This window comes from Musca autumnalis, unplaced genomic scaffold (genome assembly GCF_047663935.1).
Source record: "Musca autumnalis isolate F117 unplaced genomic scaffold, ASM4766393v1 scaffold_5, whole genome shotgun sequence".
In the NCBI taxonomy this organism is placed as follows: Eukaryota; Metazoa; Arthropoda; class Insecta; order Diptera; family Muscidae; genus Musca; species Musca autumnalis.
In genome coordinates this window covers 82,808,938-82,877,378 of record NW_027412088.1, presented here as the reverse complement: position 1 = coordinate 82,877,378, position 68,441 = coordinate 82,808,938, and the positions used below count along the sequence as shown (strand labels likewise).

Here is a 68,441-nt window from a genome sequence, read left to right as displayed (position 1 = left end):
TATGAGTTTCTTGCAATGAAATAAATTGAGGACCATGATCCTGAATTAATAATTGCAGATCGACGTAATTGTTTATTAAGCCTTTTATGTTCCATTGGATTATTTTGAAATCCATCATAGATAAGGATAAAAGAAAAATTTTGCTCTGCTCCGGAGCCTGCAAGAATCCACTATTTTTGAACTCACGACAAATTTATAAATAAATTGTCAAAATTTCAAAAATAGTAGATCCTTGCAGGCTATGGATCAAAGCAAATGTTTATGATAAAAAATTATTCTGACATTTCCGTATCTTCAAGATCGTTTACAGCATTTCTTCTTGCTGTAACTTTCGCTGGTACATTTGTCTTATTTTCGGTTGTGGGGGGTTTTTTAGATGTATTTGCTGAAACTGGAGTTTCAGTGTTGTTGGTTTTTTTAAGTTTTCTATTTTTGTGTTAAATTTGTTGAGTAATTTTTCTTTGTTCAGTGTTTCTCTTTTTGTATTTTGTTTTTCTACGGTAGTAGCGTTTGTTGTTGTGATGGGTGTGTGTTGAGTTTTATTTGAGTTCGTTTCTGTAAATCAGGTATCGGCACCAATACAAATGCATTGTTTGCGGCCTCACGCATACGACTCTCTCTCGCTCTCTCCACAAACAGCGTGTGCGTTAATGCATTGCTAAAATTAAAAATCATTGAAACAACCGACAACAGAACCTTCTTCTTTGACTTCTTAACGAAGACTGAGAGGTGGTTGTTCTGTTGTTATTCTCATCAAGGGCACGTGTGCCCCTTTTTGCCGAACATTGCTGTAAATGCTTTTTGAGTTGTTGTGTTTGCTGTTTCTGTAATAGCTTGTTGAGTTGTTGTGTTTTTCTGGTGCTGAGTAGATGTGGTAGGTGTTGTGAGAACATCATCATTGTTGGTGTTTTTAGCAGTTTGGTTATAGTTAGTTATGTTTATTCTCTTCTTACGCTCTTCCATAGCATCCGAGAGATTTTCAATGGGTATGTCAGACGGAGTGAGTTTTGGGGCATTAATTGCAGCTTCTTTAAAAGAACATTTATTTAATATTTTGTGCCTGAGTACCGTTTTTCTTTGTTGAAACTGGGGACAAGCTTTGTTGGTGGCTCTATGTTGGTGTTCACAGTTGATACATTTAACATGAGTACAGGGTGTGGGATCATGTATTGCGGATGCACATACTTCGCACATAGTGGCATTTTGGCAGAATTTTTTCGTATGGCCTAATTTGAAACAGTTTTTGCATTGTATTGGATTTGGCATATACTCTTTTACAATACAACTTATCATACCAATATCAACAAGTTTTGGCACTTCATAGCGATTAAAACTTAGTATGTGTGACGGAGTATTCGATACTTTACCATCTTTAAATTTTGTTATTTTTTGGCAATCAACTACTCCTTGTGTTTTCATACCGTCTATTATTTCCTCTGCAGAAAGATCAGTGAGTAAATCACAGCGAATAAAGCCTTTTACGATGTTTAAAGTTGGGTGATAGTTACGCTGACCAATATTTTTGGATGAAAATAGAGTACATATACGAGGGCTACTACATAATTTTCTGGCCTAGGCAACATTATGCATTGCCAGGCGCCATTTGACATTTCTATTGAGAGTTTTATATTTTTTTAGCCTCAACGTACTGTGTATGGTTTGACATACGACCACGTGTTGTGGTGTTTACAGTTTTACTTGAAAAAAATCAATTTGTGAAAAAAATGAAATTTACTTGATAAAGATATTTTCATAATTTTCGAAAGATAACACAATCACCTTTCCGGTTAATCAAAAACTATCAAATTTGGTCTAGTATTTGCATAGGAATTCAAGGCCAAAGTTAAAATTTTGAGTTTTTTCATATTTTGTATCAAAATACCAGGGTTTTTGTGTTTTTTATATGTTCCAATCTATTAAAAAAAGTTTAAACTCAATGAATAAACTATACAAAAAAATTTAAAAAAATAAAATCAGTTTTTTTTTATTTAATCCCATAGTCGTTGTTTTAACATTCCATTAAAACAATATTAATTTATTAGTGGAAAAAATTGGCGATGTTTACCAAGGGGTGAGACAGGAAAGACTATAGTTCCGGTTAATTGCTGTAAAAAACAATACCCAACAAATTTTTTTCAAAAAATGTAAAATTTGTTTGAAAATATCAGTGGTTTTGTAAACTATAAAAAATTAAAAAAGAAGTGAAACTAAAACAAACAAAAAATTGAAAATTAAAACAAATGCTACTTGGTTTTTCATAAAACTCATATGTTCATTTGTTTAAAAAAAATATAATACTTACGGGAAAACGGCAAGAAAAAACAATCATTTTGACCCATGTAATTTTGATAAATTAAAAAAAGGGTTAAACGGACGGAATGGGACTTGTACAAAAGTATTATTTTGCGAAAATGAAACGCTGTTTCATGTTGTTCTACACTAAATTTGGAATTTCAGTACAATTAAGTATCTGAGGAAAAATAAAATAGTTCTCTTTATGTAAACGGTACGGTGATTTTACGATAAAAATTAATAGGAGCACGCCGCACTCCGCACCAACACATTCCAATATTTTTCTGTTTTTTGGTTTCCTTAGTTTCAATATGTTTACTATCGAATTCCATATAGAAATTAACAATCGATGACGACAAAAAAATGGGGGTTTGGATACCCTGTCGGTCGATTCAAGAAATTAAAAAAAAAAAAAATACTGTTACGAATGTAACTGATAGGTTTAAGTTAGTTTAGTTTAATTTCCGTTAATTTAAAAATTTGAATTGTAACGTAAAGTTTTTATTACGCAGTTGCTTTATTTAAGCAACAACAACTACCATGTAGAACTCTCTTCATTATTCTAGATGCTACTTTACCTTTCATTAATGTGCTTTTATTTTGTTTGCCATAATCATGTAATTATCGTTTAGTTTGTGACTTCTTTTCTTGCATTTATTTGTTGTTGTAATTACTTCATTGATCATTCCCCATGTATGTGAGTCTGGTTGTTTGCTTAGTGCGAATGTGCGTCTGTGTGTTCGTTGTACAGATTCGATGTGTTGCCATATGTTCTAGATATTTCTCGAACAGGGAGACTTTGGGATATAAATACAGGGGAACTGGCAATGAAGGGTAGTTATGTTTTAAGCGTTGAACTGAACAGACCGGTTAAATAAGAGCTGCGTGCTAACTAGAGACTTGCTGTGTGCTTTGTAATTAAAGTCGGTTCTGAATAAGTGTAATAAAGTAAATAAAGCATTGTAGAAACGTAATCTAAAACGAACCCTGTTTTATTTGGTACAAATCGTATCGGGGAATAAAACAACGTCTACACGGAGATTAGTTAAATCTAATTCCGTAACAATTGGTGTCAGAAAGTGAGATTACGATCATCCTACAATGAAGTTTAAGGATCTACGAGTGGAAGACTTGAAGAAGGAGCTAAGTAAGTTGGAGTTGTGTTCTACTGGCAACAAGGCCGAACTACAAAAACGCTTGTTGGAAGAGTTCGAGCGCCGTGGAATGAACATCGATGAATATGAGTTCGACGGTAAGGAGGAAGTCGAGTTACCGGCAAAGGGCGAATCCACTGTTGAGGAAGTTTCATCGGTAGCTGCCAGGGGTGACGATTTGAAATCAATGCTGGCTATGATTATGCAGGAAATGAATAAGAAAAGTGAAGAAAATTCCAAAATGATGGAGAAATTAGATGCTAAAATGGACGAAATGAAAGCAGAAAATTGTAGAATGGTTGAAGAAAATTCCAGTAAAATGTTAGAAGAGATGTCTAGAAAGAATGAAGAAACTTCTAGACTTATGAAGGAAATGAAAGCAGAAAATTGCAGAATCGTTGAAGAAAATTCCAGTAAAATGATGGAGAAATTAGAGGTACATTCTAGAACAATTAACGAGAAACTCGAGAACATCACGATGGTGATTGAAAAGAGAGTAGAAAACGTGGAGGTACAAATTAAAGTGTTGGATAAAAAGATTTTGTCTGTTGACGAGAAATTTCTGGCACAAGATGAGAAGATTCTGGGCATAGAAAAGAAAATGTCGGAACTGGAAATTAAAGGCGGTCCAGTGAGAGCTATCCATAACGCGTTAAAAATTAAGCCTCCAGTGTTCGACGGCTCTACCTCTTTCAATGTGTTCAAATTACAGTTCGAGACAGTGGCTGCTAGAGATTCTTGGAACGACAACGAAAAGGCGGTATAACTCCTTATGGCATTGAAGGGTGATGCTGCTGACGTATTACAGAGTATTCCCGCCGCTTCTAGAAACAGCTATGGAGATATAATGGCTGCTCTTGAACGTAAGTACGGTAGTGAACACAAGCAAGAGATCTACCGAATGGAACTGAGGGGAAGAGTCCAGAAGCCAAATGAGACCTTACAAGACTTTGCGGCTGATATAGAGCGGTTGGCGCAGTTGGCATATCCAGGAGAGACACATCCATTGGTGGACCGCATAAAGATTGAGACATTTGCAAGTGGTATTCGTGATCCAGAGATAAAATTTGCGACGTATGCGGCACCAATGGGAACATTTGCAGAAACCGTGTCATTTGCCCTGGCCCAAGAAACCGCGAAGATGCTGGTGAAACCTAAAGCTTACAACGTGCGGAGGCTGGAAGTTGAGGACAACAATTCCCAGACCGTTGTCGACCTGCTGAAAGATGCACTAATGCATGTGAAACGAGGGGCTCCTAGAACGAAAAAGACTTGTTATAACTGTCGGAAAACTGGACACATGGCCCGAGAATGCAGATTGCGGCAAGCAAGACCCAGATCCCCCTCACCGCCTTCAAAAAGCGACGAACAACCGGTGGCCAAGAATCTGGAAAGAGAGACATTAGGTGAATCAAATAAAGTGAATTCCGTCAATCACGAGGCGCCGCTGGCAGAGGACGAAAACGATGGCCCCACAATCTCTATAGTCATAGTCCAGCAGGAGAATCACAACCTAACGGTTAAAGGCTTCATCAATGGTGTTTTGCGTAACTTGACATTGGACACCGGTGCAGCAAAGTCCATTATTAGACCGGATTTGGTAAAAGGGAAGGTATTGCCGTTAAATGGAGTCAAATTGCGGACGGCCACAGGCGAGACTACAACGGTGCATGGAAAGGCCTACCAAAGGCTGAGCATGGGTAGAAAATCGGTAAATTTCGATTTTATAGTGGCCGATATTGTGGACGAAGTTATACTTGGTGTAGACTTCATGATTGCCTTCGATATCAACCTGGACATAAAGCACCGTGTGATGACTTGGTCCAATGTGGAAATACCGATAAGTGTGGGCTACAACGAGGAAAGCAAACATCGCCCAAAGGCAGAATCCGGCGAGATCGCTGTCGATGTCCGTACGCTGAAGGTGGAAGCCGCCGACAATTGGTCCGTAGGAAAGCGGAAAAATCCAGCAACGAGGAGGAGAAAGCGAAGATGTGCGTCGAGGAAAGGTCCATCGAAAAGCGGCCGTACAACAAGGAAGGACAAGTCCGATGACGACCAGGTGGCACTTAGGAGGGTGACCGAGAAAGAAGATATAACGTCACGATACCTGGAGAGAAAAGAGCGAAAGTCCAAAGCTAATGCCGTAGAGGGTACAACTAAATTGGTTGCTACAACTACGGAACGAGAACTGTGCCAGGTCATGAGGAACAGGCTTAAGCGGGAGGCAGTGTTACCAATGCCCATACCACAGAGAGGGAACTGTGCCTATTCGGGACGAACAGACTTAAGCGGGAGGCAATGTTACGAATGTAACTGATAGGTTTAAGTTAGTTTAGTTTAATTTCCGTTAATTTAAAAATTTGAATTGTAACGTAAAGTTTTTATTACGCAGTTGCTTTATTTATGCAACAACAACTACCATGTAGAACTCTCTTCATTATTCTAGATGCTACTTTACCTTTCATTAATGTGCTTTTATTTTGTTTGCCATAATCATGTAATTATCGTTTAGTTTGTGACTTCTTTTCTTGCATTTATTTGTTGTTGTAATTACGTCATTGATCATTCCCCATGTATGTGAGTCTGGTTGTTTGCTTAGTGCGAATGTGCGTCTGTGTGTTCGTTGTACAGATTCGATGTGTTGCCATATGTTCTAGATATTTCTCGAACAGGGAGACTTTGGGATATAAATACAGGGGAACTGGCTATGACGAGTAGTTGTGTTTTAAGCGTTGAACTGAACAGATCGGTTAAATAAGAGCTGCGTGCTAACTAGAGACTTGCTGTGTGCTTTGTAATTAAAGTCGGTTCTGAATAAGTGTAATAAAGTAAATAAAGCATTGTAGAAACGTAATCTAAAACGAACTCTGTTTTATTTGGTACAAATCGTATCGGGGAATAAAACAACGTCTACACGGAGATTAGTTAAATCTAATTCCGTAACAATACGATCAATGGGAGCGGAAAAAGGGCTTCAACAATTGGTTTGAATATAAAACAATTTTTGATGATATATCGACGCCTCCAAACAATAGTATGCTAAGTCGACTTAGCATGTTTTCAAGTTCTTTACATTTTTATATTTAACGTCCTTTAACTTAAATTCTGTCAAATTTTGGTAATGATCGGACAATCCGAACAGAAGTTATAAACAAATATTTACTTAGCATAGTACTGAAGGTCAAAGAAATTTCCAAACTTTTAGAGCTTGTCCTGCAAAACTCGTTTTTCAGAATTAGCAAACTATTATTTGGAGTTGTCGAACGTCCTTTAACTTAAATTCTGTCTAATTTTGGTAATGATCGGTCAATCCGAACAGAAGTTATAAACAAATATTGACTTAGCATAGTACTGAAGTTCAAAAAAATGTCCAAACTTTGAGAGCTTCTCCAGCAAAACTCACTTTTTAGACTTAGCATACTATTATTTGGAGGTGTCGATATGTATATTCGTGTTTTCACAATTAAGCCAGAAACTTACATAGTAGCTCTATTACACATTGCTACATGCCAAAATAAAGGACGAGACTTTTGTAATACGTTAACAAAAATTCAACTAATTTGAAGTTAAACACAATATTTTCCCTAGGGTTGGTTCTCTGATTTCGTTGTATATTCACATGCATTTGTAAAACAAATCAAAAATAGAGGACATAGAGTACTTCCATTGAAAATAGAGGACAAATAGAGTACGTTAAAAAAATAGAGTACAGACACCTCAAATAGAGTACTGTCCTCTATAATAGAGTACGGTTGGTCACCGTAGTGATAGTAGCATTCGACGGGGCAAATTCCAGCAAGATTTTTAGTTTTTATGAAACGATTTGCTTGAAATTCGTTTTTTGTCAGGAATAAGAGATTTCCATCTCTAGTGAATATTGTTTTTAGAGGTTGCTCAGAAGAGATACCTTGTATTGCTTTTGATATTAAAAATATGTTGAACGATTTAATTGTTTTTTCTGGATGTTTACTTTTCATGATGACATATTTGGGGCAGGATTGATTTTTCGGTTTGTTTGTTATTAAGGCTGGGAAATCCAATGAATTTCCCATTGATATAGGACCAGTTTTTTGTTTTTTCCGTTTGGGGGATAAACTGGAACCCCCGTCGGGATCCAGATCCTTATAATAATTTCCTCCCGAGGAGGACGCCATGACGAAGAAATATGAGCTTTACACTAATATCTTTTTATACACAATCGATATTTACAACGAATTAGTTGCTGTTCTAATAAGAGAGAAATAATAAACTGTGCGCGCGGATTGTGTTTTTAATCAATCTAAAGATGCAGTAAAAATACAAGCTATTGCGAAATATCCCAGAATAAATAAAATGCATTTATTATTTGTGTAAAACAGGAATACAAAGAACTTTATTATATAAACTCAAATTAAAAAAGCTTGCATAAAGTTCAATCACATTTGAGTTTACTTCCTCCGCCCTCCATTTAATCCAAGCGCATCTGATTTTGCTTCATCCTAAAGGTTTTTTCCATCAGTAGTTCAGCTTTCGAAACGGACTCCAACACCACTCCATTAAAAATTTCCGTCTCGTGAATTACCGAAAAAATTTTCGCTACTTAAGTTTTTATTTCTTTATTTTATAACCAAAATTCTTAAAAATGTATACACTCTATTTATTTGTGGTAGAAATTATTTCGCCAGCGGCGGGTAGGGATCAACCAAGTGTTTTTGTTTAGGGATTTCTAAAGCAACTGCTTATAAATTGTATCCAACGGATTGCTTTTATTATAACTCCGTGTGGACTGCATCAAAGGATGTTGTGAAATAATGACTCCACATGCACAACTTCCAAAAAATTTTTCCTGGCTTGTTTGTTAGTAATATTTTCCCCGTTCGATAACCGTATGTATCGATAACTTTTTTAAATACTTTTTTAAAAACGATCGAAATCGTAATAGGAAAACCCAAAATTTCGAACGTTCTTAATTTTTCTTCGAACAAAAACTCGCTCGATACGGATACGAAAATTAATTTCTTTACCTTTTTATAAATTTTGATATTTTTTTGTCGCAGCAATTAAGCTCTAAACACATCCAACGTTTGAGTAAAGTGGGGTACACAGATCAGTTTTGACTGTCAGTTTTGCTCAAATAATCGGTTGCTTGCCAGTGTGACCGTTCACTTTTGTCAGTCACCAGGCAACCACAAAATATTTTGCGGTTGCTAGACTGTTTGACAAATATCGATAATTCCGAAAAATCGGCAATCAAAACTGATCGTGTGTACCCCGCTTAAATTTTGTGTCATTTCTGGTAGATGAATAAAAGGCAAAGTGCTGTCCTGTCAAGTCAAGTTTCAATTTTTCTTTACTCTTCTACCAGAAAATACACAAAACTTTAATCAAACATTGGATGTGTTTAGGGCTCTAATGTTTGGTTTACATTCGGCATTGTTTCGTGCTTTCGCGCGAAATCATGCAAAATTTTCCATGATTTTGCATACAAAAATGAAATCATCTCATTTCGTAATTTATTTAAATCAACATCGAAATCACAGTACTCATGATATACAACACTGTTTTTGCCTTAAAAAAGTACCAAAAGCTGCAACACTTTTCACGTATCACAATAAACAAGGTAGATGGCGAATTGCTGCAACAAAAAAATTTAATATCAACATTTGTAAACAAAGTAAAAAAAATTAAATTATACCAAGTTTACATTTACGCTCCAAAATCCACTGGATTTCTACGGAACGAGAACTGTGCCAGGTCATGAGGAACAGGCTTAAGCGGGAGGCAGTGTTACCAATGCCCATACCACAGAGAGGGAACTGTGCCTATTCGGGACGAACAGACTTAAGCGGGAGGCAATGTTACGAATGTAACTGATAGGTTTAAGTTAGTTTAGTTTAATTTCCGTTAATTTAAAAATTTGAATTGTAACGTAAAGTTTTTATTACGCAGTTGCTTTATTTAAGCAACAACAACTACCATGTAGAACTCTCTTCATTATTCTAGATGCTACTTTACCTTTCATTAATGTGCTTTTATTTTGTTTGCCATAATCATGTAATTATCGTTTAGTTTGTGACTTCTTTTCTTGCATTTATTTGTTGTTGTAATTACGTCATTGATCATTCCCCATGTATGTGAGTCTGGTTGTTTGCTTAGTGCGAATGTGCGTCTGTGTGTTCGTTGTACAGATTCGATGTGTTGCCATATGTTCTAGATATTTCTCGAACAGGGAGACTTTGGGATATAAATACAGGGGAACTGGCAATGACGAGTAGTTGTGTTTTAAGCGTTGAACTGAACAGATCGGTTAAATAAGAGCTGCGTGCTAACTAGAGACTTGCTGTGTGCTTTGTAATTAAAGTCGGTTCTGAATAAGTGTAATAAAGTAAATAAAGCATTGTAGAAACGTAATCTAAAACGAACTCTGTTTTATTTGGTACAAATCGTATCGGGGAATAAAACAACGTCTACACGGAGATTAGTTAAATCTAATTCCGTAACAATACGATCAATGGGAGCGGAAAAAGGGCTTCAACAATTGGTTTGAATATAAAACAATTTTTGATGATATATCGACGCCTCCAAACAATAGTATGCTAAGTCGACTTAGCATGTTTTCAAGTTCTTTACATTTTTATATTTAACGTCCTTTAACTTAAATTCTGTAAAATTTTGGTAATGATCGGACAATCCGAACAGAAGTTATAAACAAATATTTACTTAGCATAGTACTGAAGGTCAAAGAAATTTCCAAACTTTTAGAGCTTGTCCTGCAAAACTCGTTTTTCAGAATTAGCAAACTATTATTTGGAGTTGTCGAACGTCCTTTAACTTAAATTCTGTCTAATTTTGGTAATGATCGGTCAATCCGAACAGAAGTTATAAACAAATATTGACTTAGCATAGTACTGAAGTTCAAAAAAATGTCCAAACTTTGAGAGCTTCTCCAGCAAAACTCACTTTTTAGACTTAGCATACTATTATTTGGAGGTGTCGATATGTATATTCGTGTTTTCACAATTAAGCCAGAAACTTACATAGTAGCTCTATTACACATTGCTACATGCCAAAATAAAGGACGAGACTTTTGTAATACGTTAACAAAAATTCAACTAATTTGAAGTTAAACACAATATTTTCCCTAGGGTTGGTTCTCTGATTTCGTTGTATATTCACATGCATTTGTAAAACAAATCAAAAATAGAGGACATAGAGTACTTCCATTGAAAATAGAGGACAAATAGAGTACGTTAAAAAAATAGAGTACAGACACCTCAAATAGAGTACTGTCCTCTATAATAGAGTACGGTTGGTCACCGTAGTGATAGTAGCATTCGACGGGGCAAATTCCAGCAAGATTTTTAGTTTTTATGAAACGATTTGCTTGAAATTCGTTTTTTGTCAGGAATAAGAGATTTCCATCTCTAGTGAATATTGTTTTTAGAGGTTGCTCAGAAGAGATACCTTGTATTGCTTTTGATATTAAAAATATGTTGAACGATTTAATTGTTTTTTCTGGATGTTTACTTTTCATGATGACATATTTGGGGCAGGATTGATTTTTCGGTTTGTTTGTTATTAAGGCTGGGAAATCCAATGAATTTCCCATTGATATAGGACCAGTTTTTTGTTTTTTCCGTTTGGGGGATAAACTGGAACCCCCGTCGGGATCCAGATCCTTATAATAATTTCCTCCCGAGGAGGACGCCATGACGAAGAAATATGAGCTTTACACTAATATCTTTTTATACACAATCGATATTTACAACGAATTAGTTGCTGTTCTAATAAGAGAGAAATAATAAACTGTGCGCGCGGATTGTGTTTTTAATCAATCTAAAGATGCAGTAAAAATACAAGCTATTGCGAAATATCCCAGAATAAATAAAATGCATTTATTATTTGTGTAAAACAGGAATACAAAGAACTTTATTATATAAACTCAAATTAAAAAAGCTTGCATAAAGTTCAATCACATTTGAGTTTACTTCCTCCGCCCTCCATTTAATCCAAGCGCATCTGATTTTGCTTCATCCTAAAGGTTTTTTCCATCAGTAGTTCAGCTTTCGAAACGGACTCCAACACCACTCCATTAAAAATTTCCGTCTCGTGAATTACCGAAAAAATTTTCGCTACTTAAGTTTTTATTTCTTTATTTTATAACAAAAATTCTTAAAAATGTATACACTCTATTTATTTGTGGTAGAAATTATTTCGCCAGCGGCGGGTAGGGATCAACCAAGTGTTTTTGTTTAGGGATTTCTAAAGCAACTGCTTATAAATTGTATCCAACGGATTGCTTTTATTATAACTCCGTGTGGACTGCATCGAAGGATGTTGTGAAATAATGACTCCACATGCACAACTTCCAAAAAATTTTTCCTGGCTTGTTTGTTAGTAATATTTTCCCCGTTCGATAACCGTATGTATCGATAACTTTTTTAAATACTTTTTTAAAAACGATCGAAATCGTAATAGGAAAACCCAAAATTTCGAACGTTCTTAATTTTTCTTCGAACAAAAACTCGCTCGATACGGATACGAAAATTAATTTCTTTACCTTTTTATAAATTTTGATATTTTTTTGTCGCAGCAATTAAGCTCTAAACACATCCAACGTTTGAGTAAAGTGGGGTACACAGATCAGTTTTGACTGTCAGTTTTGCTCAAATAATCGGTTGCTTGCCAGTGTGACCGTTCACTTTTGTCAGTCACCAGGCAACCACAAAATATTTTGCGGTTGCTAGACTGTTTGACAAATATCGATAATTCCGAAAAATCGGCAATCAAAACTGATCGTGTGTACCCCGCTTAAATTTTGTGTCATTTCTGGTAGATGAATAAAAGGCAAAGTGCTGTCCTGTCAAGTCAAGTTTCAATTTTTCTTTACTCTTCTACCAGAAAATACACAAAACTTTAATCAAACATTGGATGTGTTTAGGGCTTTAATGTTTGGTTTACATTCGGCATTGTTTCGTGCTTTCGCGCGAAATCATGCAAAATTTTCCATGATTTTGCATACAAAAATGAAATCATCTCATTTCGTAATTTATTTAAATCAACATCGAAATCACAGTACTCATGATATACAACACTGTTTTTGCCTTAAAAAAGTACCAAAAGCTGCAACACTTTTCACGTATCACAATAAACAAGGTAGATGGCGAATTGCTGCAACAAAAAAATTTAATATCAACATTTGTAAACAAAGTAAAAAAAATTAAATTATACCAAGTTTACATTTACGCTCCAAAATCCACTGGATTTCGCGAAATCCTGAAATACACCCCGGTGTTTACACTTATTTTTTGTTGATTTCAAACATATCACAATAATCAAGGTAGATGCATATGCGCAGCTGATCGAACATGAATTTTCAAAACAAGTTGTTGTATATTGAATTAGTCATCAAAAATATATTTTACAACTTTATTTCGAAAATTATCGTAAAATTATCTATATATCGTAATAATTGTGTATGGTTCTAACAAATGAAAAAATAAAAAAACGGTTTTATCGTTGAGACATCATAATAATAAATTTTGATCGATAAAAGTTGTGTTCCCGTACTCCGAAATCTAGCAAGACTTGCACTTCTCTTTACACAAAAATAGCGCCGAATAACACCCTATTCTCTTGTTTTCTGCCATACAATTTTGGACTAGTAGAAACTAGAATCATGTTCATTGGCATCTAAATACAATAGCTGATACGTTAATTTTGACATATCTGCTGGAGTTTTTGCAATTTCCGTCATTTTTTCATTCCCGTATTTTTTAGGAAATTTGTATGGAAAGAAATTTTTAACAATTCGCTCGTTTTTCTAACATTACCATTAAAAAAGTGAGGGAACACAATGGCAAATATCCTTTTAACAAATTAATTTAATATTTGGTCTGTTCCAGAACTGCAAGAATCTACTAATTTTTACTATTTTTTTCGATAACATAAGGGAAAAATTGTTATCGTAGTAAAAAATAGTAGCTTCTTGCAGGTTCTGGAACAGAGCAATTTTTTTCACTATTGTTCTGTTCCAGAACTGCACGAATCTACTAATATTTACTATTTTTACCGATAACATAAAGGAAAAAATGTTATCGTAGTAAAAATTAGTAGCTTCTTGCAGGTTCTGGAACAGAGCAATTGTTTACACATTTTGATACTAAATTTTTTTGTTGCAGCAATTGTCCATCCACCTTGTTTATTGTGATACGTGAAAAGTGTTGCAACTTTTGGTACTTTTTTAGGCAAAAACAGGGTTGTATATCATGTGTACTGTGATTTCGATGTTGATTTCGCTGAAATCACGAAATGATATGATTTCGTTTTTGTATGCAAAATCGTGATAAATTTTGCTTGATTCCGCGCGAAATCACGATTTCGATGTTGATTTCGCTGAAATCACGAAATGGTATGATTTCGTTTTTGTATGCAAAATCGTGATAAATTTTGCTTGATTCCGCGAAATCACGAAAAGACACCGAATGTAAACCAAACATTACTTTGCTACAATGCAAGATCTATTTAACAGGTCACGTAAGTAGCACAAATACAACTCTGTTTCGGCCAAAAATTCTTCAATATGTCAAAATGTTTGTTTACGTTTTCATACAATTTATTCACAATAACAAAAAATTTGACAGATTGAAACCAATCATCTGGTCATTTTACGCCACCTTATTATTTCATCATGCTACAATGTTAAATTTTCAGTGTGTTCCCTACTTTTTTGCGAAATGTAGAAAAATACTTTCCTATACAAATTCGTTCAAACAGTGGGAGAACGGAAAAATGGCAGAAATTGCAAAAACTCTAGCAGAAATGTCAAAATCAACGTATCAGGCAATCAGTAGTGGGATTCTGTAACTCATTTTTGCTGTTACCGACAAAAATCTGTAAAATTAAATCGGAAAATTATGACTAAAAACATAAAGAAAAGTTGGCATCACTGTTGGTGTCGGTAGAGGCTAGCGACTACTTTTTATTCATCGTTAACTTACCGAAAATTTTCGTTAATTATCGAAATTATAAGCATTTTAATTTTACCGACAATTATCGATAACAGCAAAAATGAGTTACAGAATCCCACTACAGATGACTGCAAACAAGCTGCTAGTTTCTACTCAGCCAAATTTGTGTAACAGAAAATTTTATTCTGCTCCATTTTTTGTTTAAAGAGAAGTGCGAATTTTGTACGGGAACGCGTTTCTGGCACAAAACGAGACAAAAATAGTGAATGTAGTATTAGGGCGAAACCTATAACTCTGCGTGCAGGTTCTGGAACACAACTTTATGCCTGTTTCAGAATCTGCGATTTTTTCTTTATGTTATCGAAAAAATAGTAAAAATATGTAGATTCTTGGAGTTCTGGAATAGACCATTTATCATTCAAAACTTCTAATTTTGATGCTTCAACGATAAAAGCTGTGTTCCAGAACTAAAAAGTTTTTACAATTTTTACGACTTTTACACATTTTACTCGAAAAAGCGTTCCCGTACACAAAAAAGTTGTAAAATGTTCACTTCTCTTTAAACAAAAATGGCGCTCTCTTTAAAAACTTTTTACACGACAAATTTGGGCGAGTAAAAAATAGTAACATGGTTGCCGGCGTCTGATTGGCTGATACGCCGCCTTTGACATTTGTTCCAGTTTTTTTGACGTATTTTCCATTTTTCCGTTCCCGAACTATTTCAGAAAACTTGTGTGTAAGAACAAATTTTTTGCATTTCTCTCTTTTACGAGTTTTACCATTAAAAAGTACGGCAACGAAGCTAAAATATTTTTTGTACATTTGTTAGTGTATAAAACGCCTGTTAGACTATGAACTTATACTATGATTTAAACTGTCAATCCCATACAATATCCGTCAAATAAAATCCTGTGGATTTAGAACTACAATTTATTTGACGTATATACCATGGAATTGACATTTGAAATAGAGTGCATCTTCATACGAGTTGTCAAAATGCGTTATTGTGAATAAAATCACATACAAAATGTAAACAAGCAATTCACAGTAATGCATTATTGCAAGCAAATTTGACGTTTGACATGATTTGATGTAACACCTTCTTATTCCACCATGCGTAAAATTATCTATATATCGTATTAATTGTGTATAATACTATGTTTACATTTACGAAATCCACTCGATTTTATCTGTAAATTCCATTGTGTATCACTCATCTGAAATCGATTGGATTTCATTTGACGTTTGAGCAATGGAATTGACAGTTGAAATCAAGTGGATTTCGTAAATGTAAACATAGTATAAGACTTTTTCATGACTAATTAAATTTACAACAGCTTGTTTTGAAAATTCCTGTTCGAACAGCTGCGCATATGCACCTACCTTGATTATTGTGATATGCTTGAAATCAACAAAAAAAAAAAAGTGTAAACACCGGGGTGTATTTCAGGATTTCAGTGGATTTTAGGGCGTAAGTGTAAACTTTGCATAATATTTGCTGTTGCAGCAATTGCCCATCTACCTTGTTTATTGTAATAATTAAGCCCAGCTGGTTATTATAGCCCTGTTCCTTTACGTGCAAGAATCTTCAAGTTTTACTACTTTTTACTTGAAAAGCGTTCCTTTACTTCAGAGACCATACAATTCATATGGGTGCAGTTTACAACTTTTACTACTTTTGCCGGTTTTACCATTTTCAAAAGTAAAGGAACATACCATATGTTTGATATCAAAAACATTATTGTGATTTAAAATACAAAGAAACTAAAATCACAATAATGTAAAATCTATTACGTTTGTTGTCAAATGTTGTTAACAATCATAATAGATTGTTCATTATTGTGATTTGATTTCCCTTGTATTTTATGTCACAATCACAGTTTATACAGTTGGCCATTCAGAGTTCTGTTAACAACATTTGACAACAAACATAATAGATTGTTCATTATTGTGATTTGATTTCCTTTGTATTTTATGTATTTGACAGCAAACTAAATAGTCAGGGCTAACTAGTTTGGGCTGAATGGCCAACTGTATAAACTGTGGTCACAATAATGTATTTGACAGGAAACTGAATAGTCAGGGCTAACTAGTTTGGGCTGAGTGTCCGACTGTATAGACTGTGGTTAGAACTTTTGGTACTTTGTTAGGCAAAAGCAGGGTTGTATATCATGAGAACTGTGATTTCGATGTTGATTTCGCTGAAATCACGAAATGAGATGATTCCATTTTCGAAATCATGATACATTTTGCTTGATTCCGCGCGAAATCACGAAACGCCTTCGAAATCAGAAACGGCGCCGAATGTAAACCCCGTATTAACATCATCACTCTCTTCAGGGCAATCAGGAATATTTCCCTCGGAATATTTCTCACGGAAAATAATCTTAAAAAGCGAAATTCTTTAAAAATCAATATTTAAAAAGGTTGAAAACTACCAGAATTACTTAATAATTGAATATCGAATAAAAAAATATTTTCTTTTTGGACATAAATATGGAAATAAGAAATTGGGGAAAGGAAGCAAATTCCGCACGGAAGTTTTATTCACGATTGCCAAGCTTATGTTGCCATTCTATTATTAAAAATTTGAAATATGTTTATTTTAATTTTATTTTTTTAGTTATAATAATAATGTTATTACAAAAGACATATGTTTATATGTATGTATATATGACTTATTCAACTAAAGCACTCAATAAATAATTTATAAAGATAATATTTTTATAGAGAAATTTGAAAAGAACTGAAAAATGATAAATAGAGAGGGGTAAATAGAGTAAAAAATGACACATTTTATAAAATACAATAATTAAATTATATTATCAAAATATATGTATGTATGTAGTAAATATGCTCCATGAGTTGTATATGTGTATAAGAAATGTACTTAAAATTAAGGAAAACAAATTAAAATATAATGCGAAAGAATAAAACAAATTTCAATTTACATACATTCTTCGCTACACATTTACACTTATAAAGAACGAAAATAGATCGCTTAACTGGAATGTACAACATTCACACTCTTCTCTTATTAACAATCAGACACACTGAGAAAAAAATGCACTTAAATTATTTATAGTTTATTTTATAAATTATAAAGCTAAAGCTAATGAAATCGGGTGGCATTTCCACACTGACAGATTCCTGCACATTTTTCAAAAGAAAAATCCTCTATCTTTCTCAATATACGACGTGACGTGGACTACGTGAATTTTCATAGGGTGGTAGTAGTTGTTGTTGCTGCAATGCCAAATTTGTCAAATATTGCTGCTTTAAAGCATTGATGGTGGCGATTTTTCGATGCTTGCCACCGCCATTGGATGATGTAGTAGCTGTGGGAATGTTGCTGGTGGTGGCGGTATTTGATGGTTTCATTACATTGTCACGTCCAAATAAACCGGTATTTACAAAATGTTCCAAATCATCATCTTTTGCCACTGGTTTGTTTTGATCTTCTTCGACTGGGCTGCCGTCAGGCTTTACTCGCACCACTGAGGGTCCAGTTAAATAGGTTTTCTGAACACTACCAATATCAAAAACATCAACTTGTGGGTTGTGAGCCATACTGGGATAACCATAGGCAATATCCATATCCATGGCATATTGATGTTTCTGTTCACTGCTATCGAACATGGGATTGTGTGGATATTGCGTCTCGCTGGTTGTTGTTGCTGTGGGATCAACGGCATTGGTCTTAGGGGTACTTGGTTGTTGGTGTGTCAAAATAATGATACTTGTTGCTGGTGGTGTGGGCAATGCTGGTTTGCGTGTGGTTATCAGCTGAGAACTGGGATGATCGCGCATAATGGAAGTCCAAACTGAAAAATAGAGAAGAAAAGGATAATAAAGCATTGTATATGTATATTTTTTCTAGGAAATTTGGGAATGTTTCTAGAAGACTCAACCCGCTAACGAACGAGTTGTGCCATTGAACGCGGAAATCGTGAACCTTGTTCTCGAACAAAGGCGTTTCAAGTGGCTACAACATATCGACCGCTTAACAATTCATTCTAAGCAACTTTGGTCCACAATAAAATGTCTATTTGATTCCAATAAGAATACAAATCTCCCTGTAATAGGCTTCAATGACATTCTCCATTCGGATGTCAAAAATTGTGCAACACAGTTCTGTCGGTGATGCGAGTCACCTAAGCGTGATTCGCTACTTTACATTCAGTAAAGTTGAGAGTATTATCTCCAAGTCCAAATCACCCAAAGCCCTTGTCCAGACGGATCGGAGCAGTAGGTTTGATGCTGCTTGACAAAGGTTTTGGAACAATCAGTTTCCCAATTAGTAATTCAGACAAATCCGCTATTAATGGATCACCCAATCTCCTTTCCTTCGCCTGTATCAAAGGTTGTAGAACTGATACAGCATTTCCGCTTTGCTTCACATCAACATGATTTCAAGAAAGCCAATTGCACAACCTACAAAGATTACGAATGACCTAAATCAGCGACGACCACCCAAACGGACCATTGATCTGTCAAGGCATCCAATATAAAGATTTCGAATGGCTCAAATCAGCGATGACCATCCAAACGGTCCATTTCATGCTAGTTTCCGACATCATGAATTCCACTCTTCTCGTGAAACGTTGAACTGCTAGCTACCTAAACGACAGATAAGCCTTCGTTGAATTCCGAGGCCGAAATCCAAGTTCCGAATGATTATAATGGGAGTACCGCAACGGAGAGTACTATCCCCCATTTTATTTAACATCTATCTTGCCAATCTCCCACATCCATCAGTTGATATTTCGGCGGTGTCGTGCAGATGATGCACATTTATTCAGGGAACACAGTCTAAAGTTATCTCCCGCAAAGTTCTCAGTGTCCTTGTTCACTTTCTGGACGAGATTAGCAACACACAGCTTGATATTTTTGTCAATGACAGGCGTACCCTACAATTATTGGAGATTGGAACTCATACAAGGATAGTTTCAATAAGTATAAGAGAGTGAGGTCTGGAAAGCTTAGAGGAATTTTTGGATAACTTTAGTGAGGCAATAAAGGATGTTAATTCTGCGGCACGATTTCGCAAGGCGATCTCAAAGTATGCAAAACCAATTGGAAGCATCAAATGAAGTAATGCCACGTGGACGAACTCCGCTCTAGAGACTCTAGACTTACTGGCAAAGAACCACATTCCCGGGGTGCAATGATGCTAAATTTTATCCTAGTGTAGATATGAATAGAACCTACACTCCTAACGAGAGTTTATTTGTTGATAGGTTAATAAGTCACGTATTTCTGGGGCGATCAACACTTTTCAACCCTTTAAATCTACTGGACCGGATTATATCATTCCGGGGATACTTGAGAACGCCCCGCCTGTCTTGATCACCGTACTAAAACGGATTTTTTGTAAGCGTTCTATAGAGAATAGGTAGCCAGATTGGGCTAAGGAATTTGACACAGCTGAGGTAATAATCTCCGAGGGCGGACCTTCCCGATAGCTTGCCCATCTTCAGTGATGGGTCGAAGATGGAAGAAGGCACGGGGGATGGTGTGTATTGTGAAGAACTGAACATCAGAAGCACGTACGAACTTAACGACAAGTGTTTTTCAGGCTGAAGTGGAAATGACAGACCATATACGTGCCAGACTAAATCTAAGACTGTTTAGGCTTTGTAAAAATCTAAGGTAAGCTCATCGCAGAAAAATCCTGCCTACTAGGTTGTGAGTTATGGCGTTAGAACAGCATCCCTTCTCTCACTACGTAAATCAGAGATCACAACCGTTGTACTGGTCATTACATATCATTATAGCATTTGATCTATGACAAGTGGGAGGACAACAACATTGAGTATTTCTATGTGAGGACGTGGAAGAGACTGAAACAATCGAACACTTTTTCTGCCGGTGTACTAGACCGGCAGTCAAAAGACACAGTTCGTTTGGTGCGTATGAGATGGTATCTCTCTCTTTATTTTCCTCCATAGATATCGCAGCCCTATTATCTTATAATAGGAGCCTTAAGTGGCTATGGGGTGGGTCATCCTAGACTCAGCAAGTTTCTCTTCTCTATAATAATTGTTCCACCAACATCCCAGAAGGAACAAAGGAAGACTTCTCTCATATCAATGAGTGCACTAAGATTCATATTAGCCGAGTCCGAACAGGGTGTCCTAAGACACCACTTGTAGAGAAGTTTTAAGTGGCTGAAATACTCAGGATATGTCGCCAACATTACTGAGGCGTATTTTGCCACCGTTGAAAATGTTATGTTGCCTGGTCTGGGAATCGAACCGTAGACCTACCGAGTTCAAGGATGCACCACGGTGGCTGCCCTTTCTCTCCTCTACCTCTCCGTTATATCTATTCCTCCTCCTAGCTCTTTCCTGTCCTTCTTCCTTCCTTTTCCCCTCCCTTATTAAATCTTTTCAGGATAAGCACATTGAACCGCTGGTCTCCCAGTGAAGTGGCTCTCAACAATGAACGGAAGCTGTGCATTCTATAACCTAACTTATTCCCATTGTTGATAATCCAAAGATCCTTGGGGTAGCCAGAAGATGAAATCTAGAACTAGGCACCATGGGAGGGAGCATAGATAAGGAGAGATTGATAGCGACAAATAAGGCCATTGGTGGTCGCTCTGTCTTTAATTATGCCGCTCCGGTCTGGACATCATTTCTGAACGATACGCAATGGAGAATCCTGCAAATGTGACAAAATAAAGCTTTCCGAATTGCTACGGGTTGCGATCAGGTGACAAATGGGGATCATCTTCATGAAAAGACCAGGATGCTGTTAATCAGGCAAAATAATGTGTTGGCGTGTTATCAGGAAGATCCACAACCTGAGGGAACCCAAGACGTCATTCCCTCGGACGTCAACCGACTGTCGATAGCGAACATACTGGTCTGAGGTTCTCCGAAGCCATAAATGACTACAGATGCAACAAAATCCTAAACAAACATCCTCCAGCGATTTCGGATAGTGAGCGACTTTTTCCAACCCAAACACGTTCCACAATGGAGCAACTAAGGTCAGGTCACAGTAGCATTCTCAATTCCTACAGAGAACGCATTGTTCCCGCTACTCATAACAAATGCCACTTCTGCCATCAAAGCCCTCATGACACCCAGCATCGATTCAACTACAGGTCCGCACCCTTGTATCTAGCTCCTACTGCCAAATTCATTGTTATTGTGAATTAAGAGTATGAAAACGTAAACAAATATTTTGGCAGCTTGAAGGATTTTCACTTAAAATAGAGTTGGTTGACCTTGCTGTAGTCGAATAATCCAACGTCGCATAAAAAAGAAAAAAGTTAGATGGGACAAAAAGCCAGGTGAGAACACAATGAGAAATTCATGCTTATCCAAGCCTGAATTTGTGTAAAGGAATAAAGAAATCCAAAATCTCCTACGTAACCAGGTAAACAGGCAAAGCAGCTTATGTACGCAGGCCTTTAGGCGGTACCTGGCCTTTATTCATTTACTTGAAATTAAGCGTGAAGCAAGCAACAAATGTCATTGTGTTTCTACCTTAAGGGCATCATTATTAACACTTCGTGACAGGACAATTGAGTTCAGGCATGATGAAATTATAAGGTGGCGTAAAACGACCAGCTGATTGGTTTGAATCTGTCAATTGTTGTTGTGAATCATTTGTATGAAAATGTCAACAAACATTTTGACATATTGAAGAATTTTGGGCCAAAATAGAGTTGTTCACATATTTTTACCAAAAGCTTTGTTCCTTTACTTTTTAATGGTAAAAATGGTAAAAGAGAAAACTGCCAAAATTGCTCTCTCATGAACGGTTTTGCCAGAAAAGTAAAGGAACGAAAAATTGGAAGATCATTGGAAGATAGCAATGTCAAAAAGAAACATAAAATGTTCTTCTTTTATTTCACATTTTTAAATTTTGTTTTGTCGGCGTTCGCCTTTTTCTTCTTTTTTGTTAAATTTTTTCTTCATTGTCAAATAAATGCCAAAAAAATTTCAAAAAATCAGTTCAACCATTTTTTACCTGTAGAAATTTGTCTGGTAGCCTGTGGTAGAGAAGAAAGACAGTTTCGCCCACTCTCTTAAAAATTGCTCCCAGTGTTACCAGCTTTTGGGGTTAAAAATGGTAAAAATGTTAACCTCAGGTAAGTAATGGAACACAGCTAAAATGTCAAAAATTTGTTACCCCCATGGTCTGTGAAAGAATGATGGACAGACGGCAAATGTACGTATGAGCTAGTAAATCAGGGTTGTATTTTAAGACAAATTGTCTAGTGTAAACGACTAGTAAGATTAGAGAGACCTTTCAGACATAGGTCAGGTTCTCAAACATCCAACACTTACCGCCGCCTATAGTACACTGTTAAACAGTATAATAGTACATTTACATATAACTGGATACACCGTTTGCACTTAACCGGATTTAATAAACCCAATGGGTTTCAAATGTCAATGCCATAGCGCAAACGTAAAATAAATCCTCATAAAGAAGGTTAACCCGGTAAAAAGCTCTAGTGCAAACGTCGTTTTAGTACATCCACTAGATTTCAAATGTCAACTTAATTGCGTACATGTCAAATAAATCCTCATAAAGAAGGTTAACCCAACAAAAATCTCTGATGTAAACATGACGTAAGCCTAGTCTAAAAAAAAGCCCGCCCCTTCAAAATGTTCCCAATAAAATCGCATATTTATGTAAAATATTCAGTTCCTTTTGAGTACTTACTTAAATTTTCCGAATTCCTTTGATACGGGTCCAGTGTTTCCAATTGGTGATCGCTGAACGTTTGCAACTTTTCATAGCCATAATTTAATAAATCATGTTTGCATTGATTGACCGGAGTATTTGCAGTTGCTGCTGTTGTTTTGCAGTGCACACTCACCAACTGGGCAAAGTGAGAATATAAATAAGACATCTAAAATAGAATAATAAAAAAATCAAATAAATATATAAAAATTTAAAACATGTAGGAAATTTGAAATAAAAATATAGTATTTTTGATACTTTTTGTTTGTCGTGCAAGACCCCAAACCCGTGTTGAAAATTAAAAAAAAATGGACGGATATTCCTTGTGATTCACTTTGCAGGAGATGTACTTTCATTAAAAGCGATTTGTATGCAAAATGTGACAGCAAATAAATGTTATATAAGTTGGCGCAAACGAAGAAAAAAAGTGAAACAAAATCGAGAGTGAATTTGTAATGCAATGAAAGACAGAGGGAAGTCTTAAAATAAAGAAGTGTTTTTTATTTGAAATCACCAATAAAAATCAGGAATCATAGTATGATTACAGCAGTTATAAATTTATAGCATGTACATTTCTCCTTTACGACGATTGTTGTTTTACTACAACATTTGTCATAATTTATTAGCTGTCAATGGGTTGATTGTTTTGGCACTTTATTTAGGTTTTACACGTACTTTTTATGGTCATCCAGGACAAACAAGAAAATATTTGTGAAACACGTGTGACGCGAAGAACAAGTGTTTTGGGAAATTACGTCTTATATTTGACAGGTAATTCATTACAACTTAAATTAGGCATTTTTGTGAGCCCCTTTTGATGCAAATGACCTATTGAGATACACTAACCCAAAATAATCTAATAACCCGTTTGCATTAGAGCTTTTTGGCGGGTTAATGATATATTTTGACGTATACGCAATGGAATTGACATCGTTTATTAAGTCCCTTTATATGCAAATGCACTATAGAGCCGAAAACACAAACGTTTGAGTAAATTTGGGCATCATTTCTGATAAAAGAATAAAGAAAAATTTGATCTGTAAAGCACTTGTTCTCTTGTTTTTTTAGAAATGGCGTCCAACTTTACTGAAACGTTGGATGTGTTTTCGACATGTTTACATTACATCTTTTGCCGGGTGAACCTCCTTTATCAGGATTTATTTGATGCATACCATGGTGGAATAAAAAGGTGTTACATCAAATCATGTCAAACGTCAAATTTACTCACTAATGCATTACTGTGAATTGCTTGTTTACATTTTGTATGTGATTTTATTCACAATAACGCATTTTGACAACTGATATGAAGATAAGCTATTTTTGGCGTTACACCTTATTATTCCACCATGATGCATACGCAATTGATTTGACAATTTAAATCAATTGGATTTACTGAATCCCGTTATATGTAAACGTACTATTTAATCTAGTAGTAGAAAAATTGCTTAAACGGAGTGCACACGAGTAGTTTTGCACAAATGTGGCATGTCTGACAGTGTGACCATTTAAGCGAGGTTCACACGATCAGTCCAGCAACCAGAAAATATTTTGTCGTTGCCTGATGACTGACAAAAGTGAACGGCCACACTGACAAGCAACCGATTATTTGAACAAAACTGACAGTCAAAACATGAGTGGACAGTCAAAAATCCATGTAAACTGTCACTTACAGGGAATAAATAAATTTATTAGATAACTTTTCTCCTCATGAAAAGTTGTTATACACAATATTTCTTCTTTGTTATCGGCAACATTTCTCCATAAAAATAAAACTATGGACAACTTTTCTCCAAGGAAAAGTAGTTACCATCAACTGTCCTGCATAGAAATGTTGCTATCGACAACTTTTTTCTATAAAAATAAGTTGTTACGACTACTTTTCTCCATAAACAAGTTGTTATCGAAAACATTCGTCTGTAAAGTGGGGTACACACGATCAGTTTTGACTGTCAGTTTTGCTCCAATAATCGGTTGCTTGCCAGTGTGGCCGTTCATTTTTGTCAGTCATCAGGCAACCACAAAATATTTTGTGGTTGCTGGACAGTTTGATCGACATTTCCGAAAAATCGACAGTCAAAATTGATCGAGTGTACCCCGCTTAAGTCAAGTGCTATCGACAATATTTCTCATTAGAAAAATTGTTTTCGACAACTTTTCCCCATAGATATGTAACTATCGAAAACTTTTTTTCCAAAGAAAACTTTCCTCCATTGCATAGCTGTTATCGACAACTTCCCTCTATGCAAAAGTTGTTACTACTTTTCTCTTTAAAAAGCTGTTATCGAAAACTTTATTCTACAAAAATATTATCGACAGCTTTTCCCCATAAAATTGTAACTATCGAAAACTTTTCTCCAGACACAATTAGTTATCGACAACTTTCCTCCTTAGAAATATTGTTATCGATAAATGTTCTCGATATAAAGCGGGGTATACACGATCAGTTTTGACTGTCGATTTTTCGGAGATATCGATAAATGTCAAACTGTCCAGCAACCACAAAATATTTTGTGCTTGCCTGATTACTGACAAAAATAAACGGCCACACTGGCAAGCAACCGATTATTTGAGCAAAACTGACAGTCAAAGCTGATCGTGTGTACCCCACTTATGAGTTGTTACTACTTTTCTCCATACTGCTAGGTTTACATTTACGAAATCCACTGGATTTCATCTGTCAATTCCATTGCTCAAACGTCAAATGAAATCACATCTGAAATCCATTGGATTTCATTTGACGTTTAACCAATGGAATTGACAGTTGAAATCGAGGGGATTTCATAAATGTAAACCAAGCATAAAAGCTGTTATCGAAAACTATTTCTAAAGACTATTGCTCTGTTCCAGAACCTGCAAGAAGCTACTATTTTTTACTACAATAACATTTTTCATTTATGTTATCGGAAAAATAGTAAAAATTAGTAGATTCTTGCAGTACTGGAACAGACCAATAGTTTCCCTTACGAAAGTTGATATCGACAATGTCTTTATCGACAACTTTGCCTCATATACATATAATTAACGACTACTTTTATCTATAGCAAAGTTGTTACCGACACATTTTCTAGATAGGAATGTAGTTATCAAACACTTTTTCTCTATAAAAGAGATGTTACGACAATTTTCCCCCATAAAAAAACTCTTATTGACATCTTTCTCCTTTAAAATGTTGTTACCGACAACGTATCCCTATAGAAATGTAATCATCGAATACTTTTCTCCAAAGAAAATAAGTTATCGAATTTTCTTCCATAAAAATTTTGCTGTTTTTTTAAACATCCTTAGAACATTGTTATCGACAACTTTTCCCAATAGAAATGTAATTATCGACTACTTTTCTGCATAACACATACACAGGTATGCTGTTATCGAAAACTTTTATCTATAAAAGAATTGTTACGACAACTATCTCTCATAAAGAAATGTTATCCACAATCTTTCTCCTTAGAAAAGTTGTTATCGACAAATTTTCCCTACAAAAAATATTTTTGTTGACAACTTTTCTTCCATAGAAATGTTGTTATCGACACATTTTTCATAATAAAGCTGTTTTGGAAACATCCCTCTTTAGACAAACTGTTGTCGACATTCTTTCTTCTTAGAAAAATTACTATCGCCACATTTTCCCTACAAAAATTCTATTACCGATAACTTTTCTCCAAGGAAAATAAGTTATCGCCCATTTTCTTCCATGACAGGTTGTTATCGACAACTTTCCTCCATATAATTGGTGTTAACGACAACTTTTCTCCGTAAAAATGTTGTTAATGACACTTATTCTCTAAAAAATTCTATTATCGAAAAATATCCTCTATAGATAAACTGTTATGGACCATTTTTCTTTGTACTAAAGTTGTTTTTTCACGATCGAATTTAATACACATCCCAAATATTTTAACCAAAACGCAATTATTAGTCAAATTTCATATAAGTCATCTAAAATAACCACAATTAAGATCAACGGAAACAACTCGTGCCTGTTATGAATCCATTATAATTATGCAAATTAAATTAAATCATCGTTATTGTCATATCTGGCGATACCTGTTAATGGCGCAAATAATTCTTAAGAAAATTCTATAACATCTTCCGAAAATGAAGAAATCTTTCTACAGAATTATTTTTTTTCTTCGACAAACCGCAAGATAAACATTTGTTTTTAGTAAAATGATATTTTGACAAGTCACCAGTTAATATGGACTTGTATTTCCCCCTAATGAGGGAAGGTTTTTAAGTGTTTTGGAATATGGAAATACGTTTTGCATTTGTTTTTGTAATATTTTACAAAAATCTCTCCTTGGTCGTGCATCATTTAATTTGTTTATTTTTTATTTGCGCACTTCATTTGCGAATGTGTTCAGCGAAAGCGATATGTCACCCTAGACACTTGTCCCCCATTCAACCAAAACAAGAATGTTTATATTATCACTTAACAACTATTAAATTAATGTGTTAAAATAAATAAAAAAACATGAATCATTCTCAGAGATTTTGTTTATTCGGCTTAAAGGAGTGAAAAAACAAATAATTCGGAATATTATTAATATGCCAAGGTTTAGTACAACTGTGGAATTTCAAAAAAAAAGGTGTGTTTAAAATATAGGCAGGTATAAATCGTCTCCTTACACATGACAATGAAGATGATGATCACAAACAATGATAAATGACAGTATTTCAATGTAACAACAGCTTATGATGATTTTCATAAGATTTTCGTTTTTTGATATTTTAGAGTAAAAGAAAAAAACATGACACATGCCGTAATGTGAGGAGTGCATCCCATGGAGGTGTAACAAAAATTAATGATCTGGATAACAAATTGTCTCTGTAGAAAAGTTTTTATAGACAACAAGTTGTCATTAACATCTTTTCTCTATAGAAAAGTTGTTATCGACAACTGTTCTCCATAGAAAAGTTATCACCGACAACTGTTTTCTACAGAAAAGTTGTTTCTCACTAGAAATGTTATTTATCAATAGAAAGAAGAGTAACAGAAAGGTTATTACCCGCAATTTGTCTGAATAAAAATGTGTCTGTTGCAGAACTGCAAGAATCTACTAATTTTTACTATTTTTTCGATAACATAAAGGAAAAAATGTTATCGTAGTAAAAATTAGTAGTTTCTTACAGGTTCTGGAACAGACATAAGGTGTTATTGACAACTTATCTCATTAGAAAAGGTGTTATCGATAACTTGTCTCAATAGAAAATGTGTTATAGACACATTTTTTCAATAGAAAAGTTGTTATGAACAAATTTTCTCAATATAATAGTTGTTATCGACAAATTTTCTCAATAGAAAAGTTGTACGCGACAAATTTTCTCAATGGAAAAGTTGTTCGCTAAAAAATTTCTCAATGTAAAAGTTGTTATCGACAAATTTTCTCAATATAAAAACTGTTATCGACAACTTTTCTCAATAGAAAATTTGTTATCGACAAATGTTCTCAATAGAAAAATAGTTATCGACAAATCTTTTTAAGTGAAAAGTGGTTGTCGACTGATATTTTCTATAGAAACATTGTTATCGACTACTGTTCTCTATAGAAAAGTTGTAATCGAAAACTTTTCTTTATAGGAAAGTTGTTATCTACCACATTTCTCTATAGAAACATTTTTATCGACAATTTTTCTCTATAAAAAAGTTGTTATCGACAAATGTTCTCAATAGAAAAAGTGTTATCGACAATTTTTCTTGATAAAAAAGTTGTTATCGGCCAATGTTCTTAATAGAAAAGTTGTTATCAACAATTTTGTCTATGGAAATATGGTTATCGTTAACTTTTTCCTATAGAAGCTTTGTTATCAACAACTGTTCTCTATAGAAAAGTTGTAATCAAAAACTTTTCTTTATAGAAAAGTTGTTATCTACCATTTTGTTATCGACAACTTTTCTCTATAGAAAACTTGTTGTCGACAACTTTTCTCAACGTTATCGAACAATTTTCTCAATGTTATCGACAAATTTTCTCAATAGTAAATTTGTTATCGACAACATTTCTTTATAGAAACTTTATCTACAAATCTTTTTAAGAGAAAAGTGTTTGTCGAAAATTTTCTTTATAGGAAAGTTGTTATCTACCACTTTTCTCTATAAGTACAGTACACATTGTCAGTTTTGAATGAAAATTTTTTGCAATTATCGATAACTGTCCAACCGTCCAGCAAACACCAAATATTTTGTGGTTGCCTGATGACTGACAAAAGTAAAGGGCCACACTGGCAAGCAACCGATTATTTGAGCAAAACTGACACTCAAAACTGATCGTGTGTACCCCGCTTCATCTACCATTTTGTTATCGACAACCTTTCTCTATAGAAAACTTGTTGTCGACAACTTTTCTCAATGTTATCGAACAATTTCCTCAATATTATCGACAAATTTTTTTCTCAATAGAAAAGTTTTTATGAAGACATTTGCTCTGTTCCAGAACCTGCAAGAAGCTACTATTTTTTACTGCGATAACATTTTTTCCTTTATGTTATCGGAAAAAATAGTAAAAATTAGTAGATTCTTGCAGTACTGGAACAGACCAATTTTCTCAATAGTAAAGTTGTTATCGCCAACATTTTTTTTAGAAAACCGTATCGACGACTTTTCTCAATAGAAAATTTGGTATCGACAACTTTTCTCTATAAAACGAGAACTTGTTATCGACAAATTTTCCCCAAAGAAAAGTTGTTATCGACAGATTTTCCCCATAGAAAAAACGTTATCGACAACTTTTCTCAATAGAAAAGTTGTTATCGACAACTTTTCCCCATAGGAAAGTTGTTATCGAGAACTTTTCTCCATAGAAAAGTTGTTATCGACTATTTTTCTCCATAAACAAGTTGTTATCGTCTCTCCATATAAAAGTTGTTACCGACAACTTTTCTATATTGAAAAGTTATCGAAAACTTTTCTCTGTAGCTAAGTTGTTATTGACGCCTATTCTTTGTAAAAAGTTGTAATCGACAATTCTTCTCAATAGAAAAGTTGTTATCAATAACTTTTCTCCATAGAGAAGTTGCTATCGACAACTTTTCTCCATAGAAAAGTTGTTAACGACAACTTTCCTCTGTAGAAAAGTTGTTATCAAAACTTGCCTCGATATAAAAGTTTCTGTTCACAACTTTCCTCTATAGAAACGTCATCATCGACAACTTTATTCTATCGAATGTTCAACAGCAATGAAAAATAGATCTATAACATTCCCGTGTAGGCTCTAATTTTTTAACTTGTTTTTCTTATTCATTCAATAATAACCATAAAAGTTTCGATCCATTTCCTACTGAATAGAACAAAGAACTCTAAGCAAACGCCAACTTAAAACAATTCTTAAAATTAAAAAAAAAGGAATCTTAACACGCGTTTCATGAAGAGCTGTCAACGCGTCTTCTGCTTTAATTTCAAACAAATTATATAACAAACACAAAACGATGTTAGCAAGCCTTTTGAGGTGGTGATCGGCTGAGATCATCATCACCAGGTTCTTTTTTTTTTTGAAATTGCAAAGCGCTTATAATTCTCAATCAATAATTAAATTCGAGTGGCTATTTTTTGGGGAATAGCAGATTCATTCAATATTTGTTTTTTGTTTTGTGAAGTGGCCAAAAACAAAATAAACACTACAATTTATTGGAATAACGTCAATAATTTGTTGCTTCTTAAATATTGTGCAATATTATCAGCCGCGGGTTTTTTATTATTATAATCCACCTCTATTGGAAATAATAACAATTCCAATATGGTTGGATTCTTCAAAACAATGCGCCAAATTGTCTAAATGTTTTTTTCCAATAAAAAAGTTAGCAAATTAATAAATTTTGTCACGTATTTCAAATTGAAAAAAAATGTTTATTTGTTTTAACTTTTGCCAGACTGTTCGCTACTTTTTTGCCGTATTGGATTGGATTATTGCAATGCATAACTCGGTTGGGACCCAAATGTTGTGGGCCATGTCATTTACATTTCTATTCAAAGAGGTACCGTAATCCATGTCACCTTAAATCAGTCATAATGTATACCTAAAACAAAACAGTACTTCATTAAAATCTCACGTTTAACCCATTACGGGGGGAATGTAACGGTTATGAGATATTAAATAGTTTTCAAAGAGTTAACGTGGATATAATTGTGGATTTTTTAAACAGCATTTTGTTTTAAAAAAAAGGTAATGGGGGAATTACTCTGTTCCAGAACTACATGAATCTACACATTTGTACTATTTTTTTCGATATCAGAAAGGAAAAATTGTCATCGCAGTAAAGTTTTTTGACATATGGTCTGTACCAGAACTGCAAAAATCTACTGATTTTTACTTTTTTCGATATCATAAAAGAAAAACTTTTATCGTAGTAAAAATTTGTAGATTCTGGAATAGAGAAATTATGTATCCATAATTGTTCTCCAATTTTCTTTAATCGAAAAACTTTCTTCATAGAAAATTGTTATCGTCGACTTTTTTCAGTAGGAAATTGTTATTGACAATTTGGCTGCATGGAAGTTATAATCGACAACTTTTCGCAAATGAAAAGTTCTTATATATTTAAAGAAATATTTTTCCTGTTCCAGAAGCTGTAAGAATCTACACATTTTTACTACGATAAATATTTTTCCTTTATGTTATCGAAAAAATAGTAAAAAGTTGTAGATTCTTGGAGTTCTGGAACAGGCCCAATAGTTGACAAATGATATTCCCCACAGAAGCCCTTTTTTATATACATTTTGTTATCGAGGGCTTTTCTTAATGGAGTAATGGGTGAATTCTCTCAGTCAGTTGATACGAACAATTTTTCTTCATGGAAAATTAAATTGTTCAGAATATAGTTATCGGACACTTTTTTCTGTAAAAATGTAGTTATCGAAAGAGTTACTCTAAATAAAAGTAGTTATCGCGAATGTTTTATGCCTGTTTCTTTATGATATCTAGTAATTAGTAGATTCTTGCAGTTCTGGAACAGACCAAATATATCATTTAACTTAAAATCGAAAAATACAGCTCTGCTGCCTAATTACAAAAATATTACTAATGCTAAGTTTACATTTACGAAATCAACTCGAAAAAATTGTCGATGTTGCCTGTTCCAGAAACTGTAAGAATCTACACATTTTTACTACGATAAATATTTTTCCTTTATGTTATCGAAAAAATAGTAAAAAGTTGTAGATTCTTGGAGTTCTGGAACAGGCCCAATAGTTGTCAAATGATATTCCCCACAGAAGCCCTTTTTTATATACATTTTGTTATCGAGGGCTTTTCTTAATGGAGTAATGGGTGAATTCTCTCAGTCAGTTGATACCAACAATTTTTCTTCATGGAAAATTAAATTGTTCAGAATATAGTTATCGGACACTTTTTTCTGTAAAAATGTAGTTATCGAAAGAGTTACTCTAAATAAAAGTAGTTATCGAAAATGTTTTATGCCTGTTTCTTTATGATATCTAGAAATTAGTAGATTCTTGCAGTTCTGGAACAGACCAAATATATCATTTAACTTAAAATCGAAAAATACAGCTCTGCTGCCTAATTACAAAAATATTACTAATGCTAAGTTTACATTTACGAAATCAACTCGATTTCAACTGTCAATTCCATAGCTCAAACGTCAAGTGAAATCTCATCTGGATTTCATTTGACGTTTAACCTATGGATTTGACAGTTGAAATCGAGTGGATTTCGTAAATGTAAACCAAGCATAAAGCTAGTCAATTATAAAGGGTTAATGCCGAATTTGCATATCCATTGTAGTATCAATGAATTTCTTGCATTACGGTGTGTCCAACTGTTTGTAAGTCAAGGATTAATATTTGTTTTATCGAAGATCGTGTGAAGGCTGTATACTAAACAATATTTTATTGAAAATGTATGTATAAAATGTATGTATATTCTCATCACTTTTGGCTATAAATAGAATGATCACGGACATGCAGCAGCAATCTTTAGACCTACTCAGGTAACCTAATAAATGTGCAGTTTAACAATTAATTTTTTGTAAATAATAAATAATTGCACTGTTCCAGAACCTGCAAGAAGCTACTATTTCTTACTACGATAACATTTTGTTATTATAGTGAAAAGTTGACGAAATCTATAGAAGAAATTTGGGTGTTACTAACAACTCTCCTACATAGAAAAATTATCGATAACAACTTTTAAATAGAGAAAAGTTGTCGATAACCACTCTTCGATAGAGAAAAAATTTGAATAGAAGCTCTTCGATTGTCGATAACATTCTTTCTTTAGATAAAATTTGTCGCTAACAACTTTTTTGATGAAGAAAATCGTCGATAACAATTTTTCTATAGAAGAAATTTGTCTATAATAATGTTTCTATAGAAAAAATTGTTAACAATGACTGATTTTCTATAGAGAAACGTTTTCTTTATTTGATATTAGGGCCAAACCTATAACTCTGCGTGTTGCATGTGGCTTCAAAAATACAAAAACAAAATACATGTATTTCAAATTTACTTTTTTATAGAGACAAATTATCGATAAAAACTCTTAAAGTAGTCAAAAACAACAACAACAAAACTGGGTTTCAAATGTCATTTCCATTGCCTATACGTTAAATAAATCCTCATAAAGAAGGTTAACCCTGCAAAAACCTATTATATAAACAGCATAGAGCAAAGTAATCGATAAAAACTTATATACAGAGAAAAACAACAACAGCTTTTTTATAAAGCGGGGTGCACACGATCAGTTTTGACTTTCGGAAATATCAACCAAACTGTCCAGCAACCACAAAATATTTTGTGGTTGACTGATGACTGACAAAAATGAACGGCCACACTGGCAAGCAACCGATTATTTGAGCAATACTGACAGTCAAAACTGATCGTGTGTACCCCACTTAAAATAAAGTTTTCTATAGATAAAAGTTGTCGATAACACATTTTCTATATAGAAAAGTTCTCGATACAAATTTTTCGATGCCTAATTTTCTTAAAGCTGAGTACACATTGCCAGTTTTGAATGACAGCTTTGTTGGTGCTTGCTAGTGTGGCCGTTCATTTTTGTCATTCATCATGCAACCACCAAATGTTTTGTGGTTGCTGGACGGTTGGACAGTTATCGATAACTGCGAAATATCGACATTCAAAACTGACAATGTGTACTGCTCTTTAGAGAAAACTTATCAATAACAGTTTTTATGTAGACAAATTTAGTCGATAATAACTTCTAAGTAGGAAAAGTTGTTGACAATCACTTTTCTACAGACAAACAATTGTCGATAACAACTTATCATAAGAGGAAAGCTGTCGATAAGAACTTTTGTATAGAAAAAAGTTGACGATAACGATTTTTTATAGAGAACAGTTGCCGATAAAAACTTTCATATAGACAAAAGTTATCGATACCAACTTCTCGCAATGAAAAGTGTCGATAAAAACATTTTTGATAGCGAAAAGCTGTCGATAACAACTTTATTGATAGAGCAAAGCTGTCGCCAAGAACTACCGTATAAAGAAAAGTTATCGATAACAAATCATACAGGGAAAAATAATCGATAACAACTTTTCTATAGAGAACTTTCATATAGAGAAAAGTAGTACCAACTTTAATATACAGAAAAGTTTCCGATAATCATTTTTCCATAGAAAAAAATTGTCGATAACTACTTTTCTAAACAAGAAATTCGTCGAAAACAAGTATTCTGTAGAAGAAATTTGTCTGTACCAATTGTTCTAAAGGGAAATATTCTCGATAAATTTGCTCCCAGAAAAAGTTGTTCATGAAAACTATTTTATAAAAACAAGTTGTCGATAACTACTTTTTTTATAGAGAAAAGTAATCTACAAAAACTTTTTCATAGAAAAAAATCGTCGATAACAAGTTTTCTATAGAGAAAGGTTGTCGATAACAACTTTTTTATAGAGAAAAGTTATCGATAACAACTTTTGTATAGAGAATAGTTGCAGATTACAACTTTTCTATAGAGCAAAGTTGTCGATAAAAACGTTTATATAGAGAAAAATTGTCGATAACAACTTGTTTAGAGAAAAGTTGTCGATACTAAGTTTTCTACAGGAAAAAGGTGCCGGTAACAACTTTTCTTTAGAGAACATTTTTCGATAACAAACAGCCTATGGATAAAAGTTGTCGATAACAGTTTTCCTATAGAGAAAATATTTCGATAACAACTTTCCTACAGAGAAAAGTTATCGATAACATCTTTTCTATAGAGAAAAATTGTCGATAACAACTTTTCCATCGAGAAAAGTTGTCCATAACAACTTATTTATAGAAAAAATTGTCGATAACAACTTTTTTATAAAGAAAATTTGTCGATAACAACTTTTTCTATAGAGAAAAGTTGTCGGTAACAACTTTTCTATAGAACACTAGACATAAACCACTTTTCTATTAAGAAAAAATTTCAATTACAGTTTTTCGATTGTCGATAAAAGAATAAAAATATATTGTCGATAACAGCTTTACTATAGAAGAAATTTGCTTATAACTGCAGAGAAAAGTTGTGGATAACAAATTCTTTATAGAGAAACATGTCGAAAACAACTTTTCTATAAAAAATAGTAGAAAGCTGTCGAAAACAACATTTCTGTAGGGAAAATTTGTCAATAAAAACTTCGTGTAGAGAAAAGTTTTCGATAATAAATTTTCAATAGAAAACGTTGTCGATAACAGCTTTTGTATATAACTTTTCTATGGAGAAAAGTTGTCGATACCACTTTTCTATGGAGAAAAGTTGTCGATATAAGCTTTTCTATAGAGAAAAGTTCTCGATAACAAAATTTCCATAAGGAACAGTTATCAGCAAAAAATTTATCCATAGAAAACATGGGACAATTACAACTCATCTATGTAAAAATGTTGTTAATTTCAAAAACAAAAAAGGAAATTCAGTCATAAGAAACTTTAGATGTACAGGAATCAGTAACTAGAAATAGGTATTTGCAATTATGAATCACTACTTCACTTTAATGTTCATTGTTATTGCGAATGCATTATCATAAAATTTAGCAGCTACTGTTAATGTTCATATGATGACTAGATACCTCCTTACAATCGATAGTTCTATCTGCGTGACTACCAACATTAATTGCAAAATAAACGATTTATTGTCAAAATGCTCTAGACATTCATAACCAACTACCTGAAGATACGTTAAGAATCCATTTATCACTGAGAATATTAAAAAAGAAAATAACATAAAAACAATTATAAATTCAAAACGTGGCTACGATATTATGATGAAGATACATCAAGTTTTATCTGATGAATGAAATTGCTTACTTGGGTTAGGTAATTATATTTATTTATATGGAAAATGTACAATAGATTAACACAAATAATTTTATCATAAATGGGTTATGATTATCTGAAGAATTCCTAAACCACCGTGTTGAAAAAATGCTTCCCTATCTATGTATATAAGTGTGTGATAGAGGCGCATCAACATCAAACGGACATAATGAAAATTTGCAAATTCCATTCCCGCATTTGTCATATAAAAGACGTACTTTCCCAGAACTCGTGTATCAATGTAAATAAGGCTTAAATATTGTCTAGACATTGTAAAATGTTTTTCTAATTGGGAAAATGTTAATAACATTCCAGTGCCTGTAAAAAATTTCTCATAATTTTAGCTATGCAAATCATTTTTCTCCTCCACGTTACAATGAACATTTTCTTTGAAATTCCATTGATCGCTGAATAAGCCAATCATGATGAAGTCACCTAAACAGTGTTGCTGTCATAGCTTTATTTTGATTTACGTCAATATTTTTTTTATTACTTCCATATATGTTAATGGCCATAAAAGTCAGCAATAAATTTGAATAATTTCACATAATGCCTATCAATACGTCAATGTTTCGAATATGTTTTTACGAAGGAGATGTTCGTTTCTTTCGAAAATATGAAATATATGATTTAAAGTAGTTATTGCTTATATTCACCAAACTCCATTTGAAGTGCCAACACCTTTCAGAGGGTAGTGTACTTATACAAAAGCATATAACTTTTTTATGATTATTACCTATATTTTATAGCGTTTTTTTGCAAAATCGCTGAAACAATGTAATTTATTTTATTATAAATCCAAATGGTTTTGTTCGCTTCGCGTGCAGGTTTAGTGAAGGTGATAAAAAAATGTCACTAAACTTTTGTACAAACATGAGCAGGAATATTAATTCTCCTTGTTAAAGTTGTCGGTAGATTTTTGTCATAATGCAGTGCTGCCCAAGGCTCTGCAAAAACACTATTTCGAGTGCAAATTTTTAAAGAGTATAGTTTTGAATACCAATTTTGCTACTGGGAAAAATGTCGATAATAACTTTCCTATGGAGAACATTTGTCTATAAAAGCTTTTCTATAAGACATTTTGTCGATAAAAACTTTTCTGTAGAGAAATGTTGTCGATAAAAACATTTCTGTAGAGAAAATTTGTCGTTAACAACTTTTCTATGGAGCAAAATGTTCAATATCTAGAGAAAAGTTTCCTATAGAGAAAACTTATCGATAACAACTTTTCTATAGAAAAAAGTTGTCGATAAAAATTTTCATAGAGCAAAGTTTTCGATAACAAATTTTCGATAAAGAAAATTTGCAGATAACAATTTTGTCGATAGCAAGTTTTCTATAGAGAAAAGTAGCCAATAACAAATTCTCTCTAGAGAAATGTTGCCGATTACGCCTTTTATAAAGGAAAAAATAATCAAACAACATTTCTTTAGAGAAAATTTGTCGATAAAATCTATCTTATAGAGAAAAGATGTCGATAACAACTTTTCTATAGATAACAATTTGTCTATAGAAAACAGCCGTCTATAACAAATTTTATACATAGAAAAGTTGTCGATGACTAATTTTCTATAAGAAAATTATTATATATAGTTATTCAAAACTACTTTTCGATACGAAAGACCACAGAGATAGCGATAACAGCTTTTCGGTTGCAGATAAAAACTTTTCTCTAGAAAAACAAAAACTGTCGATAAAAATATTCCTATACAGATAGTTCTAGATAACAACTTTTTTATGGAGAAAAATTGTTCGATAATAGCTTTTCATAGAAGAATGTTGTCGATAATAACTTTTCGATATAGGAAAGTCGCCGATAAAAACTTTTCTAAAGAGCAAAGTTGTCGATAATAATTTTTTTATAAATAAAAGTAGTTGATAGAGAAAAGGTGTCGAGAACAACCTTATTTATAAATAAAAGTGGGCGATAACAATTTTTTAAAGGAGAAAAGTTTGTCTATACAAGTTTTTTATAAGAGTTATTGACAACATTTCATAGATAACAGTTGTCGATAACAACTTTTCTATGGAGAGATGTTGTCGACTTCTCGATAGAGGAATACTGTTATTAACAAGTTTTCTATAGAGGAAAGTTGTCGGTAACAATTTCTATAGAGAACAATTTTTAGATAAAATTATTTTTTATGGATAAAAGTTGTCAACAAATTTTGCGCGATTAGAATTTTTCTACAGAACTTTCCTTACTTTAACTTTCGTTAATAAGAACTTTCTACAGAGAAAAGTTGTCGATAAAAAATGTTTACAACAAAAAGCTGTCGATAATGACTTTCCTACAGAGAGTTATTGTCTTTTCTATAGAGAAAAATTTTCGATAACAACATTCCTATAGAGAAAATTTGTCGATATCAACCTTCCTATTCCGAAGAGTTATCGATAACAATTTTTCTTCCTATTACGAAGAGTTTTCGATAACAACTTTTCTACAGAGAAGTTGTTGATAACAATTATTCTACAGAAAAGTTGTCGATAACATCTCTACAGAGAAAAGTAGTAGATATCAATATACCTATAGAGAAGAGTCGTCTACAGAGAGTTATTGACTTTTCTATAGAGAAAAATTTTCGATAACAACATTCCTATAGAGAAAAGTTGTCGATATCAAATTTCCTATTGCGAAGAGTTATTGATAACAATATTTCTTCCCATTGCGAATAGTTATCGATAACAACTTTTCTACAGAGAAGTTGTTGATAACAATTATTCTACAGAAAAGTTGTCGATAACATCTCTACAGAGAAAAGTAGTAGATATCAATATAGCTATAGAGAAGAGTCGTCAATAACAACTTTTTTCAGAGGAAAGTTGTCGATAACAATTTTTCTTTAGAGAAGAGTTCTAATAACAACTTTTCTAAAGGCGATATAATTTCTTGTATATATTTTGGAGATATTATTAATAAAAATTTTTCATATATAAATGCTATCGGTTCCAACTTTTCGTACAGAAATCGATAACCACTTTTATATAAAGAAAATGTATCGAAAACAAAATGTGTATATACCATGGCAGAACTACCAGGTAGTGGTATCACACCAGCTGATCGAATATGAAAAGTCAAATCCCTTTATAAAAAAAATATTTTTGTTGTAATTTCCCCAACAACATAAAGAAAGTTTTGACATAACATATTCAAAATTTTAAGATGCCACTACCTGGGTAATTGTGCCATGGTATATACAAATATTGACGATGGTTACTTTTCTATAAAGAATAAAGTTTTCATATATAAATATTATCAATAAAAAATTTTTCTATAAAGTGGGGTACACACGATCAGTTTTGACTGTCAGTTTTGCTCAAATAATCGGTTGCTTGCCAGTGTGGCCGTTCACTTTTGTCAGTGAAATATTTTGTGGTTGCTGGACTGTTTGACAGTTATCGATAATTCCGAAAAATCTACAGTCAAAACTGATCGTGTGTACCTCGCTTTATAGAAAAATTTTTTATTGATAATATTTATATATGAAAACTTTATTCTTTATAGAAAAGTAACCATCGTCAATATTTGTATATACCATGGCACAATTACCCAGGTAGTGGCATCTTAAAATTTTGAATATGTTATGTCAAAACACATTGCTAAAGCTGGGTACACATTGTCAGTTTTGAATGACAGCTTTGTTGTTGCTTGCTAGTGTGGCCGTTAATTTTTGTCATTCATCATGCAACCACAAAATGTTTTGTGGTTGCTGGACGGTTGGACAGTTATCGATAATTGCAAAAAATCGTCATTCAAAACTGACAATGTGTACCCAGCTTAACTTTTTCACAGACAAAAGTTTTCGATAGCAAGTTGTCTACAGGGAAAAGCCTTCGATAACAAGTTTTTTACAGATAAAAGATTTCGATAATACGTTAAACCTTTTTTAGAAAAAAAACTGTCTATAAAAATGCCCAAAGAGATAAGTTATCGATTACAACTTTTCTACATAGATAACAGCTACCGATAACAACTTTTATGTATAAAACATTTTTTGATAACAACCTTTCTACAGAAACAAGTTGTCGATAACAACTTTTTTTATACAGAAAATTATCGACAAACATCTTTTATAAATTTAACAACTTTCAATAAAAACTTTGTTTAGTGAAGTGTCTACGGGAAAAAATTGTATATAGCAACTTTGATATGAAAAAGTTGTAATGTAACATTTGCTCATGTACTGATATTATCGAGAACAACTTTTTTATATGTACGTAACGTTATCGACTACAAATTTCTCATACGGAAATGTTATCGATATCCACTTTTCAATATTTAAATAATGTCGATAATTACATTTCTTTTAAGTGAAAAAGTATCAATAACAACCTTTTCATATATGTACAAAAGCTATCGATAATAAATGCTCTGTTTCAGAACCTGCAAGAAGCTACTATTTTTTACTACGATAACATTTTTTCCTTTATGCTATCGGAAAAAGTAGTAAAAAGTAGTAGATTCTTTCAGTACTGGAACAGACCAAAATTTTCTATTGAGAAAATTTCCCAATAACATAATATTTGGTCTGTTCCAGTACTGCAAGAATCTACTAAGTTTTACTATTTTTTTCGATAAATTGTTGAGTAAACGAACACATTTATTGTTGACAAAAGTTATCCATAATAATTTTAAAACAATATAAATGTACATATGTACGTATGTATGCTTCTCCATCCCATAGTGCAAAGTCAAAAAAGCGATTTTATTTATTGGTCCATCTTCCATCTTCTTTCTCGCTATCAAAGATTTAAAACGTGCCGCATACACTTAGCTGGTGACATATTTATGTGAAAAAGAGTGTTGTTTTTTCGATTTTGGAAATTTCAGGTCAAATATATCAGTTTTTTAAGAAAGACTTACATATGTAGTATAACCAAGAGTGCGCTTCATCTGTAGCCAGACCAATAATGGGTAGGAAACCAGTTCGAATGAAGAAAATTGACCAAAATTAAAGCAAAAAAGAAACAACATAATGTGTTGGCCAATATTTTACGTAAGTTGCCCTCTTCAAAAGGGGTGGTGAAGCCGCGCTATTGTTGTCATTGGAAACTGTCCATCCGTCGTCGTCTGCATACCCGTCGTGATAGTCGTGTGTGTGGCGTTAACATTGGGTCAGTAACGCAGATTTTTTTTATTTTCGCCAAAATTAAACGCTTTCGCTATGCGGCGGGCATGGCGGCAATTTGTTTTTATATGGGCATATGTATGTATAAAAATATGTAGACCTCTCATGTCTTTTTTTTATTAATTTCTTTTTTATTCGTATGTAATTATCGAATTGTTGTTGGTCTTTTTCGAAATATTTTTAGTTTTTTTGCTGTTGTTGTTTTCTTCAGTTAATGATATTTTGATTATGTGACTATAAAAACGACGACGATTTTTTTAGTTTGTTTGTAGCGCTTTTGATATCCATCCGGCATGTATGGATGGACTAAGGCAACAACAGTAACAGGTTATTGACCGCACCATCACCATCTTAATCACAGGTTGTAGTTGTTTGTTTTGAAAGACGATTGTTTCTGGAGAGCATTCAAGTCAGTTTTAACCGGGCTTTCTATGGGATGGTCTTTGTGTTTCGTTTTTTTGCAAGGGACAGGCCAATAAGTTGGCACACCTTTTCTTTGGAAGAATGCACTCGTGGAAGAGATGTGACTGCATGTTTAATATATTTTTATGTTTTAAATTTAATAAAATAAAAAAAGCAGCTGATTAAGTGGAATCGTTGCAGCGTTGACAATAACCGGACCCATTATATAAATAATGCGTTGACCCACTTTCTTTTAATATCCTTGCAAAGTCTTTTTTTTTGTGGGGATGTTATTAATAGGATGTTTATTTCTTTGTCGTTATTTTTGCCAGATTATAAACATACCGTATGGTTGGTTATATTTGGTATAAAATCCCCATTGGCCAAATATATATATATATATAAAATGCGCATCTACATGTTAAAGGCCCATTTTTTACATCTGACAGGTTTTTTTAAAACATCCGTCATTTATGTTGTCAATTCCATTGAATATCTGCCAATAAACAAAGAATTTGCCCCAACTACTGGTTTTAGGTGCAAGTGTAAATTAGGTTTAAGGTTGCATTTGAATATAATACCTATTTTACACTGGCGCTGTAGGGATTTGAGTAAGATTTTATTTGTATAAAATTTAAATAATTTTGAAAAATTAAGAAAGGCGGATATGGTTAAAATATTTGTATAAATGAAAAATATAGCTTTATTTATTATCTATTCGACATTAAAGTGTCTGCAATGCCTTATCCGCAAGATTAGGAAAATGTGGTGGATGTTAAAATAACGCTGAAAATTTGCAGCAATTTGCAATAGTTAACGGAAGCAGTGGTTAATGCTGCAATGCTACGGATTGAAGTGTGCTCTCAGAAATGCAAGACAAGTGTACAGCACAGTGGGACAATTTAAGCAAGATTTGTCGATAAAGGTGCCTTGTTGATAAAATACAGAGTCAGCCCACAGGGAAGTTGTCGATAACAACATTCTTATATAGAGAAAGGTTGTCAATAACAATATTTCTAAAGAGAAAGTTGTCGATAAAAAAATTTCCACTGAAAAGAGTTATCGGTAGCAACTTTTCTATACAGAAAAGTTGTCGATAATAACTTTTCTATAGAGGAAAGTTGTGGATAATAACTTTTCTATAGAGAAAACTTTTCGATAATAAATTTTCTATTGAAAAACGTTGTCGCAAGCAACTCTTCAATAGAGAAAAGTTGTCGATTACAACTCTTTTATAGAGAAAGGTTGTCGATAACAACATTTTTATAGAGAAAAGTTGTCGAAAACCACATTTCTATATAGAGAAATGTTGTCAATAATAACTTTTCAATAATGAAAAGTTGTCAATAACAATATTTCTATAGAGAAAAGTTGTCGATAACAGTTTTTAGTTGGAAAAAAACTGTCAATAACTTTTCTATAGAGAAAAACTGTCAGTAACAACTATTCCATAGAGAAAACTTGTCGATAATAATTTTTCTATAGAGAAAAGTTGGCGATAACAACTTAAAAAAAAAGTTGTCGAAAAAAAATTTTCTACAGAGAAACATTTCTATACAGAAAAGCTGAAGATAACAACTAGTCTATAAAGAACAGTTGTCGATAAATACTTTTCTAAAGTTTCGATAACAACTTTACCACAGAGAGAAGTCGACATTAACATCTTTTCAATAGAGAAATGTTCTCGATGTCGGTTCTTATAGTGTAAAGTGGCCCATAATAAATTTTCTATAGAGAAAAGATGTCGATAAAAACTCCTCTGCAGACAAAAGTTGTCGATAAAATTTTTTCTACAGAGATTAAGTTTCGATAACAAATTTTCTACAGACAAAATTTCGATAACAACTTTTCTACAGACAAAAGTTGCTGATTACAACAACCACTTACAACTCCATAACAGCTTTTCAATAGAGAAAAATTGTCAATAACAACTTTTCAATAGAGAAAAGTTGTCAATAAAAACTTTTCTATGAAGAAAAATTGTCGATGTCTACTTTTCTATAGAGAAAAGTTGCCGATAACAACTTTCCTATAGAGAAAAGTTGCCGATAACAACTTTTCTATAGAGAAAACGTGTCGGTAACAATTTTTCCATGTAGAAAAGTTGTCGATAACAAACTTTCTATAGAGAAAAGAGGTCGATAATAATTTGTCTATAGAGAAAAGATGTTGATAACGACTTTTCTATAGAGAAAGGTTGTCGATATCAACCTTCTATAGAGAAAATTCGTCGATAATAACTTTTCTATAGAGAAAGTTTGTCGATAACAAAAATTCTTGAGAGAAAATTTGTCGATAACAAAAATTCTATAGATAGAGTTTGTCGATAACAACATTTCTGAAGAGAAAAGTTGTCGATAATCAAAATTCTAAAGAGAAAAATGGTCGATAACAAAATTTCTACAGAAAAAGTTATCGGTAGCAAATAGAAATTTCGTTGTTTTTCGGTTTTGTGAATGTGAGAAAGTAAGTCCGTAGACACACGTACAAATTTTTCGGAAAAGTAAAATGTATTTTTGTATTTTCTATTAAATAAATGCAACTGTTTTTTTCTCCTTTATATTTCTGTGAATTCCTTGTAGAAAATGTCAACCAAAGCATAGACATTTCCACCATTTTAATTTCCAAAGTAATGGTGATGACAGCTTAACGACAATATCGATAGCAATCGATTTTTTGAAATGAAATATCGGAAATATCTAATGTTATGAATATCGATAGTTTGCCAGCTCTAGTGTAAAGCATGGCGCAATAAGAAGGTGTTACATCGGTAACAATAATCGGTCCATTTACCACACCAAACGTCAACATTTGTTCGCAAATTTTGACGTTTGGTCTGGTAAATGGTCCGATTATTGTTATCGATGTAACACCTTATTATTCCACCATGAGTGTAAAGGGACCTGTAGTAACTTTTCTATGGAAAAAAGTTGTCGATAGCAACTTTTCTACAAACAAAGTATCGATAACAACTTTTCTACAGACAAAATTTCGATAACAACTTTGTTACAGACAAAAGTTGCCGATTACAACAACTCGATAACAACTTCTCTTTAAGTATAGTACACATTGACAAGCAAAACTGACAGTCATCGAGGTCTATTTCGTGAATATCAAAGCCTAACTGAAAAATTTCTTTTGTAATCTCTAAATAATACCGTAAATATTGTATTTCAAACGTTTTTAGCTAAATAAAAGTTGTTATTTGCCGGAAAATTGTCCTAAAAGTACGTTGACTGTCAGTTTTGACTATTAATGTGTACTCCCCTTTAGAGAAAAGTTGTCGATTACAAATTTTCCATATAGAAAAGATGTCGATAAGAAAATTTGTATAGAGAAAAGATGTCGATAACAACTTTTCAGCAGAGAAAAGATGTCGATAACAATTTTTCCCCATTATCGATAACTGTCCAACAACGACAAAAGTGGGGTACACACGATCAGTTTTTACTGTCAGTTTTGCTCAAATAATCGGTTCCTTGCCAGTGTGGCCGTTCATTTTTGTCAGTCATCAGGCAACCACAAAATATTTTGTGGTTGCTGGACAGTTTGATAGTTATCGATATTTCCGATATTTTCGTCAGTCAAAACTGATCGTGTATACCCCGCTAAAATATTTTGTGGCTGAATGATGAATGACAAAAATGAACGGTCACACTAACAAGCAACCGATTATTTGAGCAAAGCTGTTATTCAAAACTGGCAATGTATACCCAGCTTTACATCAAGTAAAGGAACACTTTTCGAGAAAAAATGGTAAAATATGGAGATTCTTGCACGTAAAGAACAGAGCTAATATTTTATTATAGAAGCATGGTCACTTATGGTATGGTTACGTTAGAGTTTTTTTTTTTTTTTTTTTTTGCTGGGTTAACCCACTTTATGAGAATTTATTTGACGTTTGCGCTATGGAATTGACATTTGAAACCCAAACCCCCCACTGGTTTAATCCGGTTAAGTGTAACCGGGGTATTATACGCCTACACACCCACTGTACTTATTATCTCGAGAAAAAGAGGAAATTGAACAATTGCTCTGTATTGTTCAAAACAATCAAGCAGGGGCAATGTAAACGAAAAGTAGTTTGTATTTAACAAAGTGTAACAAATAAATCTGCACTTCATTTAATTTGATGTTGTTGTTGTTGGTGGTGTTTTCTTCTTCAGATAAAACTCTGAACTGCAGCGAAGAGGAAAGCTAATGCAACTTCCAGATGATAAAAAAAACAACAGCAACAACAATAAAAGCGCTTAAAGTACAATTTGTAATTCGCCTATGTACGGATGAATGAACGAACAATAGAAAAGTGCAAACAAAAAATCAGTGGAGCATATCGGCTAAAAGCAAGTGAATATTTAGTGCAATGCATATTGTTGTTGTAATTTTAAAAATGAAACAAAACAAACAAATTTTGCTATTTTGCAAAAATAAAATCTCCATTCGATTAAACCTTTTGACAAGAAATCAATTTTAAAAAAAATGTACCTTAAATTAAACAATCATTCCAAACTTATTTTCGGCATTTTTATACCCTATACCACAATGTGGAAAAGGGTATAATAAGTTTGTTTTCCCAAAAATTCATGTAACGCCGCGAAATATTCGTCGTAGACCCCTCATGTGGTATACCAAACTTCATATCTCGACGAGATAAAGCGATTTAGCGATGTGTGTCCGTCCGTCCGTCCGTCCGTCTGTCCGTCCATTAAAAATTGTAATCAAGCTAGAGGCCGCAATTATGGACCGATTGTCACGAAATTTAGTATGGAGGTCGGGTTTGGACCAGAATAGAACTGATTAGTTTTTGGCGATGATCGTGAAATGTTAAAGGGATGAAATGGACCAAAAACAAAATTTTTGCTCGATTTTGTAGCCGCTCTGTAGGTCGCAATAATAGTCCGATCGGCGCGAAATTTTAAACGTAGTTTTGGTTTGAGATGAAGAAGTAGCGTGCAAGTCAACGGTATGATCGGATAATATTTAGCGGGTTAAATTGATCAAAACTTTTGTGTGAAAATTGGTAAAATTTCTAATGCACATCTTATAACAGCTAGCCCGGAAAGCTAGTGCACAGGGATAGTGGTATAGGGTATCACATGGTCGGCCCCGTCCGACTATAGTCTGTTCTTACTTGTTTTAAGTAGATAATTAATAATAAAGCAAAATAACACAAAAAAAAACCTTAAAAAAATGCTGTCACAATTTGGTTTTACCCACAATGATAAATAACCGAATTGTTTACATTTACAAGCGACAAAAAAAACCGGATTGAATTACCTGCCTTTACAAAATGAAATTCAGCAATTAATTATTTCGTATTTGTTAATGCATGGTTTTTGTTGTTGTAAAACTGAAAACATTTGAATATTAGCCAAATTAAAAAATCACCTCACCCAAAGTTTGCTATCCCTCACCTTCACCCCTATTATAAATAACGTTTTGTCGTGAATGTTCTCACCTTCTCCCTAATTGTAAATAAAGTAAGGGAATGCAAAACACGCGACCGTGAAAAAGTGGTTATCATCAGTTGATTTCACCCAATCTGTCAAGTTCATTGCTCATTTTGACAGTTTTCTCTATTACCACTTTTACCATTAAAAAAGTAATGGAACAGAGCTATAATCGCAAGAAGGGAAAAATGTAACGTGAAATTCTTTTAAGTAATTTCGCTGACTACGGTCTAGATGTATTGATTCCACATCTGGATCTCATTTTCAGAACTTGTGTGTGTCTATCGCTCACTCCGGCTCTATGAAGGGAGGCTACTGTGACATATGTACACGCCAAAGCGGGGAAGTCAAGCCACACACTTCCCAAAGACTATAGACCGATGAACCTATCTTCCTTGCTATTGATTAAAAACCTTAGAAAGGCTGCTGCAATCAGGATCAGGCCTTCAATTACTGCTGTAAGTCCTGCCCAACATGTCTATATCAAAGGTAAATCGGTAGAGACCGTACTGATTGAAGTCATGGGTCTTATCGAGAGGAATATGGAAGGCTCAAACTATACGTTAGAAGCCTTTCTTGGCATAGAAGGTGCCATTAATAACGTTAAGCTTGAATAAACCCATAATGCACTCTGTAACTTATGTATATTGCAGCAGTATACTTAATTCAAACGTCGCTGAGAATTCCATTCGGAAGTCTGTCACCAGGGGTACACCACATGGTGGCGTTTTTTCGCACTCCTGTGGCTTCTGGTGATAAACGAAATACTTAAGAAATTGGATAAACTACGAATAAAAACGATAGCTTATGCTCACGACGTGGTCATAATGATTAGCGGGAAGTTCCCACAAACACTATCAGAACTCATGCAAGAAGCTCTAATCAAACTATCGAGATGGGCACACAACAAAGGTCTTGAAATGAACCCATCCAAGACAGAGCTGGTTCTGTTTATGAACAAGAGAAAAGTCAAACCATTCACCCTACCAACGCTTGATGGAGTCACCCTGGAGTTAGTTTTAGAAGCTAAGTGCCGCGGCATTTGCCTGGACCCCAATTAACGTGGAAAAGGAATGTCGAAGAACGTGCCAAGAGAGGTCTAAAGGCATGCGTACATAAGCTGCTTTGCCTGGTTGCCTTGCTTTCCTGCTTCATTTTTGACATAATAAAAATAAAAGAATAAAGGAGGCCGAGCAAATTTCGAACTGGGTTGCCCTTTTCTTTTTTATTCTTTTAGAAGCAAGCAAGGCAACCAAGCGAGGCAGCTTATGTACGTAGGCCTTAATAGCCATTTTATTCATCCAAGGATTCCATTGGTAAGAGTTGGGCACTGAAACCATAGGTCATCCATTGAATCTTCACGACCATAGTACGCCCAATTATTTATTATGGCTCTTTGGTATTGTAGAATGCTTTGAGCAAGACATCCTTTCTTTATAGACTAAACAATGTCCAATGAGCGGTATCACAACGAATCACAGTGCCATGAAAAGCACTCTACAGGCTGCCCTCAACGCACTACTTGACTTTCACCCCTTAAATCTTGTAGTGCATCAGCTGGCAGCCAAGAGTACTCTCCAGCTAACGGAGATGAATTCATGGCGCAATTCCGAGTATGGTAACGTTGCAATCTTACGACGATCGGCGCAATCACTAGGAATAGGTAAGTCGACTTTCGTTTAATCGATTAGTCGACTTTTTGCGTATAAAAGTCTTAAAATCGTAGTCGGCTTTTGGCTGGAGGGAAAATCGCATAATCGATTACCTTGTGATCGATTTTGGAGTTGATAACTGACTTGGTGGTTTTACGGTTTTGGTGGTTTCACATTTTCAAAAGAAAACTCGAAAATCGACGAATAATCGATCATAACCGATTTTCTCCGGTTATGAATAAGTCGAAAGTCGAGTTTTAGGACAATTGAAATAATCGTCAGACCGAAAAATCGCAATTTTAGTTTTAGACCAAAATCGAAAAATCGATTATTGCTTTCCATTACCTATCCCTAGAAATCACTGGGATAGCAGGTAATCAGTGATTATATATCACCACAGCTACACTTCGCCGAGATTAATGTACAAATATCCCACAGAGAGGCCTGGACCCAGAACTTCTCACATCTACCCGGTATGAAGGTATGTACCGATGGCTCCCAGATGGAAACGGGAACTGCAGCAGCCGTCTACAGCGATACTCTCAATTTAAGGTTCTCTTACAAGTTAAACGAAAATTGTAGCGTCTTCCAAGCTGATATATTTGCAATCAAAAAAGCAGTAGAATTAATAAGTAACATGAAAAAAAGACATAGCTGGACCGGTGACTATCTATCAAGCGGCCCTAAAATCACTTAGATCCCACTCTATGAAGTCTGCAGGGCTTTTGATTGGCAGAAACACCTTGGAAGCGCTAAAATCAATCGTTACCTTGTGTTGGGTCTGCGGTCATTGCAACATCGAAGGATCGTTGCGGATCGGAGTCAACCGATATTAAGGACAACAAATGGATCAAGCCACCCTTGTGCCATTTCACCGAGCGTAGGTATGAACTACACTCTGCTCTTTATGAAGAAGTCCGACCGACAGAATAACATCTACAAATGTCCTGCAAATATGAAAGAGTCGATACTGTTGACTACTGCAGGTTATGCAAAGATGAAGAGGAAACAGAAACCATCAAACACTTATTATGTCGCTGTCCAATGCTCACGACGCGGAGATTGCGAATCATCTGACAAACTTCTGCCAAACCGAGCCAACAAGTCTGCTTCTACTTGCCAAGAGTCTAAAGTGGCTTCAGCGAAAACAAAATATTTTACCATAAAATGACAAATCCTCACTCTTCTCTACACTTAAATTATCAATATCTCTCTCAAATCTCTGTTATACATCTTTTTCCTGCTTTCAGTTTCAGGGAATTTACCAATCAACGCCTCATAGAGCTACCCATTCCCCCTCAGTTCCTCGGGTAGCTGAGAGGATTTTCCGGGAGATCATCACAGCTTCAGCCGCTCGCTACATTTCAAATACCCGAAATCAGGTCAAATTTCCCAGCTGAACCGACGAGACTAGTAAATGAGGGTGATGAGCTTTGGCGCACGAACCTTGAAGACGCAAGAGTTACATTTACGAAATCCACTCGATTTCAACTGTCAATTCCATTGCTTAAACGTCAAATGAAATCGAATCGATGTCAGACGTATTTTCATTTGACGTATACGCAATGAAATTGACAGTTGAAATCGAGTGGATTTCGTAAATGTAAACATAGTATTACTCTTGAAGTCAACTCAACAGGCTAACAGGTGAGCATTAAGCGGGGTACACACGATCAGTTTTGACTGTCGATTTTTCGGAATTATCGATAACTGCCCAACCGTCCAGCAACCACAAAATATTTTGTGGTTGCCTGATGACTGACAAAAGTGAACGGCCACACTGACAAGCAACAGATTATTTGAGCAAAACTGACTGTCAAAACTAATCGTGTGTACCCCACTTTAGCGAAAAAAGTGACTAGACCAACCTGAAGCAATGCAACATTGGTACATGATTAAGTGAATTTTGGGCCATCGTTAAAACAATTGGCCTGTTCCCGTACTTTATAAAGTGGTAAAAGTCGGAAAACGATTTTCATATAAATTTTGTGTACGAGAACGCAACATGTGTAAAAGTGGTAAAAATTGTAAAAACTTTTTAGTTCTGGAACAGAGCTAATATCCAGGAAAGAATGATGATAGGTGAAAAGGTGCACATCTTATCCCAATTCGCAATTTTTGGAGCCCACCGAGATTGACAGTGGGAAGAGGATTATGCTGCGCCGTATAAGAACTTTCCCAGCTTGGGAGATATCACTTTGTCTGTTCCAGTACTGCAAGAATCTACTAATTTCTACTATTTTTTCGATAACATAAAGGAAAAAATGTTATCGTAGTAAAAAATAGTAGCTTCTTGCAGGTTCTGGAACAGAGCAACTACAATTTTCCATGAGCGATGTTGCAGATGTCATCCGAAACGCTGATTGAACATAAAATGTCAAAACAAATTGTTGTAATTGTGAAATGTAAACAAACATCTTGTTCTGATTGGTCGCAGCAAATTCGTTGCAAATTTAAGCGGCAAGGCGGATTGATTTTCTTTACAAATTTTGACGTGTTATGTTACGGGAAAAGATGCTTTGATGCAGCAATTCGCCGAATCGACTACCTAACAGACGACTTCCAGCAACAATTTGCACAAATTGTTACAAATTTTAGGCTAACCAGACAGACATATTATGTGTGTTCGATTAGTCAACAATTTGTACAAATTTGAACAACATCCAGTAACCATTTTATAAAAATTTTAGCTTTGTTCCAGAAGTAAAAAGTTTTTGCAATCTTTACCACTTTTACACATTTTACCCGAAAAAGCGTTCCCGTACACAAAAAAGTTGTAAAATGTTCACTTCTCTTTAAACAAAAATGACGCTCTCTTTAAAAACTTTACACGACAAATTTGGACGAGTAAAAACATAGTAACATGGTTGCCGGCGTCTGATTGGCTGATACGCCGACTTTGACATTTGTTCCAGTTTTTTGACGTATTTTCCATTTTTCCGTTCCCGAACTATTTCAAAAAACTTGTGTGTGAGAACAAATTTTTTGCAGTTCTCTCTTTTACGAGTTTTACTATTAAAAAGTACGGGAAAGAAGCTTTTGAGTAAACGAACCCACATATTAGCTTTGTTCCAGAACTAAAAAGTTTTAAAATTTTTACCACTTTTACACATTTTACCCGAAAAAGCGTTCCCGTACACAAAAAAGTTGTAAAATGCGCTCTCTTTAAAAACATTTTACTCGAAGAATTTGAGCGTGTAAAAAAATAGTAAAGTTGTTGCCGGCGTCTGATTGGCTTATACGCTGACTTTGACATCTGTTCCAGTTTTATGTATTTTCCATTTTTCCGTTCCCGAACTATTTCAAAAAACTTTTATGTGAGAATTATTTGTATTCTGTATTCTCTTTTACGAGTTTTACTATTAAAAAAGTACGGGAACGAAGCTATTATTACACATTTTGTACAACTATTGTTCTGTTCCTTTACTTTTGAAAATGGTAAAACCGGCAAAAGTAGTAAAAGTTGTAAACTTCTCCCATATGAATTGTATGGTGTCAGAAGTAAAGGAACGCTTTTCGAGTAAAAAGTGGTAAAACTAGGAGATTCTTGCACGTAAAGGAACAGAGCTTATGTATTGTCCTATGCTCTAATTTCACGCCATTATTTCAATTTTAAATTTTCAATGCCACCTTCAAAAGAACATGTTTTCATTTCATTAATATTTTACCCAATTTTGTAACAACTTAAATCAAATTTAATGCAGTAGTTAACAATTTCACGGCCAACAGTTTTCCTTGATCTTAAGTAGTGGACATTCATTCATAGATACAATTTACGGCGACGATCTCAGGTATCAATAGAGAAATCTCAACAGCTTATTAAAGTCTTTGGCAGCTTTAACGACTATGATGATGATGGGCTCTGTATAAAATCAATAACCAATTTTAACTATAATTAAATATTAAATCAATAATTGAAATGTTCAGCATTATGTTGCAAATTTGTTGATAATGATGATGATCCACCTAGTTCTTAATTTGTTGTAGTTGTTTATATATCACGTTGTGTATTTTTCATTGAATTCGTGTTTTTTTATTTTTCTAATAATTTATTGTGTTATTTGTTGCTGTTGTTGCTGTTTGTTGTAGTATGTATGTATATTTAACGCATATTATTGCCGGCATTGTTATTGAATATTTAATAAAGGCCAATAAAAATCCAGTTACTTTTTATTGCCGTTGTTTAAACGTTACTATTAATAACAAACTTGTCTATGATTTTTTTTGCAACAAAAAAAAAACGAAAATACGAAAGAATTCCACTGAAACGTGTGTATCGTTATTTTTTATTAGTTTTCAATAAAGGAATTTCATTCAATATACATACAGACGAATAATTGCAATTAAATTGTGTATTTAATTTAATATAAGAAAACACCATTAATTCTTACAAAGTAATAAACGCCTGAAACTCAATGACTTTTGGTAAAATTGAAAACAAAAAGTAACATTTCTTATCAGAACATTTGATGCGAACCATGGGGGAATAAGAAAAGCTCTGTTCCTTCTTCAAGTTTTACCACTTTTTAATCGAAAAGCGTTCCTTTACTTTCATTGAAATTTTGACATGAAATTATGCGTCTATAGATCGAGTTCCATAGTAGAGTAAAATCATGAAATTGCTGTAGTGGGGAATTCAATCTAAGAACACCTAATTTCATGAAATTTTTTTATGAAATGCACTCTAGTATGGACCGGGACTATGATAACATGTTTTCCTTTATGTTATCGGAAAAATAGTAAAAATTAGTAGATTCTTGTAGTACTGGAACAGACCAAATGTATTTCTGTGAATTGCTTCTTTACCTTTCGTATGTGATTTTATTTACAATAAGTGAAGTAATAATTGAAATGTGTTGAATACAAAATAAAATAAACAAAAACAAAATATGTGAACGGAAAACTAAAAGAAATCCATGATTTTCATTCATAATTTTACAACTGTTTTTGCAGTTGTCGCGACGACTACGTCGCACATACAAGTTTTGGGATTTTGACAATCAATACTTTATGTATTGTATTGATTGTCAGCTGTCCTGTCATGTTTAAACGCATAGTTACTTTTAAAAATAGTAGAAGTGGCAAAAGTCGTAAAAGTTGTGAACTGATCTCATGTCAATTGTATGTTTCTTAAAGAAAGGGAACGCTTTTCGAGGAAAACTTGAAGATTCTTGAACGTAAAGGAACAGGGCCATGATGCATCCATGGCACAATAAAAAGGTGTAACGCCAAAAATGGCTGATCATCATTGTAATTGTCAAGAAGCATCATTGTGAATAAAATCACATACAAAAAGTACAAAAATAAACAAGTTTTATCAACATTATCCAGCCAAAATTGGCCCCGGGTTACGTTGGTGGAGGAACAGTTATTAGCTTTAAAAAGTAAACGAACAGAACTATTAAAAAGTATTGGAACGAAGTTAAAATATTGCTCTGTTCCAGAACCTGCAAGAAGCTACTATTTTTTACTACGATAACATTTTTTTCCTTTATGTTATCGGAGAAAATAGTAAAAATTAGTAGATTCTTGCAGTTTTAGAACAGACATTATATTTTCATGAAATTTGGAGTTTTTATTATTAATTTGCAATTAGCACTTATTAGCTTATTAGCATGTCCATTCGCAGCTTAACCCCATTTGTCTAACACACTCTTCAATAAAGTGTAAAGTTGATAATATGTATACATCAATCGCTTTAGAAGTCTAAACCTATCTTAATTTCTTTCTTTTTATACATCATTGCCGCTAAAATAGAAGAAAAAACCTTGACATTCATTGTACAAAAAATTTTTGTTTGAGTTTGAGATAAATGATTTGTTTATCTTCTTCAATCCATATTGTTAAATAAATAAACAAATAGGTTTTTTTATAACAAAACGTGTTTAAAGCTACTTTAATTTTAATTTATTTAAAAACGATTTTTTTAACTATAACATATATATATATATATATATATATATATATATATATATATATATATATATATTTTTTTATTTTTATTATCGATTATGATGACAGATGTTTTCATACAATTTACGTCAAACAAAATCTAGATAGCATCATTAACATGATAACAGACGTGCAAGTATAACTTATTGTTATAAGCTCTGTTCCAGAACCTGCAAGAATCTACAAATTTCGCATTCTTAAACCTTTCTTTGTTTTATAACTTTAAAATATCAGTAATTTCTAATTATTATTTGTTATTTCCTCTTAAACCAGCTTGGTATGTATGTCGTCATAGCATAGATAATATATCATACACATAAATACATATTGTCATCGTTATTTTAATTAAAAAACAATCATAAATATGTATTTGTTTTCGCAGAAACGAGCGAAGAAATTTGACTACTTCTTGATCATCCATCGAGCATTAGAATATCAGATCATTGAACAAGAAAAAACTGGTCATTGCTGCGACAATGATCATCAGTTCAATAGAACATTCATTCAGGTCTAACTTGCAAATCATAAAATTGCCGAATTAAGACCTTGAGACTAAAGGTACCTTCCTTCAAATAAACAAAAACACAAAAAAACTAGAATAAAACAATACTTTTATTTTTCAAATCTAGTTTAAACATGAAGATGCTTTTCAAATGCTTCTAGGATGGACCAACACCACAAACTATAACAATAGAATTTATATACGATATGTTATGGCGACAAACACGTTTCTATTGTGAATAAAAAACGGTTAGAGATTGTCGTTGAATAATGAATGACAAAATCTTCTTTATAAAAATAAACATAAATAATACACTCAACGAAAACGGTAGGTTAAAATGTATTTAAAGAATTCTGTTATGTTGCCCTTCGCCTATAGGATATCATCTGCCAGCCACTAGAGTTGTTACAATCTAGTTCGTTTGAACGACCTAGTTCAAAATATAGTTCAGTGGACACCGGTTGTTTCCATGAACGAACTGCGAATGAGTTATATTATCTCTTTGTTTTAATAAAATAAATCATACGCAAACGAACTATGGTACTGAACTAGTTCACTAGATTTAACAACTCTACCAGCCACACCAATATGACTCGGAGAACAAACAAACAAGAAAAGCATATGGTGTGATCATGGCACAATTACCCAGGTAGTGGCATCGTAAAATTTTGAATATGTTATGTCAAAACTTTCTTTATGTTGTTGGGGAAATTACAACAAAAATAATTTTTTAATAAAGGGATTTGACTTTTCATATTCGATCAGCTGGTGTGATTCCACTGGTAGTTCTGCCATGGGTGTGATATAGACATAACTAAAGAAGATGGGAAAAGTCAATTGTGCAAAATTATCGATAGATGGAGTTAACCTCTGTTGTTATGATATCATAACAACATTCTGTTAAACGAAAACTGTTAATCTCTATACGTCTTTGTATGTGCCACATATAAGCGTCATTCCCGTACTTTTTAATAGTAAAACTCGTAAAAGAGAGAACTGTAAAAAATTGTTCTCACGCAAAAGTTTTTTGAAATAGTTCGGGAACGGAAAATACGTCAAAAAAAACTGGAACAAATGTCAAAGTCGACGTATCAGCCAATCAATCGCCGGCAACCATGTTACTATAGCTTTGTTCCTTTACTTTTTTAATGGTAAGGGTGATAAAAGAGAAAAGTGTCAAAATTGCTCTCTCATGAACATTTTTACCTGAAAAGTAAAGGAACGGAAAAATGGTAGATCTGGCAGCAAAGTCAAAAAGAAACATAAAAAATCAATTTTCGTCTTTTATTTCACAGTTTTTAATTTAGTTTTGTCAGCGTTCGACTTTTTCTTCTGTTTTTCGTCCATTTTCTTTTTCATTGTGAAATAATCGTCAAACAAAAGTCGAAAAATCAGTTCTGCCATTTTTTTACCTGCAGAATTTTTGCTGGTAGCCTGTGGTAGAAGAGAAAGCCATTTTCGCTCTCTCTCCACTCTCACTCTCTAAAAAATTGCTTCCAGTTTTGCCACTTTTCGGGGTTAAAGAACGCTTTGCAGGTTAAAAATGGTAACAAATGGTAAAATGGTAACCTCAGGTTAGTAAAGGAACACAGCTTATTTTTTACACGCTCAAATTTGTCGAGTAAAACGTTTTTAAAGAGAACAAAGCTATAGCGTCATGCCTCTTAACAATCGCATACAAAGAGCTATCAATCGTGTTGTGGGCACAATGACCTAACTAAAAACTGTGTACCCATGGCGGAATAATCCAAAATCCAATAAATCATCATAAAAATGTTAAACCGGCAACAACCTCTATTGTAAAATGGCATAATATTCATCACCTGATAAATTGGTCAATATTACGTTTACATTGGATTCAATAAATTCGATGGATTTAATTTGCATTGAAAGAAATGTCTTAGATCGAGTTCCCCACTACAGCACATTTCCTGATATGACTCTACTATGGAACTCTATCTAGGGACGCATAATTTCATAAAATGTTTTCAATGAAATCACGCTAGTGTGGACCGGACTAAGCTGTCAATTCAATTGCATATATGTCAAATAAATTCTCAATACGGAGATTAACCCTATATACATATGTATATGTAAATGTACTATAACCCGAAAAAATAGCTATAATATAAACATGCTATAAGTAAGGTAGATCAGCAGATTGCCAGATGCATTTGTAGCAGTCAAGGCATATTTTTATAAGGTAGATGCATGAATTACAACAACTAACAAATTTACAAAAACAACACTGTTGTTATTGAGAATTAAATGTCAAATGGTCTGTTCCTTTACTTTTGAAAATGGCAAAACCGGCAAAAGTAGTAAAAGTTGTAAACTGCTCCCATATGAATTGTATGGTGTCTGAAGTAAAGGAACACTTTTTGATTAAAAATTGGTAAAACTTGAAGATTCTTGCACGTAAAGGAGCTGAACTAAAGAAAATATTGAATAATAGGGTCGTTCTAAAAAATCTCTCAGAAAATATATAAATACATTTTGAAAATCCTCTAAAATAGAACAAATTTGCAACAAAATGCAAATAAAGGACATTCAGAACTGTCGTAGGTCATTTTTATTACACGTTTACGATGAAAAGAAGTATTTTACGGTGGCAAATTTCGAAGTTCCAAATTTCATGAGTAGACCCGATTACATTTTGAAAAAAAAGTAAAAATGCACCTGATTGTCACTTCTGCCTTATATTAAAAGTGCCTTGGTAGCAGTAGTATATTCACAGTTTATACAGCCCACCTGATTGTTATGTTTGTTGTCAAAAACATTATTGTGATTTAAAATACAAATTTAAAATCTATTATGTTTGTTGTCGAAAGTTGTTAACAGAACTCTGAACTAACTTTCCCAGCAATAACTACTCAACATGCCTAAAGGCCTGCGTACATAAGCTGCCTTGCCTGCTTACCTTGCTTACTTCTGATAAAAGAATAAAAAAGAAAAGGGCAACCCAGTTCGAAATTTCCTCGGCCTTCTTTATTCTTTTATTTTTATTATGTCAAAAATGAAGCAGGAAAGCAAGGTAACCAAGGTAACAAAGCAGCTTATGTACGCAGGCCTTGACAGCCTTGCTTTTCAGCTTCATTTCAAAAATGTTTACATTTCAAGTTGTTTACATTGAACAGCTGATTAAAAGTCAGCTGAAAAAACTTACAAATTTTTACGGGACAAAACGCCAAAACAGCTGATCTTCATACCTGTTGTCAAAATGCGTTATTGTGAATAAAATCACATACAAAATGTAAACAAGCAATTCACAGTAATACATTATTTTTAGCAAATTTGACGTTTAACATAATTTGATGTAACACCTTCTTATTCCACCATGGTACAGACCTTATGGCATGAAGAAATTATAAGGTGGCGTAAAACAGCCAGCTGATTGGTTTCAATCTATCAAATTTTTTGTTATTGTGAATAAATTGTATGAAAACGTAAACAAACATTTTGACATATTGGAGAATTTTCTGCCAAAATAGAGTTGTTCTTGTGACCTGGTAAATATATCTTGATCTATTAGCAATTATAGCTCTGTTCCTTTACGTTCAAGAATCTTCAAGTTTTACAACTTTTTACTCTAAAAGCGTTCCTTTACTTCAGAAACCATACAATTCATATGGAAGCAGATTACAACTTTTGCTAGTTTTGCCGATTTTACCATTTTCAAAAGTAAAGGAACAGACCATATATGTTTTCTTTTACTATAGGATGGATTTGAAAACGCAAAATAAACCCAATTTCGAATTATATTTTTAATTTTTAAATTAAAATTAATGCCAAGAAGGTCCTCCTTCAAATTTAGTGATCACTTTTAACTTTAATTTAGCCTGAATAATGGGGATATGAATATTTTCCTTATAATGTTGTTTACATTATTGGAAATTAAGCCACTGATTTAGATTTACTTCTTCAAAACAGAATTACATGGAAGATTTTGTGCTGATTAACAACTTAATTTGAGAATTGTCTTACAAAATGAAACCCTTTTCCGAATGAACGAAATGCTCATGGAGAAGTATTAAAATTGCCGTCCAACTCTGCCCTAGAAAAATAACCATACATCTTAACACAAACTTATTTAGAGTAACAAATCGATCAATGGAAACAACACTGCGCAAAACTAAGGAAATGATTAATTATTTTCTCAAAACTTTTGTGTTAGGTGTCAATGTAAATTAGGTCTTAGACCTAATAAATAAACTTCGCTAAGTCACATTTACATCAAACAGGTTCTAATAACCTGCGTCATTTAAGTTGTCAAGTTTATTGAATATATGTCAAATAAATGACGTATTTGTGCCAAATACTCGTTTTAGATTACAGTGTAAATTAGTAATATATAAAACTAGCGTCCGAATGGAAAACGCCACTATAAAATAAACGAATAGATAAATTTTTTACCTTGCTATAAAATTCATGTAAAATTGATGATATTTCTTTAGAATATCATCTCTTTATAGAAACCCATTAAAGGATATCCCATTTTATTGCTGTTTTAATTAAATAAACAGAGGATCTTTGCCAAAAACTTACCTTTTCATTTCGTGTTAAAAATTCCCAAATAGGTATCGATGAGGCCTCGGCTGACATTTGTCTAAATGAACCGTGGCGGCTAGCCACAGTAAGGAGTAGACAAAGTGCCAATGAAACTTTCGCTGCGTTAAATTTTATAGCCATGGTGATGATGAATGAAATATACTATTTCGTTGTTGTTGTATTGTTTGAACTTTGTTAGCGTAGGTTGTTATGGGATTTTTGGATGTTTTGGTTTTTTTCTCTTTCAAATATGGGGCCAAAGTTGGAATTTGGGAAATACACACGTTTACAGAAAGACACACACAGAAAATTATTAACAATAATAATGGGTTGTATAACAAAAGATTTGTTTGTGGTTTTTTCCGTACCGAACAGAAAACTTTCTTTTTTCAACTTCTTTTCAACACCTTTGTCGCCGCACTGACCAATTTAAAGAAATAACGACGAACGATTGATGAAAACCGAAAAATGAGATTAAATTGACTGACGACTGATGAAATCGCCTGAAGTAGTGTATCTCGCAAACTGCTATCGACAGCTAAGTGACAGCGATGATAACGTTTATGATTTCAAGTCAGGTAATATGTAAATAAAAAAAAAACGTTTTAACTGTTTTGTTGTTTTTGTTTTGGTTTTTCTGAAGATGATAATTTTGAAAATAAATTCAACGTAGTTTTAAATCACCAGCAATAAGTGGATAACTTGCATCTATCAGTTGAGTTACGAGATAAACAGCGACAGTTAACTTGTCAAACACGCACTAAAAACAAATTGAATTTTGTTGCAGTTTTTTCAACTATCTTTTACTTTTTTCGCTTTTGAAATAAAAATGTTTTAAATATTTAATCAATTTATTTATTTTTTTTATAATTTATCCGCCTTTTTGATTTGAACTCGAACAAACGAACGTCGTCGTTATTTGAAGAAGACTCTGCCTGTTGTGAATCTTCTCGAGCTTTGAAACTTTTATTTATAGTCTCTCTTTGTGTTTCTCGTTCTCGCCAGAAGACATTTGAATCATTTGCTCTCCCCCAAAACGCGCTGCTTGTCGTTCTTTTTTGTTGTTTAAATTTTTGTAACACACACTGGGCGGGCGATCCGATCCGACTGTTTAAAGCTGTTCATTTCATTTGCTTTGATTATTGTGTTTTGGTCTATTGGTGGAGCCTACAATTGTGGGGAGAGTCAATGAAGATGTCTCAATTTTCACTGACGACTTTGGAATAGGGTTGCCAATGTGGAAAGACAAAAACTTTGCCTTGTGGCAAATAAAAACAAGTAAAAAGCGTGAAGTATACTGAACCATTCTTACGAATGTACATCATACTCTGCCAACAATTTTTTCCAAGGGCTCTGATTTCCTATTTTTTCTGAGATTTTCTGAATATTTTTTTAGAAATTTGCCGATTTCTCTAATATTTTCCTAGAAATTGTACCGATTTTCTAAAAGTTTTTTTTTAAGAATCTTTGTTCACATTCTGAAGAATCTTTCCGAATACGTTCAGATTTCTGTCAGAAAATCTAAATGTTTCTACGACTTTTCGAAGAATACACTTCCGAATTCGGACCGAATTCGTCGCGAAACTCTAATATTCTTTTAGAATTTCCTTAGAAAATTCTTCCCTGATTCGGTGACCACGTCCATACAACTTACGTACCGAATTCGGCATCAGAATCGAAATTTTTTTTAGCAGGGTAGCTCCTTTGCCCTGTAATGTTGTATTCCGATGAGGGGCAGAATACGTTATTATAGATTAGCATTTTCCATGTTTCCACCGGGAACACCAAATACCAAGTTACACAATCCCACGGTGGCGGGTTCTTCGATACCTGATTGACCCGGAACAAAACAAAACCTGTGTTCCGGCCAGCTACCCCCTCAGTCTACACATGTTTGTATTTCTATCGTTTTTCTGTGTTGTGCCTGCTCCGTATGTTTTTGGTCCGTGCTGGGACCCCAGAAACAAGATGTGCTCTGAAACCTAGCTCAACAACAACTGCAGCCTACAGCATTGTGATGGTTACAACGTACAGAGGAGGGTTCGCACACGAAGTTGAGCTGGGAGATTAACTTTCATATTGTTCAATATAGACCTATCTCGATTGAGCCTGGTTTGATTCTAATGACCCGTACACGGAATGTATGGCGGTTGCAGTCAGGTGTGGAACTGCCGAGGAAGAGTTGCTGCCAATAAATAGCTGTATTCCAGGTTGTAGAGCTAAAATTAGCCCGCTTTTGGAAGGTCATAACCGTCAGGTCTTTGGGGACTTCAATGTTCATCATGAGTTGTGGCTCAAATGACCAGAGATGTATAGTGCTGGCTGAGCAGATTGCACGGCCTACATTTTGCACACTCAATGACGACTCCCCTACCAGAATTTGCTGAGAGTGTCACAGTTTGCCATACATAAACATCGTGTCACATTGTCTGAAAATTACGTCACCGGGCAACCAGTCGCTTCTCTTGGGATCAGGCCATTTTCCCATAATTGTCTCTATCAGCAGACCGCCCGATTTCAACACCTCTGAACACCGCACATTCATCAATCATGGGAAGCTAATTTGCCTAGTTTAAGAGAGTTCATTAATCGCCGCTTCAGAGATCTGACCAACTCTTCTGATGTTCCGGTAGCAAACAAGGCATTCAAGACATCATCACTGCTGCAGCCGCTCGCCATATATACATATGTACCTGCTGGTCGAATACCCGAAAAAATACCAAACTTCACGTCAGAGGCGACGGGATTAGCAAATGAGTGTGATGAGCTTCGTAGAACCAACCCCAGTGGTCCCAGAGTCAGGGATGTTAATAGGTTGCTCGGTGAGCATAAGCGGAACAAGTGATTAAATCATCTGAAAAATGCAAGTCAATCTCGAACGCTGGAAAGAAGGAAGATAGGACCTCAGTCACAGCTATTTTAATCGGCAGTTTGTTGAGAACCCCGGCAGAGCACTAAGATGAGAAGAATACTACGTCGCATAAGATCTCTACCTGCCAAGGATGAACCACCACAATTTACAATGGATGATGTTGTGAATGTCATCAGGAACGCTAAAGTTTCGAAAGCGTTGGACCCTGATGCAATCTCCATGGTAATGCTGAAACTGCTGGATGTGCCGAGAGTAGAGTATATCACTAAAGTTTTCAACCTATCGCTAGCCATCCACATAATTTCCAAGCCTGGAAAGTGGGTAGGTGGTCCGCTAATGAAGACAGGCAAGAATGCGAGCAAAGGTGAATCATACAAGCCGATTTCGCTTTTTTCGCCAGTAGCAAAGATCCTTGAGGCTTTTATTTGCCGAGGACTCTACCAGAGCAAGCCGTGTGATAGAACAGTGACTGTGAAGCACTCCACGCTGTTTGAGGACATCTAGCAGATAATCAATTATGTGTGTAGACGCCAGTCGTACGTGGAATACAGGAACAAGAAGTTCAAGCCCCGTAAATTAAACATGGAGTTCCCCAAGGTAGGGTAATATCTCCGGAACTGTTTAACCTCTACCTCTCCTGTATTCCGTTCCTTCAGGTGGCATTGAGATCGTAACGTATGCGGATGATTGCACCATCTTGACGTCAGATACCTTCCCTGTAGTGCGTTTCTCTAATTCATATGTTGAGTTACCGACAAATGTCGGTAAAATTAAAATAATTATAATTTCGGTAATTAAAGATATTATTCGGTAAGTTAGCGACCAAAAGAAAGCAGTCGTAAATTTCTACCGATAGCAAGAGTGTTGTCAACTTTTCATTCAAAATTTTGCGTTTTAATTTTATCGATTTTTGTTGGCAATAGTACGGTTACACTAGAGTTTTTTGCCGGATTAACCCACTTCGAGAGGATTTATTTGACGTTTGCGCTATGGAATTGACATTTGAAATCCAAACCCACTGGGTTAATCCGGTTAAGTGTAACCGGGGTATAACTCAAAAAATGTGTTAGAAAATCGCACTACTGATGTCATTTGTGAAAGGCTACACTCCTATTTGAGCCAATACTATTCTTCTTAGGGGTTATTCTGAACGAAAATTCTCCGTGAGTTCTTTCCTATTTTAACTGAGAGCCGGGTATCAGTTTATGTCGTTTTAAAAATCCGAATGAGCTTTGTGGGTATACCAAAGTCGTACATGGAATGTAATACCTTTGAACGCAAGATACTGTCGAAGAAAATATGATATGTGTCGATCTGCATATCTTGGGTTTTTCCAGGATTTGCCGCCAGGTAAATATCTGATCTGATGGATTTGCCAAGTCTAAAGCCGCATTGTTATGGCACAATTATTTTGTTGACAATAGGCTTTAGTCGTTCACACAATATTCCAGACACTACCTTATATGCAATAAGGAGCAGACTTATGCCTCTATAGTTATCTTCCTGCCAGTTGGTGCTAACTAGATCATGCATACACCTTATCATTGCTCTTTTTATCTCATCTTGGCCGTGCGGTATACACTCAATACCATCTACTGGGATTAAATCTGTGGGATCTTCGTAGTCTTCGCTACGCTACCAACAGTTTTGAAAAATGCTCTTTCTGGTTTACAAGAATTTTATTTGGAGCACATTAAATTACACAGGACAAGGCACCCACAGGTTTGATTATGTCACACAAATGCTCTGTTCCAGAACCTGCAAGAAGGTACTATAGTCTTGTTCCTTTACGTGCCTGAGGTCACCAGTTTTTACCACTTTTTACCCGCAAAGTGTTCCCTTACTTTAAAAAGCATACAATTTATATGAGAACGGTTCACCACTTTTACCATTTTTTGCCACTGTTACCACTTTTAAAAGTAAAGTAACAGACCATATTTTTTACTACGATAACACTTTTTCCTTTAAGTTATCGAAAAAAATAGTAAAAATTAGTAGATTCTTGCAGTACTGGAACAAACCAAAAATTAAAGACTTCGTTTAAACAGTACAGATTAACGAAGCTTTCTTCTGCAGCCATTTTACCCAAGTAAAATGGTGTACAGCTGTGTATAATCGGCGGGTTCATAGCGCAGAAACGCTCTTCAAGGTTTATCAGCCATCTCAGTTGACAGCAGGAATGGAAAATTAAAAAAAGTAGTAAAATTGTACTTTTTTATTTTTTTTAAGAAAACAACTTATAGTACTTTTATATATAACCGGATTTAACAAACCCACTGGGTTTTAAATGTCAATTCCATTACATATACGTCAAACAAATCCTGATAATGAAGGTTAACCTCCCAAAAAGTTCTAATATAAACAGCATATTACAATTTTTTATTCAGTACGAAAAGCAACGAAGGCTTGCATCTATGAAATCTGAAGAATGTTGCAAAATCGTTCTGATATAGCCCCATAGAACTGTACCACACGATTTTCAATATTTTAAAGGGTTTAGCCTCATTATCCCATCGAAATGACTGAAACTAGTTATTTTGTATTCGATATGGGTATAAAACATTCCTATAGAGAATTGTGGGTATAGATGCACGTTTTAATATAACATAGAGCTGACAAACTATCGACAGTCCGACTATCGTTTTGATCGCTGTCGTAAAGCCTTCCTTGTTCCTAAAGAACTCTTAAAGTAATTATTAAAAAAAAACATTTTTTGGTCTTTCTGCCATGAAAGTAAAAAAATGTTTTGGTGGCAAATGTAAGCTTTGTTTTACGTCAGTAATCAAAACGATAGTCGGGCTATTGATAGTTCGCCAGCACTAATATAGCTAAGTGGTATTGCTAGTTCTCAGTTGGAAGGTACTACCATACCGCTCGATGTGAAGTCTTTTAAATGATTTGTCTACTCTAGTGACTGTAACTTGATATCGCGGATTCCCAATGGGTGGAAGAGTTCCAAAAATGGTAAATAAAGCTTCATATTTTGGTATATTTCCAATATGAAGGTACATACATCCAGATTTGTAAAATTTCTAGGAATTTTGATCTTGAAAGCTAATACCCCGTTTAGACTATGCTTGGTTTAGCAAATCCAGTGGATTTAAGTTGTCATTTTCATACAATATATGTCAAATAAATCGAGATAATGCACTTAATCATCGTATAATAGCCCATTTAGATACGACTTCATTAGCCGGATTTAGCACATTATCAGGTTTTATTTGCAGCCAAAATCTACCAGATTTCCCATACAAAAATAAATCCTCCTATTGAGTGGATTTGTTTTAAATCTGGCATAAATCCTCGTATACAACTCTGTGTTGCTAGAAAATACAAAAAGTTGCAAGCTGCCACAAGAAACAAGGTAGATGCATCGGTGAATTGCTACACTAAAAATAAATTAAAATGTAAAATTTGTAAACAAGGCTGAAAAATTAAATTTGTTTTGATGTACAAAGTTGATTTTAATCAACCAAGACTAATATTCACGATGTCTAAACGATAAAATAATTCGTTTATTTATTTTAGAAGGGCAAACTGCGATAAAATAATTCTTTATTTGCTCTTTAGTTAGCATTAGTAGCATAATGTGCTAACATTTTCAGTACTTTCAGCATATTTCAGTTTCAAATTCGATCAGATGGGCTGATGCATCTACCTTGGTAATTGTGCTATGAACAAAAATCAGCTGGCTGTGATTTAAATCCTCCAAAATGTATATCTAAATGCAATGCGATTTGTACTGGATTTATTAAATCCAGTCGAGGATTTATGGCTAGTCTAAATGAGCTATAAGTGTATAGTCTAAAGCAAGTTTATGGGTCTATCTTGTATTGCCACTAAACTTAAGTTGCGTTGTCAGTTGTCTGCGCGACTGAGACGAAATGTTGTACCATTAATGTCAACTCAACTGGGTGGTCGATAAACATGTTATCGATCAGTATTTTTTCAAACTTGTGACCTCTATTCGCCAAAAAAAAAAAAAAAAAAAAAAAACATTTTAAAAATAATTGCGCTTTGGATAACTCTTTTGTGTATTCTGGACAATAGTTTAATATTTTAGCTGAGTTTTCGAGCAAATTTGGAAAACAACCCAAGATTGGAATATAACCTGCCCATCAAGTTTTATTTGCTGTCCCAAAAAATGATAAGTTCGGTGGAATTATTTTTTGATGATGAAGAAAATGTACAGGACATTGCATCTATTAGAAGAAATTTGAGGGACAAGTCGAATCCATTGGAATTGCCATCTGCCCTGTAAGCTGATGATCATGTGGAAAGATCTGTATAATCAGTAAATTATTTCAGGTTTAAGGCGTATTTTCGATTGCCAAAGGATGCCGTAGTTTATGTTGTTGAAACGTTAAAGGATGGCTTCAAAGTAAGTTACAGATCAACAGCAATACCCCCACTTTTAAAAGTGTGCGCAGGGTTGCGATTCTTTGAGGACGGAAGTTTCCAAAAGTCCCATGGCAATGATTTCAACAATTGCATGGCTCAATCTACATTGTCGAGAGTATTGAAGGAAGTTGTCCACTTGATAGAGGACAAATTGTGCCAAAATTGGATCGTTTCGAAGTTGACAGAGGAGGAAAAAAGGCAAAATAAAAACCATTTTTATTCAAAAACGAAATTCCCTGGTGTAGTTGGCTATATAGATGGAGGATGTTCGTCATTTGTACTTAAAGTGAACCTACTGTATTTGTCACCAAATGTATTTGCAAAAGATTTGCTGTTGTCCGCTCCAAAGGCGATAAATTCACTTATTGTGATGGATCACCACCAGTGTCGGTGAAGTTTATTTTATTTTGAGGCATTTTCTTTTTCAACATTGGTTTAAAGTGAATCCAGACTCTGCCACTCTTCAGGTGTTCGTGTTGGAGGTTCATGGCTGTTTAAACTGTCCGAAATGGACCTCCACGCTTCATCCGCTGTGGCTTTAGTTTCATTATAATAATTAATTAATGATGCAAAGAATCAATAATTGTTAACAAAATGTTTATTTTTCCTTCTATTTTACTTCTTGTTTCTTCGAAAATGTTCACTGCAACTGAAAATTGGTGGTTGCTGAAAAACAGCCGCTTCGTCAACTGAGATTCGCAACTTCAGTTGAGAGTTGCCATACGTGAATCAATTTTGACAACTGGCAACGCCACTCAACGATAATTGTTATCGATGATCGACCCCTTAGGTTTGAATTTTGCATTTTTAGTTCAACATAAAATTTTTCCAGACTAGAGTATGTGAAACGGTACTGAATTGGCCGCGGAGGTACTTCGGTACTTTTTATTGTGAAATGGCACTAAAAAGGACTATTGTACTGAAATTTCAATCCCTGGTTACATCCCAGAATTTTACCTGAGTATTTAACTAACTGCAAGAGAGAGCTGCGTCACCCTAATCCAGACCTGCACAAGCCTTTAATTTAAATTAAGTATCATATACATTAATACTATTTTCGTGTTTAAGAAAGGGTGCTTCTATAGACCCTTAAATGTCGGCTTTTTGTTGGTGTTTCAGTTAGCTCGTTGTCCTCTCTTTCCTCAACTACATATTGAGGAACCACGAATT

General features: G+C 34.1%; 1 protein-coding gene across 1 annotated transcript; it reads right to left on the bottom strand.

Annotated features, from left to right (window-relative positions):
* Window positions 1-16,993: 16,993 nt before the first annotated feature.
* Reg-5 (Rhythmically expressed gene 5) lies at window positions 16,994-61,149 on the bottom strand. The gene is made up of 3 exons (XM_073957050.1): window positions 59,996-61,149; window positions 23,087-23,276; window positions 16,994-18,222 (listed from the first exon to the last, which is right to left on the bottom strand). Exons 1-3 carry the CDS (start codon window positions 60,137-60,139, stop codon window positions 17,585-17,587), a joined length of 972 nt encoding a protein of 323 aa, XP_073813151.1. The 5' UTR covers window positions 60,140-61,149; the 3' UTR covers window positions 16,994-17,584.
* Window positions 61,150-68,441: the final 7,292 nt, after the last annotated feature.

Excerpts from the sequence above, each read along its gene's own strand:
- Reg-5 (XM_073957050.1), bottom strand. The coding sequence starts at position 60,139 with ATGGCTATAAAATTTAACGCAGCGAAAGTTTCATTGGCACTTTGTCTA. Across the intron at positions 23,277-59,995 it reads TTTTAACACGAAATGAAAAG|ATGTCTTATTTATATTCTCA; the intron begins GTAAGTTTTTGG and ends ATTCTATTTTAG. Across the intron at positions 18,223-23,086 it reads AAGGAATTCGGAAAATTTAA|TTTGGACTTCCATTATGCGC; the intron begins GTAAGTACTCAA and ends TCTATTTTTCAG.